The sequence below is a fragment of the Podarcis liolepis genome (genome assembly GCF_965112155.1).
Source record: "Podarcis liolepis genome assembly, chromosome: Z".
Classification (NCBI taxonomy): domain Eukaryota; kingdom Metazoa; phylum Chordata; class Lepidosauria; order Squamata; family Lacertidae; genus Podarcis; species Podarcis liolepis.
The window spans coordinates 621,619-682,566 of NC_139570.1; the positions used below are offsets into that span (position 1 = coordinate 621,619).

Consider the following 60,948-nt stretch of genomic DNA (forward strand, 5'->3'; position numbering starts at 1 on the left):
TTCCTTCTCGCTGAACACGTCGCTGAGATCTGCATACTGTGGTGGTACCTTCACCTTCTCCATTACTTCAGTCCCTGCTAGGGTGGCTTGGGCCCCTGCTGAACCCTTTTCCCCTTTGCAGTGTTCTAAGCAATGTGCTGAACCAAAGGACACCACTCTTTGATGCCAGCTAACCAGCGGATCATGTAGAGCTAGCCAGCTCATTCCCAAAATAATGGGAGCGCCTCCCAGGGTGGCCACATTAAACGCTATCAGTTCTGTGTGCCTTGCCACCCTCATTATCATTGGGACAGTCTGCAAGCTGACTCCTCCTCCCAACAACTCCCTGCCATCAATCGTGGTCACCTGCAGGGGGTTGCTTAAAGGGATAGTCTGTATCTGGTGTTCAGCAGCAAACTCCTTGCTCATAAAATTGCAGGAGCTGCCTGAGTCCAATAGCGCCTTTATTTTTAGGGGGTGCCCATTTTGCAGCTCTAGCGACACTTCAATCACTAGAGCAGGTCGAGGGGCTTCTGGCACGGGCACTTTCACTGCTCTTTGGCCTGGCTTCAGTGCCCCGATTGTGGCAACCAGGCGTTGGCTTTTACCTGCTCCGTTCCCCCCTGTTCTCCCCCCTCAACAGCTCCCACCATCCCTTGCCATTCCTTCCTCTGGGGGCAGACTCTGGCAAAGTGGCCTGGCTGTTGGCAGAGATAGCATTTCCGGGCGCCCTTTCCCTCCTTCTTAGCCCCCTCGCTGGTTTTTGAAAATGCGTGCGCGCGCGCTGTTCCGATTTCCATCGGCTCTGCCGGTGGGAAAGCTGGCTCAGGAATGTCTGGAATGCGGAACTCCTTCCAACGTTCCCCTCTCCCTTCCCGCCTCTCCAAGGCTCTTGCCTCCTGCCGCGCTCCTATGGTCAGCGCAGATTTGGTCAGCTGATCCATAGACCCCGCCCTGGGGCTCCGTGACAGCTCGTCTTTCACCGCCGAAGAAAGACCTTCTTCAAATAGCATCTGAATGGGTGGCGCCGATAAATCCCAACCCAGTCTGTGAATCAGCATGGTAAACTCAGTCCAGTACTCACGGACAGATCGACTTCCCTGCTTGCAAGCCATTAGCTGTCTGCGCACCACCCCTTCCTCAATATCGCTGGAAAACATGATATCCATTGCACGAAAGAACTTCATCGTGTCCTTTAGTACGTCATTGTGCGTTGCCATTAGGGGTCGAACCCAGTCTCTCGCCCCTTTCTCAAGATGCCCAATTACGAAAGCAACTCGCGATTCCTCATCAGGGAACTCATCGAACTGCACATTAATGGCATATTGCATCTCTGTCCTAAAGGCATGGTAATCCTTGGGGTCCCCCCCAAATTTCTGCACCAATCCTGGTACCTTTCTGGGGAACTGAGTGGCTCTCCCCTTCTTGTCTGCATCCTGAGCCCTTCTCTCCTCCAGCCTCGCCGTCTGCAGCGCCAGTTGGACCTCCAACGCTCGGTATCTATCTTCCAAGCTTGGACCAGCTCCAGCCCCCGCTCCTCCGGTTCCGGTTGGTTCGCTCATGATGCTTTCTCTTGCACAGGCAGCGTACAGAGACTGTCGGACTGCTGTTAGGGATTGATTAGCTGCTTGTGCGTAAAAACGTGCTCCCTCAGAGTTTGTGCGACCCCACAAACCTCCGTGTGTGACGGAGCTCCTCAGACATGTCTGCTCTAGTCACTAGTAGAGTCCGACAGTGGCTGTCTGCGGAAGCGTTTCCAGCAAAGGAGCTCCTTAACGGAAACGCGTCTCCTGGACTCACGGCGTGACAGTTTCCGGCGAGGTGTGGGTCTCCCTATGGGAGACTCAGATACCTCCCCACTGTTCTCGCTGGAAGCGTCCCTGAGCCCTCCCTCCTGCTCGCATTCCCTCAGAGATCCACTCCTCCCCCTGCTGGTCCCTGCTTCAGCTGTTGAGTCTCTTTCTTCCTCCCTGAGCCCCTCCACCACCTGATGCTCCGATGGCAGTTCCCTGACAGGAGCATAGCATCTAGATCAAGGGAAGTAATAGTGCCACTGTATTCTGCTCTGGTCAGACCTCACCTGGAGTACTGTGTCCAGTTCTGGGCACCACAATTCAAGAAGGACACCGGCAAACTGGAACGTGTCCAGAGGAGGGCAACCAAAATGGTCAAAGGCCTGGAAACGATGCCTTATGAGGAATGGCTAAGGGAGCTGGGCATGTTTAGCCTGGAGAAGAGGAGGTTAAGGGGTGATATGATAGCCATGTTCAAATATATAAAAGGATGTCACATAGAGGAGGGAGAAAGGTTGTTTTCTGCTGCTCCAGACAAGCGGACACGGAGCAATGGATCCAAACTACAAGAAAGAAGATTCCACCTAAACATTAGGAAGAATTTCCTGACAGTAAGAGCTGTTCGACAGTGGAATTTGCTGCCAAGGAGTGTGGTGGAGTCTCCTACTTTGGAGGTCTTTAAGCAGAGGCTTGACAACCATATGTCAGGAGTGCTCTGATGGTGTTTCCTGCTTGGCAGGAGGTTGGACTCGATGGCCCTTGTGGTCTCTTCCAACTCTATGATTCTATGATTCTATGACCACTGGTCCTGCTAGCTCTGGATCATGGGAGTTGTAGGCCAAAACATCTGGAGGGCCGAGGTTGAGGAAGCCTGCCCAAGAGGCTCAGGGATTGAGACAATGTCGCCACCCGAATCCTCCTACTGTAGCTTACGCATGGGTAGGCAAACTAAAGCCCGAGAAACCTTAGAACTGGTTTCTCAAGGGCTTTGCTTGTTATGTACTGAAGTTCTCCCCCTGGCCACCAGGAGTATTGTGTATATAGTTTTCACTCTGGTCCACGTCAGTTAATTTAGGCAGGAAATCCTGGGCTGTTGCTGTTACAGTGTTGACAGCCGGCTGCCTATAAAAGCAGGCCGGCTGAGCTGTTTGCTGTTCAGTTCTGTTCTGGCCTGTGAATAAACAAGAGCTGCTTTGGAGAAATCGCTGTGTCATCTGCTATGTCCACCCACAACTTAATATTGCTGAATGTGTGAAAATGACCTAGTGCATGGGTAGGCAAACTAAAGCCCTGGGGCCGGATGTGGCCCCATCACCTTCTCAATCTGGCCCGTGGACGGTTTTGACATGAGTAGAATGTGTGCTTCTATTGAAATTGCATCTCTGGGTGATTTGTGGGGCATAGAAATTTGTTCATTTTTATTTTTATTTTTCAAAATCTGACCCCCCATAAGGTCTGAGGGCCCCACAGTAAAGATGGCTGGTGGAGGAGCGGCCGCGCCAGCGGAAAACACTGGCGGAGGGCGCGGGGTGGGGATCTCTTCCTTGGCTGCTGTCTCCTCCACTCAGATGGGTCAATGGTGTGAATGCCATAGGTTTGCCACCCACTGGCGGAGGAAGAGGAGTGCAGGGGTGCACACCATCCTTGGCAGCGCGATCCCGGTGGGGTGCCACACTCCCACAGGTGCTGCACCATACCCCTGGGACGTGCACCAGCCCCACCCCGCATGCTCTCCGCACCCCGGTGCCGGAGCATGAAGCTCTGCTACTATCGCCCCCACTGCCATGGGCTGCTCCGAAGGAGGCCCCCACACCAGGGCAATCTAGATGGATTTTATTTGTATCTCTAAGATTCCACCTTGGGCCTCAGAGCTTCAAATTGGGCCCCACTGGCTAGCCCTGAGTCCCATAGTTGCTGGGCCGAAGTCGCCCTTGCCTGAAGTCTTGGGTTTGCAATTTGGGGAGAGGGGAGACTGCAGCGTTGGGGAGCAGGCAGACTGGCAAGGCCCCCTAGATTTAGAGGCCCTAGGCTTCAGCCTAATTAGCCTATACATCAATCTGGCCCTGGGAGCGTGCCTGGCCTGGCCTGGCAGCAGCGGACACCAAAGAGCAGCTGGGCCAGCAGCAGTGGCGGCAGCAGCAGCAGCTCAGACATGGGCATTGCCTGATCCCTATGGACAGATTGATAGATACAAGGTAGATATTTAGATAGATAGATAGATAGATAGAGATAGATAGAGATAGATAGATAGATAGATAGATAGATAGATAGAGGATAGATAGAGGATAGATAGATAGATGATAGATGATTGATTGAGAGATAGATTAGATAGATGGATGATAGATAGATAAATAGACAGATGATTGATAGATCAGGCATGTCCGATGTCTGTTTCGGGGGCCTAATCTAATAGGGAGGGAAATGTCGCCGCGCCACTCCTTGGTGTGTGGAGTGCCGCAGGGCGTAATCCTCTCCCCAATGCTTTTTAACATCTTTATGCACCCCCTTGCCCAGATTATCCGGAGCTTTGGGCTGGGTTGTCACCAATATGCTGATGACACTCAGCTCTATCTGCTGATGGATGACCACACTGACTCGGCCCCAAATACACTGACCAGATGCTTGGAAGCTGTGGCTGGATGGTTTTGTGGGAGCCGATTGAAACTAAATCCTTTGAAGACAGAGGTCCTCTGGCTGGGTCGGGATGGCATGGGGATGAGGGACCAACTCCATTCTCTTGCGGGGGCCCAATTAGTGCCATTGCCTTCCGTTAAGAGTTTGGGTGTAATCCTTGACGCCTTCCTTTCCATGGAGGCGCAGGTTACAGCAACAGCCAAGGCGACATTTTTCCACCTTTGCCGCATCAAGCAGTTGGTCCCTTACCTTTCCTGCCCCGATCTGGCCACAGTGATCCATGCGACGGTCACCTCCAGGCTTGACAACTGTAATTCGCTCTACGCGGGGCTGCCCTTGAAGCTGTCTCAGAAACTCCAGCGGGTGCAGAATGCTGCAGCGAGGCTCCTCACAGGGTCTCTGCCATAGGAGCATATTCACCCAGTGCTTTTCAAACTGCACTGGCTCCCGGTGGAGTACAGGGTCAGATTTAAGGTGCTGGTTTTGACCTTTAAAGCCCTTCACGGCCTAGGACCCTCGTACCTACGGGACCGCCTCTTCCGCTCTGCCCCATGGAGGACCTCAAGGTGCATAAATAGCAACACCCTAGAGGTCCCAGGCCCTAAGGAAGTTAGATTAGCCTCAACCAAAGCCTGGGCCTTTTCAACACTGGCTCCGGCCTGGTGGAACACTCTGTCTCATGAGACCAGGGCCCTGCGGGATCTGATTTCTTTCCGCAGGGCCTGTAAGACAGAGTTGTTCCATCTGGCCTTTGGCTTAGAATCAGTTTGATTCCCTCTCTGTCTTTCTTTTTCCTTTCTCCTCCTGTGAAGAGGCTGCATCCTAATGTTTTAATGTTGTATTTTAATCTTGCTTTTAAGTTGTATTCAATCAACTTGTTTTTATTATTGGTTGTTAGCTGCCCTGAGCCCATCCTTGGCTGGGGAGGGCGGGGTATAAATAAAATTTATTATTATTATTGTTATTATTATCTGGCCTGCTGGTCAGTTTAATCCAACCCCTGTGGCAGTTTATTTTTCCTGGGGTAAAATACTAAAAAAAACCTCAACAACTTCAATCCTAAAAAAAGATTAACAACTTTGGTGGGCCCTCACGGCCTTTCACTTCATCAAATATGGCCCTCTTCGGAAAAAAGTTTGGATTAGATAGATATTGATAGATAGATAGATAGATAGATAGATAGATAGATAATAGATTTAAGATAGATAGACAGAGGCCTGGATTTAGGTTTGAAGAGGCCCTCAGCAACCAATTGTTGCTATTCCTTTGTGTTGAGTATATGCTATATGGTCATTGATGGACCTAATAGGTATCTAAAGCCATTTGCACATAACAAAATAGGAGCCTACATAACACAAAACATGGTTGATGTGTGTTTTATTTTATTTGTTTTTTTATCTTATATTTTGGAAATGTACATCCAGTTTTTCCCCCTTTATTTCTTTTGGGGACCCCAAGAAAGTAGGGCCCTAAGCTAGAGCTTGTTGAGCTTACATGTCAATCTAGTACTGCCCATGCACGATTACTCAAGGGCATTGGCACCTTCTAGGTCTGGGATCCCATGTCCTGCTCTTACCTGGAAACCCAACGCCCTACCCGAGTTGTGGGCCAAACTCGGCCCTCCAGCTGTTTTGGGACTACAGCTCCTATCATCCCTGACCACTGGTCCTGTTAGCTAGGGATGATGGGCGTTGTAGTCCCAAAAGAGCTGGAGGGTCGAGTTGGACCATGTTGGCCCTAATGCTGCCGCCTCCTCCGCCTTCGCCCATCAATCATCCCTCTCAGCTCCGCCCCCTGACGTCTGCCCGCAACGCATAAGCCAATCGCATCCCGAGAGAAGTGGCGAGGGTGGAGAGAGGGGAGCCAGGGCCGAGGCGGCCGCAGTCCCCGCCCCTCATGCATATGCAGACGACGGCCTCGTCGCCGGCCAATGGTGCTCCTGCGTTCGGGTCACGCGCCGCCCCCGAGCGGCGGCTCGGCCGGGAGGAGCCGAGAGCCTGTCAGTCCGTCCGCGCGGCTCGAGGGAGGCGGTCGTACGTTCAGCGGCAGCGGCAGCAGCAGCAGCAGCAGCAGCGCCCCGGCGCGGGCGAGTGGGCTGCGGCCTCCCTTCGTCGTCTTGCCCCCCGGCCGGGCCTCCCTCGGAGGACCATGCCGATCCTGCTCTTCCTCATCGACACGTCCGCCTCCATGAACCAGCGGGCCTACCTGGGCACCAGCTACCTGGACGTGGCCAAGGGCGCCGTCGAGCTCTTCATGAAGGTGCGCGCGCGCCCTCCCCCCGCCCCGCCGCCTGACGTGGCCGTCCGAGTCCGCGCGCGCACACACACACACCCTCAGAGACCGCGCTCCCGAGCGCGAGCACCCGCTCGCACGTTCGGAAGACGCGTGTCGAGAGTCCCTCCGCCCCGCTCCCCCTCAGACGCGCCTTTAACGCGCTCCTTTCTCCCGTTTTCTCCCCTTCAGCTGCGCGCCCGAGACCCGGCCAGCCGCGGCGACAGGTACATGCTGGTCACCTTCGACGAGGCGCCCTATTGCATCAAGGTAAGCCGCCCGCCTCCCCCCGCCGGGCGCGCCGCGGGCGAAGATGGCGGACATTTTGCTTTTGTATGGAGGCTGAGGGCGCTGATTAGATGGAGGAGGAGGAGGGAGCGAGGGAGGAGGAAGAAGAGGAAGGCGGAGGAGGAGAAGAAGGCCCCGCCGACACCACGCGGCACCTCCCGCCCCGAGGAAGGCAGCGGGGAGGCGGAGCGCCTGGCGGGCGAGCCGTTTGGGGACTACAACTCCCAGCATCCTTAGCTCGCGGGACTGGTGGTCAGGGAGGGTGGGAGTTGTAGTCTCAAAGGAGCTGGAGGGCCGAGTTTGCCAAGGCCCGTGATGGACTATGCCATGCTTCCTCAAACTCCCTAGCTTAAAGGACCAGTGGTCAGGGATGGTGGGAATTGTAGTCCCAAAGCACCTGGAGGGCCGAGTTTGCCTGTAAGGAGTGGGGGAGTTTGGGGACAGGTGAGTGGGCTTCCCTCCCACAAGCCCCCCCTTCTCCCAAGAGCAGGAAACCCAGCCAGATGGGTGGGGTGTAAATAAATTGTTGTTGATATAGCTCAGCTTCTGGAATGCAGGTAGGAGGATTCCAATTAGCAATGGCCAAAAGTTAAATCAGACATAGGCAAACTGGGCCCTCCAGCTGTTTTGGGACTACAACTCTCATCATCCCTAGCTCACAGGACCAGTGGTCAGGGATGATGGGAATCGTAGTCCCAAAACAGCTGGAGGGCCAAGTTTGGCCATGCCTGCCCAAGAGGCCAAAAGATGGTGGTGGCGAGGAGTTGGGGGGTCCAGGAGGCGGCCTCCTTTTTGTGTGTGTGGGGGGGCTGTTTGAACTTAAGATAAAACGAATCACTGTTTGCAGGCACATCCAAAGATGAAGGTGCACCCTCCCCCCGCGTGTGAATGCTTGTCTGTCACCACTGTGTGTTTGTGTGTGTGTAAATACGTGTGCTGCATGCATGCTATGCATTTATATCATTCCGGCAGGCCTTTGGTTGGGGCCCAGTCTGACCCCTCTCCTCCTACAAGATCTTATGTATAAGAGGCCTCTCTAACTCCTCTCACCGGCTCTCATATATATACACACACACACACACACACACATATATATGTAAGCCTTATTATTATTATTATTATTATTATTATTATTATTAACTGTAAAGCATCCCCACCTTGCACCCATGTGCCTCCAGGCAGGCATGGCCAAACTTGGCCCTCCAGCTGTTTTGGGACTACAATTCCCATCATCCCTGACCACTGGTCCTGCTAGCTAGGGATCATGGGAGTTGTAGGCCAAAAACATCGGGAGGGCTGAGGGTGAGGAAACCTGTACCAGAACAAACCTAGTTGAGGTAGCCAGGTCAGTTGTTGAGCTTTTTTTAGGGAGGTGGCCCTTGGATCATCATTTGATTTGCTCAACCTCAACAGATTGGTGTCTGGAATAGACAACTATGGACAGGTAATGGATTTAATTTAATTTAATTTCCTCACTGCCTTGCCTGAAAAACCTTAGCATCTAATCTTTAGGATGTGAATATTTGCTGGCGCGTTTAAAATAAAGCAAACGGGCCACTTGGGGAACTCACTGCTACTTGCTCCTGCAACTACCAGAGCCTGAGAAAATTGCCTATTTAGTACTTTGTATTGTGCTCTGAGATATTTTCTGCCAGGGGTCAGAGCAGACCCTGGTGCTTTTCTATCATTTATATGGTGATGGCTGTGATCCTCTAATGTAGGGGTGGCCAACTCCCAAGAGAGTCCGATCTACTCACGGAGTTAAAAACTGGCGGTGATATACCCCCTATTTTGGGGTTCAGGTCGTTGCTGAGCTTTTTTGGGAGGAGGAAAGCCCCATTTTGGGGGGGGTGCAGGGCAAAATGTTGAGCTTTTTAAAGGAGAGCATAACAGCAAAAACTGCAGTGGTACCTCGGGTTACAGACTCCGCTCAGAAATAGTACAGTGGTGCCTCGCAAGACGAAAAGAATCCGTTCTGTGATTCTCTTCGTCTAGCGGTTTTTTCGTCTTGCGAAGCAAGCCCATTTGCGGATTAGCGCTATTAGCGGCTTATCGGCTTATCGGATCAGCTGATAAGTGGCTTAGTGGCTTAGAAAAAGGGGAGGGGGAGGAAAAAAACCCCGCAGGAACTCGCAAGACATTTTCGTCTTGCGAAGCAAGCCCATAGGAGATTCATTTTGTGAAGCACCTCCAAAACGGAAAACTCTTTCGTCTAGTGAGTTTTCCATCTTGCGAGGCATTCGTCTTGCGGGGCACCACTGTACCTCGGGTAAATCACTAGTCAGTAAGGCTGGATTGAAATCATTTTTTTACAGAAAGGTTCAACCTTGCTGGCATCCTCTTCGTATCAAGAACCAGAAGAAGGTTTCATTTTTGGAGTCATAAATTTTCAGAGTAGTTTTTACAGTTACATCAAAAATGACCGATTTGGTTCTACTATCAGAAAGACATAGACAGTTCATTATGTAATTATCATTTCTATTTGGACAACTTTTCTGCTGTACAGTGGAACCTTGGGTTGCGAACATGATCCGTGTGGGAAGCACATTTGCAACCCGCAGTGCCGCATCTGTGCACGTGCAGGTCATGATTCGGCGCTTATGCGCAAAGTGCAATTTGGTGTTTTGGCGCAGTGCGCAACCCGAAAACGCATAACCTGAAGCGTCTGTAACCCGAGGTACCCTTGTATTCGATTGGAAGAAGAAAAATAATCATTTCCTTCATGACAATTTAAACAACTTATTTAACTACAGAAATAACATTATAGCATGTGTATCCATGCTTGTTTACTGATGTGGTTAAACTTTTTTATTTTTTAAAAAACCCCTTAGACTGAGTTTTAGCACACATGAAAAACTTTAAACAAATCCTTATTTCCTGAAGAATAGCCTTTAGATTAGAATGTCACTTAAATAGAAAACTATCTTTAGGAAGATTTTTTCCTCCAAAAGCATTTTATTTTAAAAATCCAATTTAGATCAAAAAAATCCATTAAAAATCATTGATTTTTATCCACCCTGGTTGTGCAGCTTAAGTCAATCACATGGAGAACTGAGAAACCCTGCTGCTATATATGATAGCGAGCGAGAAGAAATCAGAGGGTTACTGTAGGTGAAATAACTTCAGATAACATTGTAACATAAGAGGGTACAATTTTAACTATTCTCACGAATGCGTGAGTTACAGGCTCAAAGAGACCTTAAACCTGTACAAAAAAAGCAATTTATTTTTTTTGTAAAATTTTTCATTTAATAGCAATTTATTTTATAACCACTAGTCCATTCTACAAAAAAAGGATGATACACGTGTTAGTTGTGGTTTGCGCCCTATGGCTTATCGAACCCACCGGGAATAAAATGAGAAAAATTCACATTGAATAGTTGGTGACCCTTTTCTCTGGCGCTTCTCGCCATTTTTATACCTTATTTGGAAAGAGACCACAATTAGCTTTATCTTAATCCCAAAATAAGCCCAGTTGGTTGAACAACAACAACAATTTACTATTTATACCCCACCCATTTGGCTGACTTTCCCCAGCCACTCAAAATATTAAAGAACAATAGTCCAATATTAAAATACAGTAAGCGAAACAGGAGGTTTTTTTCTAATTGCATGAGCCTAAATAGCGTGAAAATTCTCCTTGGATCCTGGCTGTTTTCACACACTAACACCCCACCCTGTATAATTCTCTCTGTTATATTTCATCTGAACAACTGGAATAAATTTCAGGAGCGGAGCCCAAAGGTCCTATTGAAAAATGCAACTTTTGAGCCGCTTAGCCCCCAAATAGCAACTAGGCATTCTGATTTGGCAACTGTAACCTTAATAATAATAATAATTAATAATAATTTTTATTTCTATCCCACCCTCCCCAGCCATAACCAGGTTCAGGGTGGCTAACATCAAAATACAAATACATTATAACAGGCATAGGCAACCTCGGCCTACAACTACCATGATCCCTAGCTAGCAGGACCAGTAGTCAGGGATGATGGGAATTGTACTCTCAAAACATCTGGAGAGCCAAGGTTGCCTATGCCTGCATTAAAACATAAAATTCAGCAATCGACTGAAATACATCTTAAAATTGGATTAAAATCAAATAAGATCAGAAGGCAACCAGCAAATTATCACCATAGGGGTTGGGAACTGTAGTTACTCACCAGCTTCACCTATTTATATGAGCTGACGAGAGTAGTTTTAAGGAGGTATTTAGAGCCTAGCTTATATATCTGAGTTTCTAAGTGAAAATTTGTGTTTTGTTGGGCGGGGGGTGGATCCTTAAGTTGGAAATGCTTCTGGCTGGTGGTTTTGCTCAAAACTTACCTGTCTTAGGAGCTCCAGGCCATCTTTCATACTCACCTCGAATGTATTGAGCAAAAGAGTAATTCTATATATTTTAAAATATTTTTTATTTTTATTGAGTTTATTTACAACATCTGAAGGCAGTCCTGTTTAGGGAAGTTTTGAATGTGTGACATTTTAATGTATTTTTAATCTTTGTTGGAAGCCGCATAGATAGAAACCCAGTGAGATGGGCGGGGTACAAATAAATTATTATTATTATTATTATTATTATTATTATTATTATTATTACAGTGGTACCTCGGGTTAAAGGGATGCGGGTGGCGCTGTGGGTTAAACCACAGAGCCTAGGACTTGCCGATCAGAAGATCGGCAGTTCGAATCCTCGCGACGGGGTGAGCTCCCGTTGCTCGGTCCCAGCTCCTGCCAACCTAGCAGTTCGAAAGCATGTCAAAGTGCAAGTAGATAAATAGGTACCACTCCGGCAGGAAGATAAACGGTGTTTTCATGTGCTGCTCTGATTCGCCAGAAGTGGCTTAGTCATGCTGGCCACATGACCTGGAAGCTGTGTGCGGACAAACGCCGGCTCCCTCGGCCCATAGAGCGAGATGAGTGCCGCAACCCCAGAGTTGGTCACGACTGGACCTAATGGTCAGGGGTACCTTTTCCTTTACCTTTTACCTCGGGTTAAGTACTTAATTCGTTCTGGAGGTCTGTTCTTAACCTGAAACTGTTCTTAATCTGAAGCACCACATTAGCTAATGGGGCCTCCCGCTGCTGCTGCGCTGCCAGAGCACGATTTCTGTTCTCATCCTGAAGCAAAGTTCTTAATGTGAAGCACTATTTCTGGGTTAGCAGAGTGTGTAACCTGAAGCGTGTGTAACCCAAGGTACCACTGTATTATTAACATAAACACATAACAAAAAAAAGCAACAAAAACAAAAAAAACCTGAATAAAAGAGAATAAAACGAAAGGGGAAAAAAGAACAAAAGAATACTGATATGCACACACCCACACCATATTTCCATTCTTCTTTCCTACTGTTTGACTTCCTTCATGCTTTGCACGGTTTTCTTTTTCACTTCTAGTAAATTCTCTTTCATACTTTGTTATAACCCCCTTTTTAACCATTTATAACCTATGTAGCACAAATTATCCTGCAGAGGTTAATTGAAACAAGTCCAAGTACAGTGGTACCTCAGGTTACAGATGATTCAGGTTATAGACTCTGCTATAGAATGGACCTCCAGAACGAATTTAGTTCTTAACCCGAGGTACCACTGTATTGATTTGGGGACACTGCTTTTTGCCAAAATATGTAAAATGTATGTAAAATTAGATCTGTGCTGGAGGTGTAACAAAGTGGAGGGGACACTCATACATATGAGGTGGTTTTGCAAATAAATCAAAAGTTTCTGGGACACGGTGTATAAAGAACTAAAGAAAACATTTAGAAATTTTTTTGCAAAGAAAACAAGCCTTTCTCTTAGGGATAATGGACACAGATATAGCCAAAGGAAACAAGAAAATCTTCCTTTTTGCTATAGGGACTGCGAGAACACTCATGTCCAAAAATTGGAAAAAAAGAAATTAAACCCCCCCCGGCAAAAAAAGAATAAATAAATTATTTGATTATATTGAACTGGCCAGACTTAACAGAGACAATTGGGGGTCAATCCAAGCAAAAAATGTCAAAGAATGGGGAAAATGTAGAGTAATTATATATGTCTTGGAGACATTTTTTTAAAAGTAGGGCTGTCACAAAGTGTGAAATAATGTTATTTTGCAGGCTGGATGGAAGGAGAACCATGCCACTTTTATGAATGAACTGAAAAATCTGCAAGCGTCAGGACTGACCACCCTTGGACAGGCCCTTCGATCCTCATTTGATTTGCTCAACCTCAACAGATTGGTGTCTGGAATAGACAACTATGGACAGGTAATGGATTTAATTTAATTCAATTTCCTCACTGTCAGGACTGGTCGTTGTCCTCTTCACATCACCACACAAACGCTTCTTGTTCTTTTATAAAACTTTTTAATGCGTATTAACAAAACATTCTTATAAACAGTTCTTAACTATTATTCCTCAGAGTCACTTCTTTCAGATACCTTCTGAGCTCTGCTTCTCCATGACCAGCCACTCTCAAAATGGCGAAGGCGCCTTTCCCTTCGCTTTCCCGCTCTTTTTTCTAACCTCCTGGCTAGAGCTGGCCTGTATCTCCCCTCCTCCGAATCTGAGCTAGAACTGAACCCTTGCCTTTCCTGGAAACAGCCGGTCCCTCCCTCTTGTTCCTCTTGCTCCCTTCTATTAGATTCACTGCTCTCCTTCCCCCCTTGTCGAATGCTTTCTCCCTCTGAGAAACTGAAAACTTCTAACTCTTCCCTGACACTCACTGCCTTGCCTGAAAAACCTTAGCATCTAATCTTTAGGATGTGAATATTTGCTGGCGCATTTAAAATAAAGCAAACAGGCCACTTGGGGAACTCACTGCTACTTGCTCCTGCAACTACCAGAGCCTGAGAAAACTGCCTATTTAGTACCTTGTATGGTGAGCCGAAATACTTTCTGCCAAGGGCCAGAACAGATCTATGTAGATATAGAGATCTCATTTGCATGTTGATGGCTGTGATCCTCTAATGCAGGGGTGGCCAACTCCCAAGGGATCTATCTACTCAGAGTTAAAAACTTGTGGTGATCTAACCACTTTTCTGTTTCAGTGTATCTGAAGAAGTGTGCATGCACACGAAAGCTCATACCAATAACAAACTTAGCTGGTCTCATTAAGGTGCTACTGGAAGAATATTTTTTATTTCATTTCGACTACGGCAGACCAACACGGCTACACTTTTGGGGGGTTCAGGTGTCAAGATTGTTGAGCTTTTTGTTGAGGAAGGCCCATTTTTGGCGGGGTTCAGGTCAAAGCAGTTGAGCTTTTTTTAAGGAAGGTCTGTTGGGGGGCTTTTTTAGGGAGGGAATCCCCGTTTAAAAAAATGTTTTTGGGGAGGTTAAAGGCAGAAAAAAGGGTTAAATCACTCACAAAAAGGGCATGTCAGTTTTAGCGACGTTAAGGAAAGGGAGCCAGAGATTGACCACGATCTACCAAAACCTCGCTAGGATCTACCAGTAGATCGCGATCGACCTTGTTGAACCTCCCTGTCTTTAATGGATCCTTTGTGTTTCAAACGTTAACGCAGATATATTTTCCCTCCTCTTTGTAGGGAAGGAACCCATTCTTTTTAGAGCCCTCGATTTTAATTACTATCACGGATGGAAACAAGTTGACAAATATGGCAGGTGTGCAGGAGGAGGTAAGCTTTCAACTGGAATATGGCTGCACTGAATGTGTTCTCCTGCCAGGAGTTTAAAAAGCACTCCTGTCTGATACTCCCTGCAGTGTTAGAGCTGCTTGATAACCATTGCATGTGGAATTATTAGTTATGTTTCTATCCCATTCTTCCTGTCTTGCTCAGAGGGAGATCAGGCTGGAAGAAGATGCAAACATGGGAAACTGTTTTAAATAATAATAATAATAATAATAATAATAATAATAATAATAATAATAATAATAATATTTTATTTATATCCCGCCCTCTCTGGCCAAAACCGGGCTCAGGGTGGCTATTATTATTATTTATTTTTAAAAGACATCTGAAGGCAGCCCTGTTTAGGGAAGTTTTTAATATTTAATGCTGTATTGTTTTTAGTACTCGATTGGGAGCCACCTGGAGTGGCTGGGGAAACTCAGCCAGATGGGCAGGGTATAAATAATAATTTATTATTATTACTATGACATCAAATATATAACATTGGTATGACATCAAATATATAACATTGGTATAAAATCAAACAATAATTCAATTACCTCCTCAAAACAAGTCAGGAACAAATTATAATCGTAATTAGATGGCTTTCTGCAGGATTAGGGTTGGGAACAGTAAATGCTCATACAGAGTCAGGCTGCTGGTCCTTCTAGCTCAGGATTCCCTGCACTGACTAGCCGTGGCTGTTCAGGGTTTCAAACAGGGGGCGTGCCCAGCCTTGCCTGAAGATGTTGTCCTTGTTGAGTTGATTAGTTGTGCCCGACTCTTCATGACCCCATGGACGAGAGCACGCCAAGCACTTCATGTCTTTTCGTTTTTCTTCTAGTAAGCATGAAAGAGCCAGTTCTCTTCCTGGTAGCAATGCCGTACTTTTCCAGAATTAAAAATCAGAGCCAAGACACTTTGCTTTCCCACCTGCAATAGGGCAAGTGCTTCTCCTCCGGCGATCCCTTGTAGCCGAGTAAGATTTTCTTCCATAAATATGGATTTTAACAGTGAGTCTGTAAGTGACTGTGGAGGCCAATTCTGGATTCACACATCCTTCCACAGTGGGGACATTGGTTTCTGGGCGGGAGTTGATCCCAGTGAGGCTTCCTTCCTCTTCGCCCGTTTCTCCCTTGCATCCCCAGTTTGAGTGTCTTCAAAGCCCACGACACCTTTGGTCAAGGCTGTTCTCCCATTGGATCGCTCGCAGGCCAGTGCTTCCCAGTTGCCGATGTTCGTACTACATTTTTTAAAGATTTGCTTTGAGATCTTTCAACCTCTTTTGGAGACCACAAAACAGACCTCAGCGTAACACTCAAAGCGGAAGTGTGGCACTCAAATCAGAAGCAGAACCAGGGCCGTCTTGAGCACATGCGCCGCCAGGGTGCAAAGATCCACCCAGCGACCCCAAATTTTGTTGTGCTGTTGTTTAGAAAGCGTTTGGGGTGGATCCGGCCCCCGGGCCTTAGTTTGCCTATCCATGGACTAGATCAGGAGTAGGTAACCTAAGGCCTGGGGGCTGGATGTGGCCCAATCGCCTTCTCAGTCCAGCCCATGGATGGTCCGGGAATCAGCGTGTTTTGACATGAGTAGAATGTGTCCTTTTATTTAAAATGCATCTCTGGGTTATTTGTGGGGCATAGGAATTCATTCTTTTTTTCCTTCAAAATATAGTCTAGCCCACCACATGGTCTGAGGGACAGTGGACTGGCCAATGGCTGGCAAAGGTTGCTGACCCCTGGATTAGATGTTCCCTGCGGTCCCTTCCAGCTCTGTGATTTGTGATTCTGTGGTTCCTTTTCAGAAGGAATCAAATGAGCTTACTGTTCTAGCGAAGTCTTTAGGTGTCTTGCCTTCCTTTTTAGCTTCATCTTCCTCTGAATTCTCCCCTTCCTGGAAGCGAGTTAACCAAAGAACCATTTCGCTGGGATCAGAGGCTGTTTGCCCTCGTGCTGCGCTTACCTGGAGCCTCTTCAGTGGAGCCTGAACAGCTAGGAAGTGTCCCGACAGATGAGTCTGCCATTACACAGATGTGTGAAGTCACAGGAGGTAGCCTTTTTGCGGCCTTTTTCTTGGTTTGCCAACCTCAATCCATCTACTTTGAAATCATGAAGAGCATTAGTGCATTGACACGTAACATCTGGCTAAGCTTCTCATTCGTGTCTATATGTGCCTAGATGCCTGTGTCAAACCAAAAACACCAGAAGGCCTGTATTACACAAATCCAGTTGAAAAAAACACACACGTAATAGGCCATATTGTAACAATTGCAAAGTTCTTTACTAGAAACTACTTACTTCGTGACATAATACATTAAAAAGTAGCTTTTCAGTTGATCACCAGGTCCTGTATGTACAAAATACAAATCCTGTTTTGTCAGTGCCATAGTACATTCTGATCTAATTTCTCTATTTTCTCTTGTATTTTCCTGTCTGATGTATTCCTTAGACGAGTGATATGAAATACTCTTCTAAGTGTATAATGAAGATGATAGGGTTGGCAGGCATACTGGACTTAGTGATCAACTGAAAAGCTACTTTAAGTAGTTTAGGTTTTCTGGTTGTTTTGGTTTTGCGTTTTGTTGTGGCTGTTTATACTAAAAAAAATAAATGGGTACACTGATGTAGAAAAAGACAAGTTATTAAACATGTTTACCTTCTTTCAGAGTGAAGGTGAGCAGGTGCTTAATGGTGACATGAACTTTGAGTCTGTATTTAAGCAAAAAGGACGTTTAGAGAGGCATGGAGCCTCACTTACAGAGTATGTTAAGAATAATTTGATTCCTAGAGGGTTACGCATCCCAAAGGCACCTGCTCAATTCAAAGAGGATAACAGATTTGTGGAAAAATGGGTGTGAACAAATTCTCAACAAATGTTCCAGTGATTTAATGTTGTTAATAATAGAACAATTCGTAGCCAATTTAGACCAGATTAATAAGGATATAGAGGAGGCGAAAGAATGCCGTGAAGCCAAGCTAAACAAACTTGATTATGACAAACTCATACAAACGACAGAAGAATACATGAAGAACTTCTCTAATGAACTCACTAATTTGAAAAGGAAGAAATTAAGTAGAGATCATAATGACTATTCAACAGGTGGAGTTTATTTATGGCTTACCCCCACTGGACAGGTTGAAAAAAAGTCCAAGAGACCTACTAATCAACAAACCTTGACCACTCCTGCAGATTATGATACACTGGTACCTCGGGTTAAGAACTTAATTTGTTCTGGAGGTCCGTTCTTAACCTGAAACTGTTCTTAACCTGAAGCACCACTTTAGCTAATGGGGCCTCCTGCTGCCGCTGCGCCGCCAGAGCACGATTTCTGTTCTCATCCTGAAGCAAAGTTCTTAACCCGAGGTACTATTTCTGGGTTAGTGGAGTCTGTATCCTGAAGCGTATGTAACCTGAGGTACCACTGTACTTCTAGTTTTTCTAGCTGGAGTGGAACAGATGAAGATAGGGAACCTAGACTCAGATCATTGTCTGCCTGTGCCAGCATCTCCCAGTGCCAGGTTCTTTTGTCTGCCAACCCTATCATTAGACACTTAGAAGATTATTTCATGTCACTCGTCTCGAGGAATACATTGGACAGAAAAATACATTTTACATTTATGTGTATATGCCTATATCTGCAAAAAGGTCCTGAATGGGGTAACTGTGCCCCTGAAGGAAGCTCCTGCAGCCAATGGGAAACTGCTCGTGCCTCCTCCGCACCGGAAGCAGTGTCGTTAATAGCATTTGTGCATGCGCGCGCACACTCCAGCCCACCACAGCGTCTGTGGGACCATGAACTGACCCCTGAGATAAAGCTTTTATTTCCTGCTAAACCTGGAAGTCACAGGTAGGCATTCAACCTAGCGCCAGGTTCAACTTCCTTGGCGGTGTACCTCATGAGCTAGCAGAATGGCTTGCATGAGAGAAGGCTACAGGAAGTCACTGTGTTTCTCATGGCTGGTTGCGCAACAGATTGCTGTAGCCCCGATCCGTCTTGTTGCCCATGCAGTCTCAAAGTAAACCCATTGGCGTTGCTATTGTGCAGCTATTCTCACCCTTACGCTAGTACAACAGCCCTTGCACTGGCTGTTTGAAAACTTGGAATCTGTGCCATAGTTTTGTTCTGAGGCAGGCATCCCCAACCTGTGGCCCTCCAGATGTTTTGGCCTGCAACTCCCATGATCCCTAGCTTAACAGGAACCCAGTGGTTAGGGATGATGGGAATTTTAGTTCAAAACATCTGGCGGGCCAAAGGTTGGGGATGCCTGATCTGAGGTATGATAAGACCGAAACCCGTGTACGATCATATTCTGTTCAGTAGCGCTTCTTTACAAAGGGGATGAACAAGATTCAACAGCTTGTGTGCAAAGTTAAATATCCTCCGCTTTAATCAGGCCAGGCATTGGTGCCATAGGGAAGACAATGGCAGGGGGCGCTTGTACCTCCCATGCAACAATATTGATGTCTTCTTTTTTCCCATAAGCTGGCATGATGGAAAGTCTACTTCATGGGTAGGCAAACTAAGGCCCAACCGCCTTCTAAATCTGGCCCGTGGACAGTCTGGGAATCAGTGTGTTTTGACACTAGTAGAATATGTCCTTTTATTTAAAATGCATCTCTGAGTTATTTGTGGGGCATAGAAATTTGTTCATTTTTTATTTTAAAATATAGTCCAGCCCCCCACAAGGTCTGAGGGACAGTGGACTGGCCCCATGCTGAAAAAGTTTGCTGACCCTGGTCTGTTTCAATAGTAGCCTTTTGCCATATTCACAAGTCATGTTGCCTTCAGAATCTCCATATCGCTTCGCTTTCCATTATAGGACGTTCCTATTGTGTTCGGACTCAGAGGATGCTGAACCAGTGTTTAGAATCTCTTGCTCAGAAAGTTCAGAGTGGTGTTGTCATAAACTTTGAGAAATCAGGACCCGATCCACCCTACATTGGGGAAGGTATGGTAAACGCTTTATGACGATTGTAAACTCTTAAGGTTTGCAAATGTGTAAACGTCTTTGGTAAAAAAAAGGACGATATTGCAAAACCAGAGTAGATTCTGTACACAATATTGTTGAACATTTCTGTTGAACAATTATCTTCAGTTCTTTGAATGCTTAAACTGGTTCATTTCTTGCTCCGGAAATGATTCTCCTGCTGCATGTTTTCATTCTTAGATGCAAAACTAATCTTTATCTTAAACACAAAACCACCACGCAGACTTTTGAATCTCCCCTCCCCCAAATTATCTTAGGCACAAAACCAGTCAATAGACCTACTTTTCCCAAAACAGTCTTAGATGTGCAACCACTACACAGACTTCTTTGTTTTTCCAACTCAAAATATCAGTTTTACAGCTAATCTGTTCGTGCGTGGCTTTGAGTAAACACATCTAAGTAGTGATTGGAAAAGTAATGCTCGAGACCTAATGTGCTGAACTAACTTATTATTGTTCTTTTGGATTTTAGATGGACTTGTTGATGTCACCAGACCTATCAATTCTTTTGGTTCTCAGCCATGGCACAGCTGTCATAAGCTCATCTATGTGAGGCCTAATCCTAAAACGGGCGTTCCTGTTGGGCATTGGCCAATTCCAGAATCCTTTTGGCCCGATCAAAATTCACCAACACTGGTATGTCGCAGTGCTTTCAAGCTTCTTTGCAGATACGGTCAATGCAAATGTCTTTTGGTGACCATTAGTAATGTGGTAGAAAGTAGCTGGACAGCTTAGTCGATAGAGCATGAGACTCATGATCTCAGGATTGTGGATTTGAGCCCCACCTTGGGCAAAAAAGGTTCCTGCGTTGCAGGGGGTTGCAGGGAAAGCAAATGATCCTTGCTTTCCCTTCCAGCTCTGATTCTGTTTTCAGATCGCATCCAATCTCAAGTAACACTGTGTAGCCCTAATACATGGGTCAGCAAACTAAGGTCCACGGGTTGGACCAGGCCCAATTGCCCATGGACAGTCCTGGAATCACCGCTTGGATCGGCGTGATTGTTTGGGTTGCGCCATTTTTTTTGCATTTTTTTTAGGCGCCTCCCCCCACACTGCCTCCTCCCTCCCGGCTTCTCCCCATCCTGCGAAGGAAGGGAGCTGGGCTTTGATTGGTGCCAGCCAATCCGAAGCCTCGTCGCCCACGCGCCAAGGTGTGGCCCAGGCTCACCATCTGCCCTCTGGCCGCGCTGCGGGCATCGTGACGGCCGCGTCGCGGGGCTTTGGCTGGAGCTGGGTGCGTCTGTGGGCCCTGTGCCTGGCGCCCTGGAAAGCTGACCCGGAAAGCAGAGGTGGCGGCGGCTCCCAACCGCAGGCAGAGCGGCGGAGGAGGTATGAAAGCAGGGGGAGGGGAGGGGCTGGGGGAGAGAGAGAAGCCCCCTTCTGCTGCACGTGCGCAGTCCGGCCCACCACAAGGTCTGAGGGGCAATGAACCGTTCTCCTAAAAATGTTTGCTGACCCCTACCCTAATATCCCCCCTTGCAACCTCTTAATTCTCCCACTGTGGGGATCATGTAGGCCAGAGGTCAGCAAACTTTTTCAGCAGGGGGCTGGTCCACTGTCCTTCAGACCTTGTGGGGGGCCAGACTATACTTTGAAAAAAATATATGAACGAATTCCTATACCCTATAAATCACCCAGAGATGCATTTTAAATCCAATGCCCAATCGCATTCTTAATCCGGCTCCTGGGTGGTCTGGGAATCAGTGTGTTTTGACACAAGTAAAATGTGCCCTTTTATTTAAAATGCATCTCTGGGTTATTTGTGGGGCATAGGAATTCGTTCATCCCCCCCTTCCCCCCCAAAAAATCTAGTCCGGCCCCCCACAAGGTCTGAGGGACAGTGGACCGACCCCCTGCTGAAAAAGTTCGCCAACCCCTGTTACAGACCAACCTTCTGGAACATTGTGACTAATGTATTCTACATTTTGAACACTTGGTGTTGGATAGCTATTGAGCTAGCCATTCTTTGCGATGTTTTGTGGAGGATTATGAAAAAAGGAATAAACTAATGTTCTTGCCTAGCTGGCCAATTGGCTCTTGGGATGACGCCCTGTAAGCTTGGTAGTGGCACCCGCCCTGTGGAACGCCCTTCCACCAGATGTCAAAGAGAAAAACAACTACCAGACTTTTAGAAGACATCTGAAGGAAGCCCTATTTAGGGAAGCTTTTAATGTTTGACGGACTATTGTATTTTAATGTTCTGTTGGAGACCGCCCAAAGTGGCTGGGGAAACACAGCCAGATGGGTGGGGTATAAATAATGAATTATTATTGTTGCTGTTGTTGTTATTTCCCTTTTCCTCCAAATGGTTCTTATTCCCTTTCTTCCTTCCCCCCCCCACTTCCTAGCCTCCCCGCACAGCCCACCCAGTGGTGAGGTTCTCCTGCATGGATTGCGAGCCCATGGTGATCGACAAGCTTCCCTTTGACAAATACGAGCTCGAACCATCACCTCTAACTCAGTACATCTTGGAGCGGAAGTCGCCTATTGTGTGCTGGCAGGTATTTGCGATATACCCATTGCAGGGTTCCCAAGCCAGTCCGGGGTAAACTTTGCAGGTGAAAGTAGAGAGAATGCCCTGTATTAGTCTCTCTCTCTCTCTCTCTCTCTCTCTCTCTCCCCGCCCCCCCATTAGCAGCCAGGTTGTCGCATGTTGAAGACCCTAGCTTGGGACCTCAGCATTTGCAATCCAGCTTAGCAGAGCTGGAGAAGAACTTTCTCTTTCTGAGGACTGTTCCCAGTTGAAACATTGGTTTTCGACATCTGCCCATGCGCCATCACAGAATTTGCAGAATTGCTAATCCCTTACAGCCCTTTAGTGCCGCTACGTGCCACACTTTTTAGATAAAAGTTCAGAGAAGTTGCAACTTAAAAAAAAAAAACGTAAAGGGACCCCGGGCCGTTAAGTCCAGTCGCGGACGACGGGTTGCGGCTCTCATCTCACTTTACTGGCCAAGGGAGCCAGTGTTGTCCGCGGACAGTTTTTCCGGGTCATGTGGCCAGCATGACTAAGCCGCTTCTGGCGAAACCAGAGCAGCACACGGTAACACCGTTTACCTTCCTGCTGGAGTGGTACCTATTTATCTACTTGCACTTTAACGTGCTTTTGAACTGCTAGGTTGGCAGGAGCAGGGACAGAGCAACGGGAGCTCACCCTGACGCGGGAATTCGAAGCGCCGACCTTCCGATTGGAAAGGCCTAGGCTCAGTTGTTTAGACCATAGCGCCACCTGTGTCCCTTTCTGCAATGTTTTGAGAACCTCATATTTATAATAACAATACAAGAATTATCAAAATGGATCACATTTTATTCAAGCCTAGCCTTATTTTCATTTAAGGAGCCCAAGCAAAAGCATTCTTTTTCTCCCAGGCCATTGGCTAACAAAACCATCTACTGTGCCATGTACCTGTGCAGAACAGGCACCTCCGGTTGCGGAAACCTTTGGATCTGATCGGAGTCGATCCCATTGGCAACCGGAGGTACAGTGGTACCTCGGGTTAAGTACTTAATTCGTTGTGGAGGTCCGTTCTTAACCTGAAGCACCACTTTAGCTAATGGGGCCTCCCGCTGCTGCTGCGCCGCCAGAGCACAATTTCTGTTCTCATCTTGAAGCAAAGTTCTTAACCTGAAGCACTATTTCTGGGTTAGCAGAGTCTGTAACCTGAAGCATATGTAACCCGAGGTACTACTGTACCACTATATCTTGGTTTGATAAGGGGGAGGGGAGAGGGAATCTTTGCTTTGCAGAAGCAATGCCTCCCCATAAACCAGGCATGTCCAAAGTGCGTTCCAGGGGCCTCATCTGGAAGTCAGGGGGGGGGACAGGAGGAAGTCAAAGCTCAATTTGCGCCAAGATCTATGTGATGAAGAAATTTCATTTGGTTGTTCTAAAGCAGGCATGTCCAAGGTCCGTTTCGGGGGCCCAATCTGGCACGCTGGTCGGTTTAATCCAGTTTATTTCCTGGGGTAAAGTCCAAAAAAAAAAACCCTCAACAACTTCAATCCTAAAAAAAGCTCAACTTTGGGGTAAAATCCTAAAAACAGCTTCAAACCCCCCCCCCCCAGTTCAAAAACTTCAGTTCTAAAGAAAGCTCAATTTTGGGGTAAATCCTAAAAAAGCTCAACAGCTTCAATCCCAAAAGAATCTCAATAACTTTGGTCGGCCCTCACTCATTTTCACTTCATCAAATCTGGTCCTCTTTGGAAAAAGTTTGGGCACCCCGATCTATGGTCTTAAACTATGAGTGTGGGGAGTTATTGTTTTGGTTTGCTACTATACTATTCATTTTTGTGTCTTTACACTGTAGACTGCGTTTTGATCCTCGGATGAAAGGGGGGTATAGATATTTAATAAATAAAAGACATTGCCTTCTGATACTTTTAATTTAGAAGGTGTTTTTTTAAAAAAAACACAACGGACTCTGCAGCCCTTGAACAATTATTTACCCAATCATTTGCAACTGACTTGAGCGGGAAGTTGATCAGATCCAGAGCATTTTCCTAATTGCTTAAACAATTGTCAATCAAGTGGGCAACACTATCTCTATTATTCTTAGTCCCGTGAACCAATTTTAAGTGGATTATTTGAGTGATCTGTTTGAGTAGCCAAAAAAGCTCCACTTACCCTGTGGAGGAATGGAGATTTCGTTTTAAAAGATAAGTCTGCTGGGTGTTGACAGTGTGAGACCGCCTTTTGAGCAAGGGCTGGTGATGAGTTTTCTTGCATTTGGGTTCTAAGAACATGGTTGGGTTTCCTTTTTCCTCCCCCCCCCCCCCATGTACACTAATCCGTTAGAAATGAAAAATACAAAACAATAACCACACACATAGAAAACAAATAATACACCCATGTGACTTTTCTCCTCCAATACCCGTCATCTCTTAACCTTTAAGTCAGGCATCCCCAACCTTTGGCCCTCCAGATGTTTTGGACTACAATTACCATCATCCCTGACCACTGGGGTCTGGTTAGCTAGGGATCATGGGAGTTGTAGGCCAAAACATCTGGAGGGCTGCAAGTTGGGGATTCCTTCTTTAAGTTCTTAATTAACATTGCATCTTTGGTATCTCACCCCCAATACTCCCAATATATAACTTTTTTCAAGTTTCACTTTGCAAACTTAATCTATACGTATCAACATACTACCCTTAGAGCAGTGTTTTTTTATGTAAATTCAAAACTTTGCCATTCTGTCCTTAATTTCTGGCATGGCTGATACCTTATGGCTGCTGTTAAATTTACTAATTCTATAAATTTATTTAATTTACATCTCCAATCTTCCTTTGTGGGGATATTTCCGTTCCAATTCTTTGCAAGTAATAATCTCGCTTCTGCTGTGGTTGGGCTTCAAACCCACAATGGCCTTCCTAGAAGTGTAGCTCTGCAGAGCTGGTTCTAGCCATGTATGTTTCTTCGGTCTGTGAATTGGTGGTGCTGTTTTATTTCACCCCACATTTGAATCTGGAAAGATCTCCAGAGCCCCATAAGATCTAAAAAAAAAATCCAAATGCAATGAAATTGGGGCTGCTTCTACAGCCTCCAACACCTGGGGTTGTTCTCGAATATAGTGTGTCTTCTCCTCTTCCTCCCAAACCGTGTGGCTGTTTGGTTTGACCTCCCAAGGGCTGGCAGTGGAGTGGTCTGTTATTATTAATAATTATTAATTTATTATTTATTCCCCAGCCACTCTGGGTGACTTCCAACAGAACACTAAAAACAGAATAAAACTTCAAACATTCAAAACTTCTCTAACCAGGGCTGCCTTCAGATGTCTTCTAAAAGTCCGATAGTTTATTTCTTTGACATCTGATGGGAGGGTATTCCACAGGGTGGGCGCCACCACCGAGAAGGCCCTTGGCCTAGATCCCCGTAACCTTGCTTCTCGCAGGGAGGGAACTGCCAGAAGGCCCTTGGGAAAGGAACCCCGGCATCTGGGATGGAGACGCTTCTTCAGGTCTACTGGGCCAAGGCTGTTTAGGGCCTTTGAATTGTGCTTGGAAACATCCCGGGAGCCAGTGCAGGTCTTTCAAGACTGGTGTTATGTGGTCATAGAATCATAGAGTTGGAATAGACCACAAGGGCCATCGAGTCCAACCCCCTGCCAAGCAGGAAACACCATCAGAGCACTCCTGACATACGGTTGTCAAGCCTCTGCTTAAAGACCTCCAAAGAAGGAGACTCCACCACACTCCTTGGCAGCAAATTCCACTGTCGAACAGCTCTTACTGTCAGGAAGTTCTTCCTAATGTTTAGGTGGAATCTTCACGGCGGTTGCTCCCAGTCCCCAGTCTGGCTGCCGCATTCTGGATTAATTGCAATTTCTGAGTCACCTTCAATGGGAGCCCCACGTAGAGCCCATTGCAGTAGTCCAAGCGGGAGATAACTAGAGCATGCACCACTCTGGTGAGACAGTCTGCAGGCAGGTAGGGTCTCATCCTGCATACCAGATGGAGCTGGTAGACAGCTGTCCTGGACACAGAATTGACCTGCACCTCCATGGACAGAGGTGAGCCCAAAATGACCCCCAGGCTGCGCAGCTGGTCCTTCAGGGACACAGTTGCCCCATTCAGGACCAGGGAGTCCTCCCCCCAGCTGCTCACGCACAACAGTACTTCTGTCTTGTCAGGATTCAACCTCAATCTGTTAGCCGCCATCCATCCTCCAACCGCCTCCAGACACTCACACAGGACCTTCACTGCCCTCACTGGTTCTGATTTAAAAGAGAGGTAGATCTCTCCCAGTGGCTTCATGTCAACTTTAAAAAGCCGGGGGGGGGGAGCCCTGAGGCACCCTGTTGTCTCCCATCCAGAACAACGCACACTTTCACTTTCCGAGGGCCGAGAGAGGGGAGTCAGGGGCCACAGTTGTGCTTCAGGCAGTGAAGATCTGATTTTAATAATAGCCCACCATCTGGACAAGTGGGGCCAATACCACTGAAAAGTGCAGTAGTTCCTTAATAGCTGTACCCCAACATGAAGGAATAATACAGTGGACCCTGAAGGTAACGTAACTTTCCAGTTGCGAATGCAGCAAACCCAGAAGTGTAGAAGCGCCCTATCTGGAGGACCCACTGTAAAGGGGCCTATCTAAGCACTTTAAATTTTAGGTGATTAGAAGCTTTGATGCACTCTCTAGTCCAGGGGTGGTGAACCTTAAGCCTTCCAGCCGTTCAGCAACATCCGAAGGGTTCCCCTACATATTGTTCTGTGGACTGGAATTGGGTTTGTAGTGAGACTGATGTCAATTAATGTGGAGCCGCTTCAGAGCCATCATAGGCTCGTCTGCGGATTCATAAATGTGTTACAAAAACAATAGGAATATTACTGCTTGAATATATTCAGCAATTCACTTATAACAGGCACGTCCAACTGGTAGATCGTGATGTACCGGTAGATCACTGGATGTCTGTGGTAGATCACTGGCTCCCTCCAAAGAAGCTCAACAACTGGTTCCCCTATAAAAGCTCAACATTTTTCCCTTCAACCCCGAAAAACTGGGCTTTCCTCCTCCCTAAAAGAAGTTGATTGCAGTCTCTCAGGAGTTGGCCACATAACATTCATAACATTTTCTTTCTTCCAATCATAATTACAGGGCAGATCACAGCATAGTATAGCAAATACATAAAACCCACTGATCAAACAAAGTGAATTTACAAGAAGTTCAGTCAGCTTTTGTGGGTTTTTCCCCGTCAGCTTGAATCAGAATGTCATGCAGACCAGCTGCTTTTCTCATGATCATATTATCTGGTGGTACTGTCCTGAGGTAACAGCTGTCCATAAAGGAATAAGAGTGATTTTATTATAGATAGTGTAATTATTGGACGCTTGGTTTGACTCTTGGTAGAAAGCTTTGTGCGTTGGTAGCTCTGTTCAGCCAGGAAACTTCCTTTTCTGTGTCTTGCAGGACCGTAAATGGGCAAAAAAAGAAGTAAACTGCCCAGGATTCCTCCCCTGAGCCTCTGAGAGAAGGGGGAAAACAATTGCGCTGTGACTATTGCAAAAAACACATGCCACGCCACGTCTATGAAAACGCCAGGATGTTTTGAATTCCTCCGAAGGCCAGCAGCCCCTTGCATGTGCTGAACTTTTGCCTCTTCCTTTGTCGTTCTCCAGGTGTTTGTGAGCACCAGCGGCAAGTACAGTGAACTGGGCCACCCCTTTGGATACCTGAAAGCCAGCACCACTCTGACGTGCGTCAATCTCTTTGTCATGCCGTACAACTACCCTGTCCTTCTCCCTCTGCTAGGTGAGTGTGGTGCAGAGTGTCTTGGCGCAGCCGAGCAGGAATGGGAGCCTGTCCGCCCGCGGTGTTTACTTGCCAGCCGTTTTCTTAGGTGGGACGGGAGGCCGGAGCGCCTCGAGGGTTGCAGGCGGCTCCATTGGAAGGAGAGGGATTTTTACACCCGCCCTCTCCCTTTTTCTCTCTGCAGCAGAGGAGGAGAGCCGCCTGCTTCGTGGGCATGTTTGACGCTGCTCACCTCCTCGACTCGTAGCTCCTTCCTTAATTGGAGTAAGGTTCAACCTCCGTTCTTTTCCCCTCTTTCAGGACGTTGGTGCCTGCATAGTCTTTTGCAGCAGCGTTGTGTCGCCCATTTTTCATTGGGCTTTGTGAGCTGGGGGCGCACATTTCCAAAGGGGGCACACGGGGAAGAAGGCATCCCAGAGAGGACTAGAATATGGTTACCAGATGTTCCTGGGACCACAAATATATGCCTCCAAGAAGCAAATGGGATTAGAACCTTTCAAGAAGTGATCCAGGAAAAAAGAACAACTCCGTATGGGGCTGTGTGTTCTTCCAGAGAGGCAAGAAATATGGTTACCAGGCGGCCCCGTTTCTTGGGGAAAGTCGCCGGATTTACAAACCTGTCCCTAGACAACATCCATCCCTGGATTTCATTTCTTGTCCCCGGATTTATATTTTAAGCATTGTAGATTTATTAGTACAAAATGAACATTGCGTGATTGGTTCAGTGGCAGAAGACACATCACACAGGGACTTCAGGTGAGGCAAAATGGCAGGTGCCACAGCAGTGAGCAGCTCCAGAAGCCACTGGAGCCAATTGCACTACCAGGCTGCTGAGGCGGCCACCGCCACTGCCAAGGAGCAAATGACGCCCGGCGCATCAACTGGGGGAACCACTGACCTGCCCCCTGCAACCCAAATTGAGCCGGGGGTGAGAGCATCCAGCTGACTGCCCAGTGGCGCTCCAGGGCCAGGAAAACCCCAGAGCCAACGCAGGGAGAGGAGGAGGACGGAGAAAAAAGAGGCAAGCCCCGACCTTGACGCGCCATTGCTGGATATCGTTTGGGGACAGATTTGTAAATCCAGGGACTGTCACCGGGAAACGGGATCGTCTGGTAACCATAATATAGAAGTGCATGCGCCTTGAGCTATTTCTTGCCTCTCTGGAAGAACACACAGCCCCATACGGGGCTTGTTCTTGTTTCCCGAACCACTTCTTGAAAGATTCTAATCCCATTTGCTTCTTGGAGGCATATATTTATGGTGGCTGCATTTTAAAAACACAAGCTCTGCTGAACCTGCTCTTCCGTGCCCCTTCCCCGCAACTCTTTAATAGAAGGTTTTGGGGAAATGCTCAGGCAGGCTTCATGAATCGCCTGGGGCCTTCCAGAGGCTTTGAATTGCTTTGGTGCAGCTCGTGGTGTCCTGAAGCGATCTCCTCTTGTTTCTCTGCCCCCAAAAAACCACAACTGTGAGGTTCCTCCTGACTGCAATCCGTTAAAAAAATATTTCCCCGACATTCATGTAGAAAGAATCGTACACCAGAGGACTCTATTTTTGTCTGCATCAGCCTTCCTTGTTCAATAGGTGCTATTTGTTGGATGTGTGGCCACTCTTCTGAGTGGTACCCCTTCTGTCAAATAACCCTTGGATTCTTCCAGGAATTAAGCTACAAGGAATTTTGCCAGTCTCAATAATGGCACATGTAGGGTACCTTGTTTTGGGTCAAGCTTCTGCTGGGAATAGTTTCTCAGATACTTAGTATCATAACTTGCCATACTTTTTTGTGGAAAAGACTAGGTTATCTTTTACTCTAAAACAGGCTTCTCCAAAAATCCGTTCCAGAGGCCTAATCTGGCCCCCCGGTCAGTTTAATCTGGCCCCTGTGGCAGTTTATTTCCTGGGGTAAAATACTAAAGAAACCTTAACTTCAACCCTAAAAGAAGCTCAACAACTTTGGTTGGCACTCATGCATGTTCACATCATCAAATCTGGCCCTCTTTGAAAAAAGTTTGGGCACCCCAATCTAGGGCCTTTAAATTGTGAGTGTGGGGAGGGGGGTTATTGATTTTGGGGTAAAACCCTAAAGAAAGCTCAACAACTTCAAAAGGTCAACAACTTTGGTTGGCCCTTTGGTCGGCCTCCACAGCCCTTCACTTCATAAAATCTGGCCCTCTTTGAAAAAAGTTTGGAAACCACTGCCTAAAAGAATGTTAAAAAACCGGGGGTCATCATCTCCCCCCATTTCCATAAATTTGTGCCCCCCAAAATAGGGGTCATATGATACATGGGAAAATATGGTAAATACACATTTAAAACATTTCACTTTCAACAGTACCACAGAATTAATAGTTCAAAGTGTGGGCTCTCCCCTTTGCATGGGATTGTAAGGGGAATATACGGAATGTGTTGGCATCTAAAACAAGGAGAATCTTAAGTTGTTTAGGACTTCAGAGGTCTTCAGACTGAGCACTGCTGGTTCCCTTCATTCAAAGCTGTGATTGTTACTCTGCTAAGATACAGCTTAATTTTGGGCTCTGTGGATCCCTTCCGCTGCCTGTGCCAAAACTGGATATATAAGGAGGAGAGAGGCTAAAGAGAGAGAAAAGCCCATGGAAGCATAAAAACTCTCCAGATTGTTGTTCTCAAGGGACGTTCCCGCGGAGCATGACTCTGCTCGGATACTATGACTGGAACATGGGGCATGCGGGTGACTGGTCTTGTTTCTCCTCCGTGCAGATGACTTTTTTAAGGTTCACAAGCTGAAGCCCAATCCAAAGTGGCGGCAATCTTTGGACAACTACTTAAAAACCATGCCTCCCTACTACTTGCTGGTACGTACCTCTTGCGAACTCAGTGCCCTAAATAAATGAATTGGTGGCTGGCTGTCCTTGGCAGAGCGGTTTTTACGTGTCTTCTGCTGGAAACCAAACAGCCCACAGGCCAGGGTTCAAAAACCAAAAATGCTTTGCAGCTTAGCACAACTTACTGGCCCCTCGTCCTTGGATTGCTATCCAGCGCAAGTCCAGCATTTATTCTTTCGGTTCTCCCTACTCCCCTTGGGAATACTTCTTTGCTGCGACTGGCAGTGTGGAAAAGCTAGTGAAGCCCTCCTCTGCCCACGGATAAATCTCATTTAACAAAGGGCTGGGCTGGGGAGGAAGCTGGGGGGCGCGGTGGAAGCGGCAGAAACCTCCCTCATCGCTTGGGCAAGACGCCGCTGTGTGGACTTGTCATATCCCAACAATCAGGGACTCTCGCCTCTGTGTGGAATTAGCTGGTGGCGCCGCACTGCAAAGCACCACGCTCGCAGTGTAGCCTGATGCCCGCCGGCGAGCCAGCTGAAACCCACCTCGCTTTCCAAAGCATCAATGCTAAGCTTCCTCAACCTCGGCCCTCCAGATGTTTTTGTCCTACAACTCCCATGATCCCTGGCTAGCAGAACCAGTGGTCAGGGATGATGGGAATTGTAGTCTCAAAGAATCTGGAGGGCCAAGGTCGCCTATGCCTGCCTTAGCTTGACGTAACACTGATCTGCGAGGAACTTTAAAAAACCAACGGAAAAACTTTTTTTTTTAAAAAAAAGAATATTTTTGACCCTCTTCTTACTCTTTTTTGTTTTGTTTTCCTTATAGCCGTTAAAGAAAGCCCTAAGGATGATGGGAGCTCCAAATCTGATATCAGATAATTTAGATTGTGGACTTAGTTACAGTGTTATCTCTTACCTTAAAAAACTCAGCCAACAGGTAGTATCGACAAAACCTTTGCAATCAGAAGTACATTGATGATGATGACTATGATGATGATTTGTTTTATTTTTAGTGTGTTTTGCTCTGGTTGTATAAATGCATTGCTTAAGGAATGTGTCCCGTCCCCCCCGTTTTTTGAGATGGGTAAAGACTTGCCTGCGTTTCCGTTTTCATGTAAGTCAGGCTTCCTCAACCTTGGCCCTCCAGATGTTTTTGACCTCCCAACTCCCACGATCCTGAGCTAGCAGGACCAGTGATCATGGGAATTGTAGTCTCAAAACAGCAGGAGGGCCGAGGTTGAGGAAGGCTGATGTAAGTGGTGGTGGGGGGCTGCTGGAAGAAGTTACTGAAGAAGAGGAAGACAACAATTCAGCTTACTTGTCGCGTGTTCTTAGTTGTTTGCTGCTAATGAGCATTGCAGTCAACATTGCGGATGATTTGAAAGAGTGGCAGCTGTCCAATCTTATGTGGCCAAAGGCCTCCTGTCTTCCTGAACCCAGTTTTCATAAGGGCTACCTAAATCTGTAACATCAAAGAAGTGCTATTCCAGGGATCAGCAAACTTTTTCAACAGGGGGGCAGTTCCCTGTCCCTCGGAACTTGTGGGGGCCTGGACTAGATTGGGGGGGGGGGCATGAATGAATTCCTATGCCGCACAAATAACCCAGAGGTGGATTTAAAACAAAAGGGCACGTTCTACTCATGTCAAAACACACTGATTCCCAGACTGTCCGTGGGCCAGATTGAGAAGGCGATTGGGCTGGATCCAGCCCCCGAGCCTTAGTTTGCCTACCCATAGGCTATTCCAGGCTTCCTCAACCTCAGTCCTCCAGCTGTTTGGGGCCTACAACTCCCATGATCCCCAGCCAGCAGGACCAGTGGTCAGGTGCGATGTGAATTGTAGTCTCAAAACACCTGGAGGGCTGAGGTTGAAGAAGCCTGCGCTATTCTTTCCCTTGCTCACATTTGCCCTTTCCCTGTGGTATTTAAGAAACACGACCAGTGCTTCTTCCTGTTCTGGTTTTGCCTAACATTAAATAGAGTAACCAGTTGTTACCAAATTTTTCCGTGTATAAGATGAGGTTTTTTTGACCCAAAAATGGGGTTCAAAATTTAGGGTCGTCTTACACATGAGTAGTGCTGAGCAGGCGGATTTTTTTTGGCGCAAGCTTGTAAGCGGCGATTGGCTGATTGGTCATTTGTGGGGGGTGGATACTGAAAATGGCTCACCCGCCAGAACGCAGCGCACAGCACATGCGTTGCTCGCGATTTTCGGCATCCACTCCCCCCCCCCCCCAAAAAAAACAATGAAGAGGCAAATCGCCGCTGAAAATCTCAGGCTTCTGCTTCGTTCCGGCGGGTGGGCGATTTTTGGTATTTGCTGCTTGATTGTTGGGGGAGGGGATGCCGGAAACTGCTCACCTGCCGGAATGTGGCACACAGCCGCTTGCGTCGCAGCTGCCCGGTTGCCGCTGTTAGCCCTCCCAATCTCGTTGCTGTAGCCAATAGACAGCTGCCCTTGTCACCGCAAGCAGGAGCATGATTGGCAGCAAGCCGGACAGCTGATAGGTGGTTTCTGTGATGTGAGCGGTTGTGCACTGCCTTCTGGTAGGTGAGTGATTTTCGGCATTCCCCCCAACATAGTCCTCGCCCCAAAGCTCAATCCCCCCCCCTATTTTCTAAATTTTGAGGCCCCCAAAAGTCTTATACATGGGGGTGTCCTATAGATGGAAACGTGTGGTAAATGCCAGCTAAAGCTTTCTACCTTCCTACGGACAAGGGGGATGGAAGGATTCAGCTCACACACAACAAGGGTGGATTTTGCTGATTTGGGGGAGCTTGGAAACATCACTTGAGTATCATGCCTGCAGTTCTAGAAAATTGGCCTTCCCCTCCAGGCGAAGCATCTTGAAATACTCACGCAAGGGCCTTATTGTCCAGTGAAAATCAAGTCCTATTTGGCCCTCCAGCTGTTTGGGGACTACAATTCCCATCACCCCTGGTGTGTTTTGACATGAGTAGTATGTGTCCTTTTATTTAAAATGCACCTCTGGGTGATTTGTGCGGCCTGCCTGGTGTTTTGTGACATGAGTAGAATGTGTGCTTTTATTGAAAATAATCTCTGGGTGATTTGTGGGGCATAGGAATCCGTTCATTCCCCCCCCCCCACTCCAAAATCTAGTCCGGCCCCCGCAAGGTCCGAGGGACAGTGGACCGGCCCCCTGCTGAAAAAGCTTGCTGACCCCTGCAACTCTTTCAGCATGTAGACAGCAGGCTTGGGTTGCCTTTTGACACGGCCAGAATTTGCTTTACGCTAGAGTCGTCTGCACTGCTGTTTGCTTAACGTGCCGTGTGCTTTTGTCATAGACGAAAATCGAGTCAGAGCGGATCATAGGGTCGGTGGGCAAGAAAGCCCCGCAGGAGACTGGCATTAAAGTGAAGAACCACTCCAGCGGCCTCTCCCCGATCCAGAACCGGGATTTCAAACAGCTTCTTCGAGGGATCTCGGGGGAATCTCCGCTCAGGCTGTCTGAAACAAGCGTGAAGGAATTTGCCGGCTTCCACATAGGGCTCTTCAACAAGGTGGGTGTGCGGTGACATTCGCTCAAGCATATGAAACGGAGTCATTGTCAGGATTGGAAAGAAAAGAAAAAAAGGGGGGAATGGAGGGGAAGAAAAAATGGAAAGGAAGGTGATTTTAACCAGTTGTGTCCAAGCTTTTTCCAAAGAGGGCCAGATTGGATGGAGTGAAGGGCCGTGGGGGCTGACCAAAGTTCTTGAGCATTGTTTAGGATTGAAAGTAGTTTAGGTTTTTTAAAGATTGAAGTTGTTGAGCTTTTTGAAGGGCTGGAGTTGTTGAGCTTCTTTGATGATTCAAGCTGTTGAGCTGCTTTGAGGATTTTACCCCAAAGTTGAGCTTTTTTAAGGATTGAAGTTCTTGAGGTTTCTTTAGGGTTGGAGCTGTTGAGCTGCTTTTAGGATTGAAGTTGAGCTTTTTGGGGGATTTTATCTCAGGAAATAAACTGCCACAGGGGCCAGGTTAAACCAGCCAGCGGGCTGGATTGGGCCCCCACAACGGACTTTGGACATGCCTGTTTTTAACTTTATGTAGTGGGTCTGTAAGGAGGCGAAGGCTTTATGGGAAATGATTTATTATAAACTTTAAAAAATGTTGAAAATAAACATTTGTTTAAAAAAGACACCAGAAGCCTTCTTATTAAGCATTGTAGGTAATGAAATTCATAAGCAAGATAAAAGCCTTTTTATCTGAAAGAACTGCAGCAAGGATATTATTAGCCCAGTGGTGGTAGGGTTGCAAGAAGTTTTGTAAGGTAGACTATCAATTACAGTGGTACCTTGGTTTACAACCACAATCCGTTCCAGAGGTCCGTTTGTAAACCAAAACAGGTTGTAACCCAAGGCGTGCTTTCGCCGATGGGGCCTCCCCCCAAAATTTGTTTGTAATCCAAAAAAAAGGGTTGTCATCCAAAAAATGGTTGCAAACTGGGAACCGCATTTCAGGGTTTGACGTGTTTGTAATCTAAAACTTATGCAAACGAAGACACCACTTTTATAATTTAAAAATGGTTGATTGACAGTTAGGATTTAAGAGTAATAATTATAATTCCAAAATGCAGTATTAGATAGTAAGTGGGGAAACCATGAGTCGAGGAGGAGGGAAGTCTCAGGCTGTTGCTGCCAAAGGTTTTCTATATTATATAGCAATTGAATGTTACTTTGAAAATATTTGCAAAAACTAATAAAAATTATTATATATATTAAAAAATAAACAAGGTGGGTGTGACATGGTTCCAAGGGGGAACAAACTGCTTGCTTTGCAGCTTCCATCTTCGCAAATGATCTGTTTTGTTTTGATGACAAACAGGATCTGAAGCCACAGGCTTACAGGAACGCTTACGATATTCCTCGCCGCAGCCTTTTAGACCAGCTGACCCGCATGAGGACGAACCTGCTGAAAACACACAAGCTCATTCTTGGCCAAGACGAAGGTGGGTGCCGTGTTGCTGTGGTACTGAATTGAGGTTGAAGTTTGGTTCCTTTAGGTCAGGGGCTGTTAAACCACAGTCCGCGGGCCAGATCCAGCCCAATCGCCCTCTGGATCCGGCCCATGTATGGTTCTGCAATCACCGCTTGGATCGGCATGATCACCATTCCCCCCCCCTTTGTTTTCGGGTGCTTTTTTGCAATCCCCCCCCCCCTGGACTACATCTCCCAGCATGCTCCAAGGTTTTTTCCTTCATAACCAATGACCAGATCTCTTTGAAATTTTACACAGAGGTCAATAAGAGGATGAGGATTTCAGGAAAAAATACACCAGTACTCAAAAGATTTTATAAATGCCTTTTTATGGAGAAAAATAAAATAAAATGTACATGTGCTGAGGGTCTCGAGGTTTTTGAAGTTTCGAAGTACTATAATTATTATTATTTTGAAATTTTGAAGTGCTATAAAATTTAAACCGTTTGAGATAGAGTGGAAAAATTTAAGGCGATTTCTTTCAACCATAAGGGAAGAGTGTGTACACCAAGTTTCATCCAAATCCCAAGATGGTGGGTGACATGACTGCATTGACATGACGTGGAATGAGCCTTTAGGGAAGTTTCAGTCTTCTGGAAATGAAGTGTGGTGTCCTTTCTGTTTCTGCTGCAGACTGCCTTCATAGTGTTCCTGTGGCTCAGATGGGGAACTACCAGGAATATCTCAAGATGATGCCCGCTCCTCTACGAGAAATTGACCCAGACCAGCCCAAAAGACTCCATACTTTTGGGAACCCTTTCAAGCAGGATAAGAAGGTAGGCCGATTTCACGGGGTCCCCTTCCCCCTGGCAATTTCTCACGGCCCGTGAGTGAGTGGAGTTGCCTCTTTCTTACAAAAGAAGAAGAAGAAGAACACTGCGGGTAGTTCTTAACGGGTGATGATGTGTCTTCCAGGGCATGATGATTGATGAAGCAGACGAGTTTGTCGCTGGTCCTCAGAACAAAATCAAGCGCCCAGGAGAGCCCAACACGCCAGCTTCTCTGAAAAGGAGGCGCAGCATGTCCCCGCTGCTGAGGCGGCCCCAGTCTCCACCAGCGATAGCCAACCATGTCAGTGGGAAGGGCCCCCCTTCTGCTTCAGGGGCACCAGCCAACACCACCCTCAAAGCCATGCCAGCTTTCAATGGTAATTTGTGCTTAGCCTCCTAAAGGCTCCCTGAGCGATTGCCGTCTGCCTCTTCATGTGCTTTTGACAATGTGTGTACTTCGGTGAAACATGCATTTTTTATAATTTTTTTATTTTGGTCTTGTGTGCACTGAGGTTTTGTCTTCTGGAATCATTTTTATAAGCAGAGGAATTGAACTGTTTGACGCTATTGTAATAAAACATACCCAGGAGCACTATAATAAATAATCAAGCTAACTTACTGAAACAAAACTCCCCCAAGCATGCTCTGGGCAGCTTCCAACAAAAGATTAAAAGTACATTAAAAGATCAGTCATTAACAACTTGCCCAAACAGGGCTGCCTTCAGATGTCTTCTAAATATCAGGTGGTTGTTTATTTCCTTGACATCTGACGGGAGCATGCCATCACCAAGAAGGCCGTCTGCCTGGTTCCTTGTAACCTCACTTCTCGCAGGAAGGGAACTGCTAGAAGGCCCTCAGCGCTGGACCTCAGTGTCCAGGCCAAATGATGAGGGTGGAGACGCTCCTTTAGGTCTACTGGGCCGAGACCGTTAAGGGCTTTCAAAGTCAGCACCAGCACTTTGAATTGGGCCCAGAAAGGTACTGGGAGCCAATGTAGGTCTTTCAAGACCGGTGTTATGTGGTACTGGCGGCCACTCCCAGTCCCCAGTCTGGCTGCCACATTCTGGATTAATTGCAGTTTCCAAGTCACCTTCAAAGGGAGCCCCACGTAGAGTGCATGGCAGTAGTCCAAGCAGGAGTTAACTGGCAATACAGTCTGTGGGTAGGGAGGGTCTCATCCTGCGTACTAGATGGAGCTGCCCTGGACACAGAATGGACCTGCACCTCCATGGACAGCTGTGAGTCCAAAATGACTCCCAGGCTGCGCACCTGATCCTTCAGGGACACAGTTACCCCATTCAGGACCAGGGAGCCCTCCATACCAGCCTCTCCCCTGCCCCTGAAGAACAGGACTTCTGTCTTGTCAGGATTCAACCTCAATCCATTAGCCACCATCCAACCTCCAACCGCCTCCAGGACCTTAACCATCTTCACTAGTTCCAATTTGAAAGAGAGGCAGAGCTGGGTATCATCCGCATACTGATGAACGCCCAGCCCATACCCCCTGATGATCTCTCCCAGAGGCTTCATGTAGATGTTAAAAAGCATAGGGGCAGAGGCACCCTGCAAGTGAGAGCCCAGGGGTCTGAACACTCATCCCCCACCACCACATTCTGGACACGGCCCAGGAGAATGGAGTGGAACCACTGTATAACAGTGCTCCCAGCTCCCAGCCCCTCTAGACGGTCCAGAAGGATGTTATGGTCGATGGTATCAAAAGCCGCTGAGAGATCCAGCAGAACTAGGAAAGAGCTCTCTGTTGTTGTTTTTTAAAATAATTTTTATTAAATTTCATATTTCCAAATTAAACATATCAAATCAATTAGTCCAAATTATAACAATACATATCATATAATCCAATTGTTTTCCAAATTTTTGTGGGGGGTACCCATGCTTCTTGATTGGCAGGAGTCTAATCCTCGAATATTTGTTCTGCTTCCATATTAAGAATGATGTTTCCAGTCTTCTCTTCTCAATACTTGTCATTACTCATTTTCCTTTCCATTTTCCTCCGATATGCTCCACAAGTGGGTTGAAAAAGACAGTCTTATTTGTATTTCTGTGTGGGCTTTGTGCTGCTCTCTCGTAAATCACTCTCCTCCAACAGTCCTTTCCGCTCGAGCGAGTAATCGCCATTTTTGTCGTTCCAATGAAATACAGTCTAGAAACTCGCTCTTTAGCTTTTCCGACCTGTTGCATCGTAAATTAGTCTTTTTGCAGGCGGGCTGCCCTTCCAGTTTGCAATCTCCTTGAAAATAATATATCTTCGGCTCGCCCTCTCCAAGACCAACTCCAACAGCACAGGTCTCTTATCAAGTTTCCATTCTTACTGCGTCACAAGAGAGAGCCCTTCTTCTTTCCAAATCCTTCACAGAGTAAAACCTTTAAGTTAATAATATTCCCACACAGCTCATTTATAGTCCCATTTGCCAATTAATTACTGTGATGGATCTTCTAAGAGGGAGGGTTATTAGTTAATCACATAGAGCAAAAGAAATAAAAAGTCCCATCCCGTCCCCCAGTTCCGGCATTCCAATCCACATACCATATTTGTAGTGCTTTGATGTAATCTTCCGTCTCAGTCCGTCTCAGTCTTCTTCCTTTCAGTGGTAAAATTGTTAGCAGATAAAAACCTCCTGCCTCTCTTGAAGCATGTGCGTTATCTTTCCCAATTTTTTTTCCTTTTAAGTAACGCAACTAGTTTCGCTCCTGGAAGCAGCTTCGGAGGAGTTCCGAGGCCCGCCGAGGGTTGTGCACCCAGTGCCTCACCCCCTCCTTCTTCTGAACTCGGGGGTGATTTATGGCAACAGCGGGTGAAAACGGCATCTCTCCCCCCTGGAGAGATGGAGGGAGACTGATATACTCCCCATAATCAGCCTCTAATTACCTCGTGCAAGCTGGATAGATGTTAATATCCGCCATCTTCCAAGGCGCCCCCTAGCGGACCCCGAACTAGGAAACAGCTCTCACCTTTGTCCCTAGCCCACTGGAGATCCTCAACAGGCACGACCAAGGCAGCTTCAGTCCCATGGTGAGGCCTGGATCCTGATTGGAAGGGATCCAAATGGTCTGCATCCTCCAAGTGTGCCTGGAGTTGTTCTGCAACCACCCACTCAATCACCTTGCCCAAGAATGGAAGATTTGAGACTGGGCGATAGTTGGCCATATTGGCCGGGTCCAAATATGATTTTTAAGAAGCAATTTAATGACTTCCTCTTTCAGTGGTCCTCACAGAGGGAAGCATTCGCCACCCAGTGGATCCCATTGCCCAGCCCTTCCTGGCTCGCTTTTATGAGCCAGGATGGGCAAGGATCAAGGAGACAGGTGGTTGGTTTCACTCGTTCAAGCAAGTGGAACAGATTGGAATTGATTCCATACAACTCGACTAGACAGGACTCTTAGCTCTCTCCTGCCCCATCCCTGATCCCACAGTGGAGTCTATCCCTTTCTCAATCTGAGCGACTTTATCTGCAAAAAACTTTCCAAAATCGTTGCAGGAGATCTTGGGGTCTTTCCCAGGCCCCGGTGGCAAAGGTGGTTCCGTGAAATTGTGAACCACCTGAAAGAAACCACCTGCTGCTGTTTTCTGCAGATGCAATAGAGGCGGCGAAGAAAGTCCTCTTTGCTGTCGCTATCGCCACTACCTGTGTCTGGTCCGATTCAGAATGTGTTTCTGCCACCGGTGCTCTAGCCGTCTCAGCAATTGTTTCATCACATGCAGCTCTGTGGGAGACCATGGGGCTGTCCGGGCTCCAGGCAATCGGAAAGGGCGCTTCAGAGCCAGGCGGTTGATAACCCTGGTTAACTCCGCATTTCAGTGGCCCCCCAGGGAATCAGCTGAAAGGCCATCAGCATGGCATAAAGCACCCCCTACCACTCTCTGGAAACCATTTGGATCCATTAAGTGGCGGGGGCAGCCCATCCGAATCAGTAGTGCCTCCTTGCAGAGGGGAAGGGTTGCAGAGAAGTCCAAGTTATCTGGCCACAGCACTTCTTTCGTTTCACTTTTACTTAGTGTCAGATCACCCACGTCACTAGAGGTGAATACCAGGTCTAAGGCATGTCCATGACTATGAGTTGGGCCAAACTTATTCAGGGACTGCCCCATGGAGGCCATGCTTTCCACGAAGTCCCGAGCGGCCCCTTGTAAGGTCGTGTCGGCATGGATGTTAAAATCCCCTAGGCAAACCAAACTAGGTGTCTCCAGGAGGACATCTGCCATGACCTGAAGCAGCTCAGGCAGGGAATCCTTGGGGCAGCGGGGAGGAAAGGCATCCTGCATTGCCCCTATTGCCTAGCTTCTGGAACACACAGAGAACTAGGTCTTCCCAATAGGGCGCCCAGTGCAAACCAGTGACTCCCTAAAAACCACTGTGACCCCCCCCCCCGCCCACATGACCCAGGTTGCTGTGTGTACAAGAAACCTGGTGCACAAGCAGCGGCAAGGACAGGTCTGTCTGCTTCATCAAACCAAGTGTCCATCACACATGGCCAGGTCAAGTCCTTCAGCCACGCTCAAGTTGTGGGTGGCAGCAGTCTTGTGAATCATTGACCTGGCATTGCACATTCCACTTGCTGATTCCACTATCCATCCGGTCATGATCGGGTCTGGTCTTAGTGTAACTCCTCCTCCTGTCCGTGAGCACTGAGATTGGGCGTCCCAGAGAACACCCCCCCCCCCGTGGAACGTGCCCCAGCCATTCTGTCAGTTGGGCACACTCCCTGGCAACCCTGACCCTCTCCCCTTAAGAATCAAATACAAACTATATAAAAAAATAGAAACTAATTTTTTTAAGAGAAGGGTTGCCACTGATGAGCCCACAAAAGGGGAGCCTGTTCCCACCTTGATGGACTCCCAGAGCTGAGCTTGTAAAGCAGTGGTGGCCCAACTTGGCCCTCCAGCTCTTTTGGGAGTACAACTCCCATCATCCCTAGCTAACAGGACCAGTAGCTAAGGATGATGGGAATAATAATAATAATAATAATAATAATAATAATTTGTTATTTATACCCCGCCCACCTGGCTGGGTTTCCCCAGGCACTCTGGGCGGCTCCCAACAGAATATTAAAATACAATAACCTATTAAACATTAAAAGCTTCCCTAAACAGGGAACACTGCTCAAGATCAGGCGTAGCCCAGCTTGGTCCTCCAGCTGTTTTGGGAGTGCAACTCCCATCATTCCTAGCTCCCAGGACCAGTGGCCAGGGATGGTGGGAATTATAATCCCAAAACAGCTAGAGGGCCAAGTTTGGCCACCACTGTAAGGAAACAGGCCTGGTTTGCCTGGGAGCAAAGAGACCTGGGGTGGGTCCTTTAGATACCTTGATCTTAGGGCCATTAGGGCTCAAAAGGTTGGTTGTTGTTTTTTAAAGCACAGGTGCCATTCCTGTTGGTTGCCATCAAAATTAATTCATGCTACACCTTACCACTGCTGAAAGAGTTGTTTAAATGCAGCCTAGCTAGTTTTGTTTCTTGACTGATTAACTGTGTAATTAACTATCAAATTACTTTCCCCACATCCTTTCAAGGTCCTGTTTTTTTCTTTCTGCTGTGGTGCTCCCATTGCTAAACTTTGGATCTTGAGCCGCCTAGGAGGTGCCTTCTGCTGTGTGTTTAGCTACTACTAATACTAATAATTTATTATTTCTACCGCAGCCTATCCGGCTGGGTTTTCCCATCCACTGTAGGTGGCCCTTTTTACGCATTGTTGTCTTTTTAATTATATATATTGTTTGTTTTATGTTGCTATGGCCATTGGCTAATGCGAATAAAGTTTATCTATCTTTCTTTCTAGGCGGCTCCCAACAAAATATTAAAAACACAATCAGGGGTGGCCAACTCCCAAGAGACTGCCATCTGCTCACGGAGTTGAAGACTGGCTGTGACCTACCACCTTTTTGGGGGTCTAAGTTGTTGAGCTTTTTTTAGGGAGAAGGAGACCCCTAAGGGGTTCGGGGAGGCCCTTTTTGGGGCATTCAGGTCAAAGTTCCTGAGCTTTTCTTAAGGAACAGGAAGTCCCTTTTGGGGGGTTCAGGTCGAAGCTGTTGACTTTTGGGGGGGAGCCGGTGATCTACCACAGACGTCCACTGATCTGCTGGTTGGGCGTGTCTGTGATACGGCGTTGAGCATTAGGAAACTTCCCTAAGAGAGCTCTTTCTTCTGGCAGATGCAAATAGCAATATGGTCCCAGATGGCAATGGTGAGAAGAAAACTGAACACTTCCAGTCCCTGGACAAGCAGGGAGACGGGCTGCCTGTGCCCATGATGGCCTTAATCCCCCCGCCCCCAGCAGCCATGATGGATGATGACCTGCCCAACGAGGTGGACTCCCTGTCCGGTGAGCTGAATTGCCTCGGGGAAGACGGATTGGACCTCAGGCCTGTCGCCAGCTCCCTGCTTCGCAGACCTGTCAGCTACAGTGTGTCTTCAGGGGACCCAAAACTCCTGCCAGGATCCGCACCCGGGACCACACCCCATTCGGTGAAAATCACGCCCAGCATGTTTGAAGGGAGCAACGAAGTGATCAAAATCAAAGTGATGAAGGAGGTCCGGAAGCCCGGGAGAAGTGAGTGTTGGAGAGGGGGCTGGGTTGTCCGAAGGGAGGTCCTGAGTTGTTCCCACCAACCCAGAAAGAGTGCCAGGGCAGCCAAAAGCCGTCTCTCGCCTTTTCACAGGTGTGAAATGGGAGGCGGCTCTGATGAAGCTCATGGTATTTCAGTCTCCACCGCTATCATTTATTGCAGGGACACTTCAGTTCCCGGGAGGGCAGGGGGCGTTTGCTATGGTGGCAGTCTCGCTTGGCACCTTTTGGAATTTGTGAGGATCCCCTTTTTTTAGAGTTGGCAGAAATGTAATTGTAGAGTTCGTCTGTAAATGGCAGCAGCTGCCTATCATAATGGAATTCACATTTAGAAACTTGTGGAACGTGACCACGAGAGAAAGTGATTTGTCAGTTTGGTGCGGGGTGCTGTTACAAAGGGAAGAGGAGGAAATCGGTGCTAGCAGGAGAAAATGTCTTTTCTCCAATGAGGAGGGTCAAGTCGAGGCAGCAGACTGACTCATTTATCTCCAGGCTTGTCGCATGCGATCCTGCACAAACAGCTATGCCCCAGGAGAGAAGAGGAGTGGCCTTTAGGAGGACACTGAGGGTCTGAAAAGGGCAAAGATTCCACCATGGGAGAGTTTGAGATAGCCACTGCTTGGAAGCACAGGGCAGGGTTGAGGGCAGAATTCTGATGGTCTTACCAACGCTACCATGATCTCACGTTTTGTTTTGTTTTTTAATTGTAGATTTCGAAAAGATTTTCTCTCTCCTTGAAGAAGTTCAAGGCCCTGTTGAAATTCAAAAATATTTCATTGAATTTGCTATCAAGGAAGCAGCAAGGTTTGTATCCAGATGGCATGTTCAAAGCTTGAGCAGATATGTGCATGTGTTCTGATAGTGGCCTGTTTGCTTCTTGCCTGTTGTGCTGCATGATGTTCTTTGAAACCACCGCCTTTGATGGTGGGAGGAACCTCTTTTGCTTGTAGGTTGATGGGACTTAACATTCCAAGCACAGGAGGGTGTGTGAGCCTAGGCCCTGCATATGTTCTGCAGAGTAATGCAAAGGCAGTTGTTTGTTTCAGAGGGGGAACTTGGAACAGAAGTGCAAAACCCACATTAAATTGTTCCCCTTCCCCCCCCTCTTTCTCTTAGGTTTAAAAAACGGGTGTTAATTCAGCACTTAGAGAGAATACTAGAGGAAATAGAGTTCAACAGCCTGCACAACAGAGTTAATCATGTCAACAGTAGATAATAATGCCCCAGCAAGACGAGTGCATGGGCCAGGGAGAACAAGTTTGCTGTGTTGCAGAGGAGCAGAAGAGGATGTGGCAGCAGCTGCCCCTGGCAGTCAGGCGGCTTTTCTGTTGGAAGTCTGAGAAGAAGGGTGGAGTTTTTATGCTTGCAAGCCCCTCTCAATGGAAACTGAGCTGTGACCTTGATGGATTTGCTGCAGGGGGTCTGGCGTCCTCCCTCCCCACCTCACATTGAAGGGCCTGATCTGCTCAGTGGGCTGAAGAAAAACACTCAGTGCTGCCCTCTGCCGCAGGTGATGAGAATTTACTCATTTGAACCTTTGTTCTAAGACACTTTTTAAAGAGCTGCTTTAGGCAGCAGGTCAAATCTGGTAAAACAAAAATGCATACGTTTTATCTGCGCTTGTGTTGGAGAGAGCCTATGTTCAAAAAGGAAAAAAAAGAGGAGAGAGAGAAATCCCTTCGTGATGGTAGTGCATGTTGCTGCTACAGACACGAAGGCAAAAGTTTCTGAGAACTGGCAGCCGACCCAGGCATGAGTTTTCAGGGTAACATTGAATTTGAGAGTAAAGCAGCTGCTGAAACTGGGTTGAGGAAAAGTGGTCAAGAGGCCTGTGACTGCTGCTCCTGGTAGCCGCTAAGCAACCTACCTCAGCCTCTCTTCTCTTTTGTCTGCAGACTTTATGAAAGCGCGTGCCTGAGGCTCCCCAGGTCCTGACTTCAGTTCTCTTTCATCTTGTGAGGAGGACGGAGACTCTTCACGTGGACTTGGCCTTGGAAGCGCTTAGAAGGAAACTTTGGGGGTTTTAAAAAACAAACAAAAACAATCCCTGTCCCCCAAATATTATGTGTGTGTGTGTGTTTTACTTTTTAAATGTTCATATGAAAAGAGACTATTTTGGACAGTGTTTACCAGATCCTTAATTTGATATATCAAACAGAGTGTGTGTATGTGTGTGTGTATGAGAGATGAATTTTTTTAGCACTTGTAAATAATAAAAATCATTTTATGGTTTCCTAAGAAATGCCTAATCTGAATGAGGTGCTGATGAAGAATCTCTGGTAATCCCAGTTGCCTGCAAGCACAAGAAACAAAAGACCCCAAACACAGAAGACCCCTGCTGTTGTCTTCCCTCCTTCCTCCAAAAGACCACTTTGACTCTTGGAATGCACATTTCTTCTTTGCAGGAGGAGCTGGTTCACATGGTTTGCTTTGACTATAGTTGCCACCTGACATTCCACATTATGTTCTTCAGTCACTGGCAGATTGTCCCTTTGCATTCCATGGTGGTGCCAGGAGTGGGGTGGCTCCTTCTTCTCCTTGCCTTGGATGCTAATGACTTTTTGTTTGGGCCCTTCAATGGGATACGAAGCTCCTTACATTAGGCCCAGTCTTCCCTGCTTTGAAGCAACAGAGCTTCAGTTTTGAATTTGAGCAGCTGCCACAGCACTGGTTTGGCTCACATTTTATCTAACCCTTGATGAGGGAAGCTTCTACTGTATGTTCCCATCAAGAAGACTTGCAACTCCCAGGTGGAAGCATCCCAGATCCGAAGAGCATCCTCTTTCCAGTTGGGAATAGGGGCTGCCTCTCCTACACAGAGGAGAAAAGACTAACTACAAACAGGAGCAGAAGGAGCTCTGACCTAGTTCTGGCAAGGGTGGCCCAAGCACGTTTCCCTTCCAGCTGCCATTATAGCATGGGGGTGCAGACCATGACCTGGGTTTTGGGCCTACATAACTTGCATTTCAGCAGGAATGGTGTCTGATAACTGACCTTTCTGCCATTCTCAACACTGTGTGTCGGTACTTGGATGCACTATGGGCTGACTGATGCTGCCATAAACCCCCTACTGTCCCAACCTGCCAGCTCTCTGTTGGAAAGACTTAATGCAGAGAGTGTTTGAAGCCATGCTTTGAGTAATCTTTTAAGCTGCACTCCGTGGCATTGACTGACTTGCTGCTTTGTAATTGCTGGCTGAGCCAAAATTGGATAAAGGAAAAACCCAAAGGCAAAAGATAAGCCACTGCGATGACAAAAGACTTGACATTACTCATCTGGTGTGCTGATTCCAGGACAGCTACACAGCAGTCTTCATAAGTCACTTCTCAGATTTGTTCTGACAGAGCAAGGCCCTGGATTCTTCATGATTTCCCCCCCCCCCCCCGTCCTTTTGCAGTGGGAGAGCGCAGCCTTTAGCAACTGATGACCCCCATCAACTCCAGCCAGCACCCAGCCATATTGTGCATGGACTGATGGGAGTTGTAGTCTTAAACAGAGGCTGGAGAAGGACAAGGAATGGTGAGGAGATAAAGGGAAAGCAAATGAAGACCGGGGCCCCTGTTGTTGTGACTTGAGGCAACACTACTGAAGTACATTTTCATATTTGCTTCATTTACCTTCCAGAACCCTATGTGTGAACAAGCTGGTGTGTGTTTCTCTAGCAGAAGCCCATTCCCAATTTGGTCTAATCATGAGCAGAACCTTCTAAAGATTTGAGCTGCTCTCCCATTTCATGGCCATTGGCCATGTGTGCTTTTGGCTAAGGATAACCTTGGCTGACAGATTCTGGTTGTGGACATAATTTCTCTGAAGCTAGGTCCTTTTGGGGGCTCATCTTGTGTGAACACAATTTGCCAGTTCTGCAGGCTGGTATTGGCAAAACAAGGCAGGGCTCTCCCTGGAATCATGATAGAAGACACATGCACAAAACACATACACATGTGAGTGCTAAAAATAAAACTCTAATTGTGTAGTTTGTCTCATTTTCCTGCACTGAAGTAATCTTCAGCTGCTCTGCTTTGCGCTAAACATCTCTAGGGAGGGAAGGGGAGATTCAGCAGGCGGTAGACAATGGGAGTTGAGACAAGTCATTAAGATGTCACCTCTGTAGATGACCAGTTGCAGGGGTTTTTATTTTGAAGTAGACTGTCTAATGTACATCTGCATTTTGATGTTGCCTCATGCACAGGTGCGTCTGCCTGCTCTGTTTAGCTTTAAAAATTCCTAACTTCTTAAAACTTTGGAGAGGCATCCTATTAACCATGCTGGCATGTGAAAGCTGACAGCCTCCGTGCTAAAGGCCTCAGACCAGAAGAAATTGGGACCTCACTTCTACTAAGTGTGATGGGAGCAAGGAGGTCCTGTGGCAAAACACAAATTTGGGTACTGCAGAGTACACCTCTGCTTAAGTAAATTGGTGACAAAATATTTCAAGATTTGCAGTACATTCCCAACTAGCCAAATTCCAAATTCGAATCATTCATGTGTGCAGGTCTTATTTTTACAGCCGCCACCACCATGCGTTACCTTTGAGAAAATGTTTACATGAGGAATACTTGATTACCCATTTTTTACCTGTAGACAAACTTGTTTAAAGCAACTTTGGAACAAATAAGAAGTCTGGTTTAGATTTAAAAACTGCAGCTTACACCTGTCTTCAAAAGGCTTCCATAAAAACTTTCTACTGAGGAACAGCATATGGCTGTCCCTGTGCTCCTGGACAAGCGTTCCCTCCTCCCTGACCACTGGCCAAGCTGGGTGGAGCGGATGGAAATTGCAGTCTCAAGAGAAAAGCAGGTACCACATCCCCGATTTATCAGATTGCTAGTTCTCAGTATGGAGTAACTACTTGCATGCTGGCTGTTATTGCTCCTTAGCTAACGATGCTAACTAATGAGTTGGAACAGATTTTAAATTTAGTAAGCAGAGTTCATTGGAATTACTGGCTAGGAAGGCAATTTCAACTATATTAAAATTTACTTGCTAGGCAAATTACGTGTATTCTGCATGGCTGCTTGCCATAATACAGTGGTACCAATACAAGGGAGAGGCATGTCGCAGAGAAAGGGTTGGTGTTGCTATCAAAACACAACCACTACTTTATCCCAAGAGACGGGAGAGCTTTACAATAGCAGCTCCTTAGAACTTCCTCTCACCTGTGTGGGTGTAAACCAGGGGTCAGCAACCTTTTCCAGCCATGGGTTGATCCACCATCCCTCAGACCATGTGGTGGGCCAGACTATATGGGGGGGGGTGAACGAATTCCTATGTCCCACAAATAACCCAGAGGGGCATTTTAAATAAAAGCACACATTCTACTCATGTAAAAACATGCTGATTCCCAGACCGTCCACGGGCCAGATTGAGAAGGCAATTGGGCCACATCTGGCCCCCGGGCCTTATCTTGCCTACCCCTGGCGTAAACAGACATGGCCACAGCTATCTAATTTAGCTGCTATTTATAAAATTCTAGTGGGTGTCTCTCAAATAGAGGAGCTGCTCCTATGCTGCTACTTCAGGCTAAAGCTGGAGCTCTGCCTGCCTCAATAATCTCATACTGAAAAAATCTTACGTATTCAAAAGAAGTTGCCAACTCAGATGGTGGGAAGTAATGCTAGCTTTTCAAAAAAACAGGTAAGCTTTTTGTACAGAGAATTCAAGTCATGGGCTTCTAACAGTAGCACTAGGATTCAGTTGCTTGCATGCTTTCCTGGCAATGTATTCCTCCTGAAATAAGGCCTGGGAAAAGTGTTCTATAGTAGCACATAAGTTTCTACTGTGCCTGTAGAAGGGACGCGAGTGGCGCTGTGGTCTAAACCGCTGAGCCTCTTGGGCTTGCTAATTGGAAGGTTGGTGGTTCGAATCCCCATGACAGGGTGAGCTCCCGTTGCTCTGTCCCAGCCTCTGCCAAACTAGCAGTTTGAGAGCACACCAGTGCAGGTAGATAAATAGGTATCACTGTGGTGGGAAGGTAAACGGTGTTTCCATCATGGTGTTCCATTGCGCCAGAAGCGGTTTAGTCCTGCTGGCCACAGGACCCAGAAAGCTGTCTGTGGACAAACACCAGCTCCCTTGGCCTGAAAGCGAGATGAGCGACGCAACCCCACAGTCACCTTTGACTGGACTTAACTATCCAGGAGTCTTTTACCTTTGCTGTGCCTGTGGGCTTAAAAAGGTTGCCAACCACCACTGCTCTATGCAAACCAGAAGGCAAATTCAATCCAGTACAGCAGCAAGTGCAGTAAAACACAAGCCTTTTCCGGATAAAGGGGAAAATAATGGGTGTATTTAAAACCACCCTTCAGCTTTATAAAAGTGGAATTTTTCTTAGTTCAATCCTTGAAGAAAGAATTCATACCCCATGTGCTTTTTAAGGATGTTGGTTCTTTATTAGGCAATGCAAGATCAAAAATGAAAGAACAAGTTTTGCACACGTGATAGTTAATGTCAATGCTGGAGGTTCAAGCTGCTACTCCTTGCAAGTTTAAATGCTCAAAGGGCATTCAATAGGTTGCAAACTTAAAACACAAATGTGGGGAGGACTCCATTCATGCAGCGCTGCCCTGCTGTGATGGAGCCTTTTTGGCAACCCAAAGCAGGTTCTTGCCAGGTTTGTAGGCACCTGGTTAATAAGGAGAGTTTAGATGAAAATGATTTTCAAACATGGTACAAAGACAGGGGGAGGGGAGTTCAAACTGAAGGACACCTGTGACACCGGCCATTCTCTTATGCACAGCCACTAGCCCACAAGCTCCACTGCACTGTGCAACCTTTTCCTAGCAAACATTCAGGACTGTGCTGCAAGACTGGATTGGGTACTTTTCTCACCCCACCTCAATTTTCTGCAATGAGATCCACAGGGAGCCGGGTTACCACAAGGGACAAGATCCTTTCATGCAGCCCAGATCACCCGTACAGGGTCAAGAAAAACTTGGCTCTTAACTCCCAACAGTAGCAGCTGTAATTCTGAAAATGTGCTGGGAGACCCTCACTGGCTTTAAAGGAAACATTAAAGTGAACCATCAAGTAGGTGAAGCATAAGACCTGCAGCCTCTCTCCTCACGAAAAGGAGATCCCACCAGCTGCTGTTCTCCGTGCTTAGCTCTGAAGCACTGTTTCAGGTTTTACAGAGCAGGAGTCTTCACTCCAGGACAAGGGATGGGTAGGGAACAGTAAGGCCATTACATAACAACAGACTTTATGTTCAGTTTGCCACTGCGTGTACTTGAGGGGACTGTAACACTAAAATAACTTCCATGAACAAGCAGCAATCTGAGTTTAAACAATGCCATGTCTTCTTTACATTCACAGCTCAACCATCCTGACCCCTGTGGTTAGGGTGCCTTTTGTGGAACCAGGAACCACCATGCAGAGAAAAGAGCAAACCATACTGGGTGGAATGCATTGTTTTATTCTCTCACAAGTGCACCAGCAGTTGATGCCCATGCGTCTATACTGTGCTGCCACAAGTGGATGGGGCACCTATCTTTCACTGCAGAAAAAGTAAAATGTAAACACGCCATTGCAGCCAAGGAGAGACAGACAGCTTTCCTGCAGCCCACTCCAACCAGTTTAAATCTATGGCAAACAAACATGGGGACAAACTATATTTAGTGAATTGACAGGAATCTATTCCCTCTGCTCAAACACCCCACATGCTCCAAGGCAGGTGACTCGGAGATGCCACTGGCAAAAGAGCAATGCAGCAAAGTGGAAAAACAAGACAAACGGGGTAAATTGTTTAAAGAAAAGCAAAGCAACTCTCCCACCTCTGGACAAACTTCGTCCTACGTTTTCAGTGAGAGTGCACACTTCTAAATGGAGGGAGCTGGATTAAAATGCACCCTTCTGAGCAGAAAGTCAGGAAACAACTTGTCCACGTTACAAGAACAAACTGAACAGCCTTGTGGCATCTCAAGACAGACATCCTAAGCAGTCCCTGAGATCCTTGTACATTATAAGCCACTCGCTCACGTAGCAGTCCCATCCTCACCCAGACTTGCAGCCCTTCCTCAGGTACAGCCCTCCTGCTTTGCAGCAGTAATCCTGTTGCGATACACCTTGCTCCCAGCTTAGGCAACAGCCAGCACTTGCTACCATTAGCAGGAGCTTGGTGCAAAGTGGATGAGACTACAGATGGTGTAGTAAGGATGTAAGCATCCTTCCTGCCTAACCCCCAGTGAGATCTCCAATGGCTCTCAAAAATGATCCATTTCCCTTCAAAACCTGTGAGCATTTCAAGGTAGCTCAAGGACACTGAGCAATAAACGAAGGGAGCTTTTGTGTCCCTGGCAATAGTTTGGGTAAAGCTCCCACTTCAGAACCGCCTGTCTGAATGTCTCTGATGCTGGTCATAACAGCGACCACATTACTTCAGCCAAAGTGCTGAAGACAGGAAAGAAACACAATCACCATTGTCTTCTGTGTTAAGGATGGGAGGGAAGGGATAGACACAAAGCAGCCCCCTTCCTCAGCATTCAACAGAACAGCAGCATAAGCCAATACCCCTTTCTTCTGTGCTCATCTGTGGCATTAAAACAATCACCTACTTTTTGGAAATAAAGAATTTGCTTTCACTAAGTTCGAATCAACCATGATGGTGGGCTAATGGACAAAAAGTAAAGTGATGTTTCACAGCATAATTCTAGCAACAATTTACACTGTTTTGCCAATTCAAAATTCAGTCATTGTCATTAACAGTGTTTGAAGAAGGTCCTTTTTAATAATTATATATATATATATATTTATAAAGTCTGGATGATCAATATAAATACTGCTCCAGAAATGAAATAAAAGTGTTTACACCCCCAACTCCAATGTTACAGCTCAGTGTCCTGTTCTATTTTTAGAATAATCTGTAAAAATCTTTAACGGCGAAGAGGTTCGAATTTTCGCAACTTCAGCGATGCGCTAGACGACAAAGCATCCCTGCTGGAGGAAGAATGGACCGTGTCTGGGGACTGGAATAATACTCTGCCCCGGTGATTAAAAACGTAGAAGGATGGATGGTTCCTCAATGTGTCAAATGTCCTGAAACAAAAAGCAGAACAAAAAGGAGAGAAGTGCAATTGGCAACAAATCATAACTGTTAATTCACAGTCCTATTCTGGTTAAAATGCCATAACCAAGGTTATCTTCAGATCTTCCTTGGACATATTAAAAAGTTCAAACTTGGCCTCCTGCCCCAATACTAGTAAGAATTTCTATTCCACCCTTCAAACGAATATGCAATGCTCAGGGTAGCTTATAAAAATTAAAATCACATGAAAAAACCAGCAACAGCAAACACACACAGTGCAATGGAGGCAAGCAGAGAGATAAAAATCAAACTCCAAGATAAAAATATGATCTGTTCTTAGCTAGAAGTAGCAGCAGCAGGGGTGACAAACCACAGGAACCACACTGGGGCATCAAGACAGAGAAGGATGCTGGGGCCAGGCCAAAGGTGGCTACCAAAAATGTGGCAATAAGATGGGAGTTAAGGCCAGAGCCTGGTAGGATAATGGGGGGCAGAAAAAGCAGCAGAAGTCCAGGATGCGCTAAACTGAAGAGCAATCTCCCTTTGGCTCCCATCACCTCATGAAGAGTCTTGCTGGATCAAGCAGCCATCTGTTCCTTCCTCCTGCTTCCCACAAGAGTCCAACAGGAATTGGGCATGAAGGTTACAGCCTTCCTATTTTTCTGCTGATATTCAGATGGTGGATACCTGCTAATCATGTAGGTTTCATAGTCAACATGGCAAAAACTTTCCTTTTTAACCAGGCATCTGGCTCTTAACTATCTGGTCTTTTAGAGTGGGTAGGGATACACCCCCACACCCCTGGTTTTAATGTGTGTAAGTTGCTTTGAGTTGCAGTAGCAAAGAAAAAGTAACTAATACATCCAATAATAACAATTACTAATAGATATGCAGCATAGAACAGGTTTCTTTTAACTTTGCCATGTGTGAGAGGGAAGTACAGCAAGCTGTAGTTTCTCAATCTTACAGCATTGTGCAAATGATGAAATAACAACCGCTAAACGTCTTCTAATTGATCAGGAGAGAGAAACCCTCCTCTTTAAACAGACCTGGAAGACTGCCTGATGTAAAGAGTGGGGGAAAGAATAAAAAGCAAAGCACTGAGCAAAGTAATAATGCCAGCAGAAAGAAATGGGTAAAAACATACTTATTCTTCAGCTCTGAAGTAGCATCCATGTCTTTAAATTCCCCTGCAATATGTACTATGCCGTAACAGGTAACCGCAAAGGCCAACAGTGTTTGAAGCACTATCTGTAACAGATTAAAAAGTAAGCAGCACTTGAGTGACTTAAGTAAAATACTGCTAATAGAATTCCCCCTCATGTTTGGTCTTAAATATCCAACCACTGTGCTTTTCAAGATGGGAAATCTCACGGCTTCAGAAATGTGCAATGCAGCAGGGTTAATTTTGGACTTGAGACACCTCAGGTTATTTACATGGCTGAATAGGCATGAGCCTGGCAACTACCGTATTTTTCGCTCTATAAGACGCACCAGACCACAAGACGCACCTAGTTTTTGGAGGAGGAAAACAAGAAAAAAAATATTCTGAATCTCAGAAGCCAGAACAGCAAGAGGGATCACTGCGCAGTGAAAGCAGCAATCCCTCTTGCTGTTCTGGCTTCTGGGATAGCTGCGCAGCCTGCATTCGCTCCATAAGACGCACACACATTTCCCCTTACTTTTTAGGAGGGAAAAAGTGAGTCTTATAGAGCAAAAAATATGGTACTTCTCAACCTTATCTAGTCTTCTAGTGTGGAAAGGAGGAGGGGCAGAGGTGGGTGGGAATGGGTAGGATGCCTCACACTGATACATAATTTTTGAAGGATGATTACATTAGGCTGGAAAGTGGATAGCAGATACCACACAACAGCTTCATACAAACAAATACCTGCCAAATGCTAGAGGGAGAGGCTGTTTGTTCTGCAGAGTATGGGGAGTAAAGCAGAGGCTTTCAAAGAACTGACTGGAGAGTGGCAATTCCTAAAGGAATGCTGCTAAGGGAGAAGAGGAAGATGCCAAATTTCAGATGAATCTCAGTCACACTGCAATGCAGACCGCAGATTAGGGGAAGAAGCATGGTGACACAAGAGCTCAGATTCAGTTTGTAGAAACAGGGCAAAGTAAAAAACAAAAGCCAGAATTAAGTTACACAGTACACTATCCATACAAGTCCACAAGCCAGTGAAAACGTTTAATTTGTTCCTGGATGTTTCATCCCCCCACCTTATTCCATTGCAACCATATTAGTTTAAATGGAAATGTGTCATCTTACGGATCACAGTCAAGTCAGCCCTTGCATCACTGAAAGAAAAAGAACATTTAACTTACATCTATTGGCAAAGTTTCATCTTCCTTTTCTGTTAATCTCATGTAGGAGCGATCTGCAAAATGAAGACATGCTGGTAAATTAATCTGATTTCCTTTATATGTTCACGGAGCAAAAAAGGGGCCACACAGCTGGGTTTTCTATCAACTCCACTACAGGTAAAAGCCACCTCCACCTCAGTTTCTCTTTCTGATTATTAATCAGATCTTCAAATCTTGCCTTGGTGGATTAACTAATCTCCATAGTGCACACAAGAGAAATGTGTCCAACAGCTATAACTGAGTAATGCAAGAGAATCACTGGTAGCTCTCTGCTGCCTTATTCCAAGTCAATTCTTTAGTGCACTTGTCCACAAGGATTGGCAACAGTTCTGCAGGGCTTCAGTCAGGTCTTGCCCATACATACCTGGAGATGTCTAGGACTGAACCACAGACTTTCTGCATGCCATGACCCTTCTCCTTACGTATCTTACAGAAAGGCCTCAAGCTCATTTAGACAACCACTAAAAACTATTTCAACTAAAGGCAACCAGTCTATGTTGCTTCAGTATGCATATTAAACTGTTCTCCCAAACTTGTCATAACAGGGAATCACTGCCGGCAACAGAAACAAATCACTCCATCACCTAGCTTCTCCTGTCCAACTGACTGCCCTGATCCAGAAATATGGGAGTTTGTGCAAATTCACAATGCAAATTCACAACTAAGCCGAAAGTGTTACAACTGGTACTATGTCAGCAGTCACTCATGTTTGTTGGCCAGGGTGTCAGTACACACATATAGAGTTGGGGTGACAAGCCGCTAACATACTATTTTTACTGGTTACTTGAACAGTGTCCAAGTGCCCATATCAGAGAGAATCTGTCCCTACCCCACAGATTACAATCTATGTTAGAGCAAAAAGATACAAATGGGGAATTCACATTGGCTGCCTTCAATCCAAGTATTTTATGGACTAGGCCAAGGTCTGGCAGCATGCCACCAGTCCAGTCACCAAAACCCATTGTGTGACAGTTCCAGGAGAGGCCCATGAAATTACTAGCCCAGCTACTCATCCATTTTTGGTATTTCTATACTACACTTCTTAATATTTATCCTAGCGTGGTATGCAATGCAATTTTTAAATAAAATAATATATAATGAAAAGTAGTCAACACAGCAGAATGCACATGTGAAATAGCAATTAAAGCAGAAAAACATGAAGTATCTTCTAAAATACAGCATTCCCCAATACTACTTTAAATTATACTCTACAACTGGCCTGCCACATATGAGAAAACCCTCTCCTTCATTATTGCCCACATTATCTTTAATGGTGGGGCTCTCAGAGGGGCCTCAGTAGGAGATCTTACTGAAGGCTGATGTGGGAGAAGGCAAACCTTAGGGACCAGAGTCTCAAGCAATTATGAGTTTCCAAAGTTAAAACCAACAACTTGAACAGAGTTTCAAATCAAACCAGTAACCAATCTAGATACAATGGTACCTCAGGTTAAGAACTTAATTCATTCCGGAGGTCCGTTCTTAACATGAAACTGTTCTTAACCAGAGATACCACTTTAGCTAATGGGGCCTCCTGCTGGCGCCGCGCGATTTCTGTTCTCACCCTGAAGCAAAGTTCTTAACCTGAGGTACTATTTCTGGGTGGGCGGAGTCTGTAACCTGAAGCGTCTGTAACCCGAGGTACAAAACTGGTTAGATATGTTCCCATTAAAATCTTGACTGCTGTATCTGGGGGATTCATACTGACGCACATAACCCTGAAGGGATTTGCATGGTTACTGTTAGCTCACCTGGCGTACAGATTACAGATGCAGAGACGAGATCAAGCAACACATTGCATCAGGAGTTGCATGATTAATCCAGCACTTCTGCTGAGATGACCACCACCACCTGCTGAGCTTAAGACTCCCTTCATTCACACAACTGACAAAAACATACTGTCTCCACATCATACTTGATACAACATCTATTCCCTATTGCCTTAGTCAAGCACCTGCTATTCACCAGCTGTCTTTATCCTAACACCAGCCTAGTTCTCCCAACCGCTCTCCCACAGTGTACACTGGTGTCACACCAATCCAACTGATCCCCTTGACTTCTAATGGCACTCCTATTCCACCCACTACACCCCATAGTCTTTCCACAACAAGTTCCATTTCCAGCCATTAAAAGTCTTTGTTCTATTCACTACCAGGCTTAGGCAAAATTTCACCAGGTGCCATTCACCATCTTAGTGCTACAGAGATCAGAGAAACCTTTTGTGGACTGTTCTTTTTAAGGTCTTGGGATCCAACAACTACACAGCCTAAGATAAGGTCTGACATTTTCGACCACAGTCGAGCATGGACAAAAACCAGAAATCAGGATAGTACCGGGAATGTGTACAATGCTCAGTATCTGGGAATGTGAGGAGGCAACAATCCCTCCCTCCCAGGTTCCAATGGCTGCCATACGTAATAATTTCACTAGCGTCTCATAAAATTCTATCTCCTGATGTCTCACACACTTGAAAAAAGTTGCGGGCTCCAATCAAGCGTTAGCTTCACCCACAGCAAAGCTACAGCCCTATGCACCCTTACTTGAGTGCAAGCCCTACTGAACGCAGTCAACCAGAGCAGGATTGTGCCTACAAACTGCTCCTGCATTTGCCCTGGATGTCCCACGGAATCCCCTTCTGACTCTACCACAATTCCCATGTTGCACAGCCACGTTCTTCTCTGTGGTGGTCAGGGCCTAGGCTTTATGAGGCCCTAAGCTATAAGCTCCTGAAGGTAATGGGGCCCTTTCTGTGTCCAGCTGTCCTTTGTCCACAACAAATTGTTGCTTTTTTGTGTTGAGTATATGCTATATGGTAATTTATGGACCTCATAGGTATCTAAAGCCATTTGCACATAACAAAATATGTATTTTATCAAAGTAATTGTTGAACTTATATTTTGGAAATGTACATCCAGGTTTCCCCCCTTAATTCCCCCCCAAAAGAGCGGGGCCCTATGCTAGAGCTTGTTGAGCTTATACGTAAATCTGGCACTGGTTAATTCTACCCTCGCAATTTACGACACGAACCTCCTCCCTTTCCTCTAAACGCGGCAGGCGGAATTCCCTCCCTCCCTCCCAGTAGGTGAGGCGGGGAAACGCTGGCGGCCCTTGGGACCCCTCCTGCCCGGGCCGCCCCCCAGGGAGGCGGCACATTCCAGAGGACACGTCCTGCTCGCGCCCCCCGCCCGCCTGGGAACCCTCGGCCCCCCGCCCCTTCCCAGGAGGGGGGGCTGGGCCGGGCGGCGAGAGGGGCGCCGAAGCCCACCAGGACACCACCTCCGCCAGGGTGCGCATGCGCGTAGGGCGAGGGGACGGGGCGCTGCCGCCGCAGGCGGAGGCGGGAGCCACTCACGCTGCGCGGCGGAGAAGGCCGCGTGCGCCAGGGCGAAGAGTCCGACGCCGACCAGTCCTTTCCACAGAGAGGCGGCCGCCATCGTCTGCCTCGTTCCCTCACAGGCACTGCCGGGGCCGCGCACGCGCACGAAAGGCCAGCGGGAAGCTTCCGGCGAGAGCGGAGACGCGAACGCGATGCGACGAGAAGAGTCGGGCCTTCGCCGATCGGCGCGCGGGGATGACGTAAAGCGCAGCGGAGGCTGGTGGGAGCCTCTCAAGCAAGCAAGCGCCTAAGAGAGGAAGGAGGAAGGCGGGGCCGTTGCTGGTGGCGGCGCGAATCGGCGGAAGTGGGCGGGACCGAGTTCAGCTGGGCCTGCCAATGGCTGCGCCACACGCCCTTCTTCGCCGCCCGGCTCTCTCTTGGCTCGGTCGCACCCGAGTTTCTGAGGGGATGAGTTTGGCGCCTCTTTTCTTCGCCCTCAGCGCCTCTTCCTGTTCTCCTCTTGTCACCAAGCGCCTTTCCCATAACCGATAAATATCCATATACAAAGCAAGGGGAACTTTTAAATTGAAAAAGACAACAGCATCAAACAGGCCATGAAGAAACATAATCAAACAGTTATTACTAATCCGGGTCCTATTCCTGCCGAAGGAGCACAAGATGGCAGACACAGCAAGAGCAAACATTTAAACCAACTTAAAGCGGCCGTTAAAAATAATTCACAAGCAAAAAAAAGACCTAGAAATTTGGTCAAGACTGAAACTTTCCTTGTTGGGCCAAATTGCAGCTATAAAGATGAACGTTTTGCCAAAGATGTTGTTTTTGTTTCAAACCTTGCAGATCGTGGACAGAGTGGAATGTTTTGGAAAGTGGCAGAAGGATATCTCAAAGTTTGTTTGGCAGGGCAAAAAGCCCCGAATAAAGTTTAAAATACTAACTGATGCAAAAGAAAGAGGGGGGTTTGCCCTGCCAGACTTAAGGTTATATTATGAAGCTGCAGCCTTCTGCTGGATGAAAGATTGGATTTTGTTAGAGAACACTGATGTCCTAGATCTGGAAGGTTTTAATAATTCGTTAGGATGGCATGCGTATTTGTGGTATGACAAGGTAAAAACACATAAAATGTTCAAAAACCATATTGTCAGAAAAGCAATATTTATGGTCTGGACAAAATACAAAGACTTACTTGAAAGCAAGACCCCGAGGTGGTTATCACCAATGGAGGCCAAGGCCTGGAAAAAACCCAATATGGAGGCCGGTTGGCTGAAATATTGGGAAATAATAGAAAATATTGGAGATAATTGGAGGTTGCAGAGCTATGAAAAATTAAAGGATAAGGTGCAAGATTGGTTTCATTATGCCCAAATTAATGAGGTTTTTAAGTTGGATAAAAAAACAGGATTCCAGGTGGAAAAATCGAAACTTGAGACAGAGCTGTTAGAACCAAAGACCAAGGTACTATCGAGAATGTATAACTTGCTGCTTAAATGGAACACTCAGGATGAGATAGTTAAATCAGCCATGATAAAGTGGGCTCAAGACATTGGGTACAACATTATGTTTGAAGACTGGGAAAGGTTATGGACCACCGGTATGAAATTTACGACATGCAATGCCTTGAAAGAGAATATTATGAAAATGATATACAGGTGGTACATGACCCCAGTCAAGCTTGCTAAGATATACCATTTGTCTGATAATAAATGTTGGAAGTGTAAGGAGGCCGAAGGGACATTCTTTCACCTCTGGTGGACTTGTCCAAAAGTGAAGGCCTTCTGGGAAATGATCTACAATGAGTTAAAGAAGGTGTTTAAGTACACCTTTCCTAAGAAACCGGAGGCCTTCCTCTTGGGCATTGTCGGCCAAAAGGTGTTAAAGAAGGATAGAACGTTTTTTATGTATGCAACTACAGCAGCAAGAATTCTTATCGCCAAATATTGGAAGACTCAAGATTTGCCCACACTGGAAGAGTGGCAAACGCAATTGATGGACTACATGGAGTTGGCCGAGATGACTGCCAGGATCCGAGATTTGGGATAAGAAGCAATGGAGGAGGACTGGAAAAAATTTAAGGATTATTTGCAGAAATTTTATAAGCTATGTGAATTATAGGATTTCGCATGATTTGGAACGTTAGCTCCAGCAATGAGAGTGGAATATATATGAAATTAGACAATATTAATGAAAGAACCAATGTTTAAATGTTTAAAAATGATAATATATTTGTTTATAGAGTAAATGGATAATAAGTAATTTAAACTTAAAATGCAATTGAAAGTACAAAAGAAACACATGAAACAAGGTTATAATTTGCTGATAAATTTATTATTAAGATTGCACTGTGCGGGAGATGTGGGGAAGTTCGATGGAAGATTGAAACAAGCTTTTGAAATAATTTGTACAACAAAGGGGAGCCACCATTGATAAGGCCCTGCCCTTGCCCTGGCACACCTGGTGGAGCCACCACCAAGAAGGCCTCACCTTCCAGCCATAGGGTGGGTCTGGAAGTCACTGGTTCAAATGTTGCTTTGAGACACTTGCATATTGTTTGAATAATATATTTTAAAAATCATTTTAAAAGAAAAGGCCTTCTATGTAGTTAAAGAATAGTATAGGATAGTAATAATATTGAAGCCTTGGCTGTCTAAAGTTAAGCAGAAATGTCAAAACAATAATAACATGCTCAGTAGCAAGATAGGTGGAAACATAAGCCCTTCCAATGATTTATTTGTATTATATTTAAAGCATTTTTATCCTGCTTTTGGGTTTAAAAGACTGCCAGAGTGGCTTACAAATGTCACTGATGAGACAGTCTCTGCCCTCAGGTTTAATATCTAAAAGATGCTACCTTTTGTGTCATGTCTTTTAGATTATAAAACGGAGGGGAAAGGCTGTCTTTGTAAGAGATATTTGTAAGCCGCCAAGGCAGCCTTTTGAGGAGGGTAAAAGGAAAAGGGAAACTTGGGCTCTGCAGAGTTTTTATTGGGAGCCACTAGAATGGAATAATTTAAAAATGGTAGCTGCTCTTTCCTGCAAAACTGACACAGTATTAATGACATCCAGAAATTTTATCAAGCAAAGGTATAATGTATTTATCATTAGTCATTTAATATTATGGATGGTCTGGGAGCATCATTATAATTTAGCTTTTCATGATCAAGGTTAAAATTCCCATTGAACTCAATGGGCCCTTACATCTGAGTAGACATGCAGAGAATTGCACTGCAGCACTCTCTTATTATTTCTTTCCTTCTTGCTTTATTAACTAATTTATTTCTTGT

At 46.5% G+C, this 60,948-nt stretch overlaps 2 protein-coding genes across 5 annotated transcripts; one reads left to right on the top strand and one right to left on the bottom strand.

The window, feature by feature from the left end:
• The first annotated feature begins 6,316 nt into the window (after positions 1-6,316).
• LOC310698766 (integrator complex subunit 6-like) lies at positions 6,317-45,189 on the top strand. 4 transcript variants are annotated; one of them, XM_083486335.1, is made up of 20 exons: positions 6,414-6,665; positions 6,870-6,947; positions 13,061-13,210; positions 14,494-14,583; positions 16,446-16,629; positions 19,401-19,529; positions 20,040-20,203; positions 21,916-22,068; positions 27,680-27,812; positions 27,997-28,076; positions 30,549-30,643; positions 31,445-31,555; positions 33,925-34,140; positions 35,444-35,567; positions 36,229-36,371; positions 36,511-36,742; positions 42,534-42,932; positions 43,658-43,751; positions 44,064-44,457; positions 44,843-45,189. In XM_083486335.1, exons 1-10 carry the CDS (start codon positions 6,555-6,557, stop codon positions 28,032-28,034), a joined length of 1,230 nt encoding a protein of 409 aa, XP_083342461.1. In that variant the 5' UTR covers positions 6,414-6,554; the 3' UTR covers positions 28,035-28,076; positions 30,549-30,643; positions 31,445-31,555; positions 33,925-34,140; positions 35,444-35,567; positions 36,229-36,371; positions 36,511-36,742; positions 42,534-42,932; positions 43,658-43,751; positions 44,064-44,457; positions 44,843-45,189. The 4 variants fall into 4 exon arrangements, with proteins under 4 accessions (XP_083342458.1, XP_083342459.1, XP_083342461.1 ...); XM_083486332.1 differs by lacking the exon at positions 27,997-28,076 and having other exon boundaries at positions 6,317-6,665; XM_083486333.1 differs by lacking the exon at positions 27,997-28,076 and having other exon boundaries at positions 6,369-6,665; positions 44,064-45,189.
• A 4,122-nt stretch (positions 45,190-49,311) lies between these two features.
• MMGT1 (membrane magnesium transporter 1) lies at positions 49,312-57,953 on the bottom strand. The gene is made up of 4 exons (XM_083486653.1): positions 57,686-57,953; positions 54,298-54,350; positions 53,114-53,217; positions 49,312-51,977 (listed from the first exon to the last, which is right to left on the bottom strand). Exons 1-4 carry the CDS (start codon positions 57,765-57,767, stop codon positions 51,815-51,817), a joined length of 402 nt encoding a protein of 133 aa, XP_083342779.1. The 5' UTR covers positions 57,768-57,953; the 3' UTR covers positions 49,312-51,814.
• Positions 57,954-60,948: the final 2,995 nt, after the last annotated feature.

What these genes read in the sequence shown, in the direction of transcription:
- MMGT1 (XM_083486653.1), bottom strand. Translation starts at nt 57,767, where the DNA reads ATGGCGGCCGCCTCTCTGTGGAAAGGACTGGTCGGCGTCGGACTCTTC. An exon ending in ATGAAACTTTGCCAATAGAT is followed by an intron (nt 53,218 to 54,297) that starts GTAAGTTAAATG and finishes AATCTGTTACAG; the next exon opens with ATAGTGCTTCAAACACTGTT. An exon ending in ACTTCAGAGCTGAAGAATAA is followed by an intron (nt 51,978 to 53,113) that starts GTATGTTTTTAC and finishes TTTTTGTTTCAG; the next exon opens with GACATTTGACACATTGAGGA.
- LOC310698766 (XM_083486332.1), top strand. Translation starts at nt 6,555, where the DNA reads ATGCCGATCCTGCTCTTCCTCATCGACACGTCCGCCTCCATGAACCAG. An exon ending in ACATAGGGCTCTTCAACAAG is followed by an intron (nt 34,141 to 35,443) that starts GTGGGTGTGCGG and finishes GATGACAAACAG; the next exon opens with GATCTGAAGCCACAGGCTTA. An exon ending in CATTCTTGGCCAAGACGAAG is followed by an intron (nt 35,568 to 36,228) that starts GTGGGTGCCGTG and finishes TTTCTGCTGCAG; the next exon opens with ACTGCCTTCATAGTGTTCCT.